This window comes from Selaginella moellendorffii, unplaced genomic scaffold (assembly GCF_000143415.4).
Source record: "Selaginella moellendorffii unplaced genomic scaffold, v1.0 SELMOscaffold_14, whole genome shotgun sequence".
NCBI lineage: Eukaryota > Viridiplantae > Streptophyta > Lycopodiopsida > Selaginellales > Selaginellaceae > Selaginella > Selaginella moellendorffii.
In genome coordinates, this window is record NW_003314275.1 from 1,155,115 (window position 1) to 1,215,110 (window position 59,996).

The 59,996-nt window shown below is 45.7% G+C and overlaps 15 protein-coding genes across 22 annotated transcripts; 9 read left to right on the forward strand and 6 right to left on the reverse strand.

The window, feature by feature from the left end:
- The first annotated feature begins 2,458 nt into the window (after positions 1–2,458).
- Positions 2,459–4,076, forward strand: LOC9646631 (flavonoid 3'-monooxygenase). Its single transcript, XM_002970204.2, has 2 exons — positions 2,459–3,358; positions 3,415–4,076. The coding sequence occupies exons 1-2, from the start codon at positions 2,516–2,518 to the stop codon at positions 4,054–4,056; spliced, it is 1,485 nt and encodes a 494-aa protein (XP_002970250.2). The 5' UTR covers positions 2,459–2,515; the 3' UTR covers positions 4,057–4,076.
- A 320-nt stretch (positions 4,077–4,396) lies between these two features.
- On the forward strand, positions 4,397–5,868 carry LOC9646632 (probable prolyl 4-hydroxylase 3). The gene is made up of 7 exons (XM_002970205.2): positions 4,397–4,721; positions 4,800–4,860; positions 4,938–5,035; positions 5,096–5,193; positions 5,257–5,386; positions 5,448–5,635; positions 5,690–5,868. Exons 1-7 carry the CDS (start codon positions 4,540–4,542, stop codon positions 5,758–5,760), a joined length of 828 nt encoding a protein of 275 aa, XP_002970251.2. The 5' UTR covers positions 4,397–4,539; the 3' UTR covers positions 5,761–5,868.
- Positions 5,869–9,487: 3,619 nt separating this feature from the next.
- LOC9632195 (putative pentatricopeptide repeat-containing protein At3g15930) lies at positions 9,488–10,982 on the forward strand. The gene is made up of 2 exons (XM_024675393.1): positions 9,488–10,297; positions 10,410–10,982. The coding sequence occupies exons 1-2, from the start codon at positions 9,488–9,490 to the stop codon at positions 10,980–10,982; spliced, it is 1,383 nt and encodes a 460-aa protein (XP_024531161.1).
- Positions 10,946–13,375, forward strand: LOC9646634 (protein IQ-DOMAIN 1). Its single transcript, XM_024675163.1, has 6 exons — positions 10,946–11,066; positions 11,319–11,458; positions 11,601–11,867; positions 11,974–12,174; positions 12,232–12,357; positions 12,459–13,375. Exons 2-6 carry the CDS (start codon positions 11,333–11,335, stop codon positions 13,248–13,250), a joined length of 1,512 nt encoding a protein of 503 aa, XP_024530931.1. The 5' UTR covers positions 10,946–11,066; positions 11,319–11,332; the 3' UTR covers positions 13,251–13,375.
- A 10,753-nt stretch (positions 13,376–24,128) lies between these two features.
- LOC9646636 (chaperone protein ClpB3, chloroplastic) lies at positions 24,129–27,649 on the reverse strand. Of its 2 annotated transcripts, none has more exons than XM_024675117.1 (10): positions 27,359–27,649; positions 27,084–27,302; positions 26,782–27,019; positions 26,528–26,723; positions 26,422–26,476; positions 26,215–26,365; positions 25,845–26,153; positions 25,523–25,788; positions 24,530–25,456; positions 24,129–24,474 (listed from the first exon to the last, which is right to left on the reverse strand). In XM_024675117.1, exons 1-10 carry the CDS (start codon positions 27,629–27,631, stop codon positions 24,199–24,201), a joined length of 2,910 nt encoding a protein of 969 aa, XP_024530885.1. In that variant the 5' UTR covers positions 27,632–27,649; the 3' UTR covers positions 24,129–24,198. The 2 variants fall into 2 exon arrangements, with proteins under 2 accessions (XP_024530885.1, XP_024530884.1); XM_024675116.1 differs by having other exon boundaries at positions 27,084–27,305.
- Positions 27,650–27,700: 51 nt separating this feature from the next.
- On the reverse strand, positions 27,701–28,553 carry LOC112346356 (protein PXR1-like). Of its 4 annotated transcripts, none has more exons than XR_002992381.1 (4): positions 28,421–28,553; positions 28,066–28,355; positions 27,940–28,004; positions 27,701–27,882 (listed from the first exon to the last, which is right to left on the reverse strand). XR_002992381.1 is itself a non-coding variant. In XM_024675120.1 (3 exons), the coding sequence occupies exons 1-2, from the start codon at positions 28,547–28,549 to the stop codon at positions 28,068–28,070; spliced, it is 417 nt and encodes a 138-aa protein (XP_024530888.1). In that variant the 5' UTR covers positions 28,550–28,553; the 3' UTR covers positions 27,701–28,004; positions 28,066–28,067. The 4 variants fall into 4 exon arrangements, 2 of the variants coding, with proteins under 2 accessions (XP_024530888.1, XP_024530887.1); XR_002992380.1 differs by having other exon boundaries at positions 27,940–28,012; XM_024675120.1 differs by having other exon boundaries at positions 27,701–28,004.
- A 3,173-nt stretch (positions 28,554–31,726) lies between these two features.
- Positions 31,727–33,309, reverse strand: LOC9646637 (putative 12-oxophytodienoate reductase 11). Its single transcript, XM_002970448.2, has 5 exons — positions 33,127–33,309; positions 32,926–33,066; positions 32,745–32,875; positions 32,459–32,635; positions 31,727–32,400 (listed from the first exon to the last, which is right to left on the reverse strand). Exons 1-5 carry the CDS (start codon positions 33,225–33,227, stop codon positions 31,820–31,822), a joined length of 1,131 nt encoding a protein of 376 aa, XP_002970494.1. The 5' UTR covers positions 33,228–33,309; the 3' UTR covers positions 31,727–31,819.
- A 92-nt stretch (positions 33,310–33,401) lies between these two features.
- On the forward strand, positions 33,402–35,048 carry LOC9632197. The gene is made up of 9 exons (XM_024675118.1): positions 33,402–33,612; positions 33,688–33,747; positions 33,854–33,992; positions 34,052–34,090; positions 34,152–34,345; positions 34,431–34,474; positions 34,526–34,562; positions 34,613–34,687; positions 34,744–35,048. Exons 1-9 carry the CDS (start codon positions 33,428–33,430, stop codon positions 34,901–34,903), a joined length of 933 nt encoding a protein of 310 aa, XP_024530886.1. The 5' UTR covers positions 33,402–33,427; the 3' UTR covers positions 34,904–35,048.
- Positions 35,025–37,519, forward strand: LOC9646638 (protein NRT1/ PTR FAMILY 4.3). The gene is made up of 5 exons (XM_002970211.2): positions 35,025–35,119; positions 35,183–35,565; positions 35,626–35,843; positions 35,906–36,465; positions 36,531–37,519. The coding sequence occupies exons 2-5, from the start codon at positions 35,505–35,507 to the stop codon at positions 37,408–37,410; spliced, it is 1,719 nt and encodes a 572-aa protein (XP_002970257.2). The 5' UTR covers positions 35,025–35,119; positions 35,183–35,504; the 3' UTR covers positions 37,411–37,519.
- A 216-nt stretch (positions 37,520–37,735) lies between these two features.
- On the forward strand, positions 37,736–39,574 carry LOC9646639 (protein NRT1/ PTR FAMILY 4.4). The gene is made up of 3 exons (XM_002970212.1): positions 37,736–38,068; positions 38,122–38,663; positions 38,728–39,574. The coding sequence occupies exons 1-3, from the start codon at positions 37,736–37,738 to the stop codon at positions 39,572–39,574; spliced, it is 1,722 nt and encodes a 573-aa protein (XP_002970258.1).
- Positions 39,575–40,126: 552 nt separating this feature from the next.
- Positions 40,127–42,843, reverse strand: LOC9646640 (protein kinase and PP2C-like domain-containing protein). Its single transcript, XM_002970449.2, has 10 exons — positions 42,675–42,843; positions 42,496–42,613; positions 42,271–42,437; positions 42,130–42,197; positions 41,851–42,074; positions 41,240–41,793; positions 41,120–41,183; positions 40,743–41,055; positions 40,587–40,682; positions 40,127–40,525 (listed from the first exon to the last, which is right to left on the reverse strand). The coding sequence occupies exons 1-10, from the start codon at positions 42,799–42,801 to the stop codon at positions 40,331–40,333; spliced, it is 1,926 nt and encodes a 641-aa protein (XP_002970495.1). The 5' UTR covers positions 42,802–42,843; the 3' UTR covers positions 40,127–40,330.
- A 103-nt stretch (positions 42,844–42,946) lies between these two features.
- On the reverse strand, positions 42,947–45,875 carry LOC112346381 (receptor-like protein 4). 3 transcript variants are annotated; one of them, XM_024675239.1, is made up of 12 exons: positions 45,833–45,863; positions 45,687–45,742; positions 45,546–45,619; positions 45,354–45,482; positions 44,244–45,293; positions 44,039–44,186; positions 43,920–43,991; positions 43,783–43,854; positions 43,654–43,725; positions 43,518–43,595; positions 43,278–43,462; positions 42,947–43,216 (listed from the first exon to the last, which is right to left on the reverse strand). In XM_024675239.1, the coding sequence occupies exons 4-12, from the start codon at positions 45,424–45,426 to the stop codon at positions 43,092–43,094; spliced, it is 1,875 nt and encodes a 624-aa protein (XP_024531007.1). In that variant the 5' UTR covers positions 45,427–45,482; positions 45,546–45,619; positions 45,687–45,742; positions 45,833–45,863; the 3' UTR covers positions 42,947–43,091. The 3 variants fall into 3 exon arrangements, with proteins under 3 accessions (XP_024531007.1, XP_024531009.1, XP_024531008.1); XM_024675241.1 differs by having other exon boundaries at positions 45,541–45,619; XM_024675240.1 differs by having other exon boundaries at positions 45,541–45,742; positions 45,833–45,875.
- LOC112346382 (putative pre-16S rRNA nuclease) lies at positions 45,749–46,717 on the reverse strand. Its single transcript, XM_024675242.1, has 6 exons — positions 46,568–46,717; positions 46,450–46,507; positions 46,321–46,392; positions 46,166–46,261; positions 46,028–46,117; positions 45,749–45,957 (listed from the first exon to the last, which is right to left on the reverse strand). Exons 1-6 carry the CDS (start codon positions 46,705–46,707, stop codon positions 45,874–45,876), a joined length of 540 nt encoding a protein of 179 aa, XP_024531010.1. The 5' UTR covers positions 46,708–46,717; the 3' UTR covers positions 45,749–45,873.
- A 2,018-nt stretch (positions 46,718–48,735) lies between these two features.
- Positions 48,736–49,842, forward strand: LOC9632198 (leucine-rich repeat receptor-like protein kinase PEPR1). 2 transcript variants are annotated; one of them, XM_024675280.1, is made up of 2 exons: positions 48,837–49,002; positions 49,067–49,842. In XM_024675280.1, the coding sequence occupies exons 1-2, from the start codon at positions 48,876–48,878 to the stop codon at positions 49,744–49,746; spliced, it is 807 nt and encodes a 268-aa protein (XP_024531048.1). In that variant the 5' UTR covers positions 48,837–48,875; the 3' UTR covers positions 49,747–49,842. The 2 variants fall into 2 exon arrangements, with proteins under 2 accessions (XP_024531047.1, XP_024531048.1); XM_024675279.1 differs by having other exon boundaries at positions 48,736–49,842.
- Positions 49,843–55,736: 5,894 nt separating this feature from the next.
- Positions 55,737–59,964, forward strand: LOC9646643 (FT-interacting protein 1). The gene is made up of 4 exons (XM_024675394.1): positions 55,737–56,148; positions 56,206–56,255; positions 56,328–57,196; positions 57,338–59,964. Exons 3-4 carry the CDS (start codon positions 56,368–56,370, stop codon positions 59,896–59,898), a joined length of 3,390 nt encoding a protein of 1,129 aa, XP_024531162.1. The 5' UTR covers positions 55,737–56,148; positions 56,206–56,255; positions 56,328–56,367; the 3' UTR covers positions 59,899–59,964.
- The last annotated feature ends 32 nt before the right edge of the window (positions 59,965–59,996 follow it).

Here is a 59,996-nt window from a genome sequence, read left to right on the forward strand (position 1 = left end):
GTCAAGAATGGGAGTGGAACTCTCAACAAAGTGCTCGAGGAGTGAGCACGAAACAAGCAATAAGCAAGGCTCCAAAAAGGGACCCAAAAGGACCAACACATGATATGTGAAAGTGTCCGAGATGGATCTGAGATAGACCCGAGATGGAGTCCGAGATGGACCCGAGTTGGAGTTTGAGGTGGACCCGAAATGGAGTTCGAGATGGACCCGAGATGGAGTCCGAGATGGAGTCCGAGATGGACCCGAGATGGAGTCCAAGATGGAATCTGAGATGGACCCGAGTTGTAGTCTGAGGTGGACCCGAGATGGAGTCCAAGATGGACCCGAGATGGAGTCCGAGATGGACCTGAGATGGATTCCGAGATGGACCTGAGATGGAGTTCAAGATGGACCCGGGATGGAGTCTAAGATGGACCCGAGATGGAGTTCGAGATGGAACCGAGACCGAGTCCGAGTCCGAAACCGGGACCGAGACCAAGTCCAAGTCCGAGTTTGAGTCCGAGTCCGAGTCCGAATACTAATACAGGCAGTTGGGTGAAAGCCCAAAGCGATCATCCCTCAGAGGGGCAACAGGGGGTTCCAAAAGTATAATAGAGAGAGTGTGGGGGTTGGAGCCCAATGGAGCCAGTTTGGCCAGGAAAGGCCAGTTTGGCCTAGGAAGGCCAAACCCAGTGTTAGGTGATAGTCTAACCACTGGGAAGTCCCAAACTAAAGTGAGTACGGACCGACAAGCGGGGTAGCTTGGTAAAGTGTTCAAAAGCTGGCTTTAGTTCCCCTGGGAGATCAAATGGTTGATGCTCCCAATCCAAGTGTTGGTGGCACTACCTACTTGGATACCAGGCGTGGCTCAACGAAACCTCACTTTAAGCCCATGGCTAGAGGACCCAAAGGCAGAAGGCGAAAAGAGTACCCACGAGGCTTGTGTAAAGCCACGGTGTTCCGAAATGTCACCCCAAAGTCCCAGACTGTGAAAATGAAAAGGAGCAGTCCTCTAGTGTAGAGACCAAAGATACGATCATGTGAGGAGGAAGTCCTAGAGGATTGTGGGACTTAGTGGTCAGGCTTGTGGGCCTTGATCCAGTGGCAGTGTTGGCGAACACAGCCATTGACAGAAAAAGGACTTGGTAGGGACCGGAAAAGGGATATTGGGGAAGGTTAATCCCTATGTCTATGGGCATCCTAAGGATGTTAAGGAGTTGATCTGGGATGATCACTCATGGATGGATGACCCGTCTCTCAAAGTCCCAGACTGTGAAAATGAAAAGGAGCAGTCCTCTAGTGTAGAGACCAAAGATACGATCATGTGAGGAGGAAGTCCTAGAGGATTGTGGGACTTAGTGGTCAGGCTTGTGGGCCTTGATCCAGTGGCAGTGTTGGCGAACACAGCCATTGACAGAAAAAGGACTTGGTAGGGACCGGAAAAGGGATATTGGGGAAGGTTAATGCCTATGTCTATGGGCATCCTAAGGATGTTAAGGAGTTGATCTGGGATGATCACTCATGGATGGATGACCCATTTCTTGAGAGACGGGACAGTGATGTAGATAGTGTTAGACCACCGGTGTGACCAAGGTGAAGGGGCATGGCCTTAGCGTAACAAGTTGATATGTCAGTGGTACCTTGGGGTGTCAGTCATGGGATGTAAGCTCCTGAGTTTGGACTTCCCGGGAGGTCACCCAGCCCAGTACTATTCAAACCCAAGGACGCTTAACCCCAAATATCCCAAGACCCTTAACCGATTGGAAAAGGGGGTGCACTCTTGTTCATGGGCCCTTTCCCTCTATATTTAAACCCCTATGGATCGTCTCTCGAGTCGTTCCCTTTGGTTGCTTACATGGGATTGGACACGTGGAGCACTTGGACCAAATGCAAAAGTTGAGTGGCAAGGATGCCATTTTCAGGGCTAAAAAACCCAAGTTCGAAATAAAATTTATGGAAGTTGAGAGTAAGACTCCTTTTAATGGTCAAAGGTGTGAGTAAGTGACTAAAGTAAAATGGAAAAATTAGTCACTTACAAATGTTTAAATGACAAATGCAACCACAATCAATACATTTGCATGTGACATGTGTTATTAAGCCTTCCTTTCTTGCCACACGTGGTTTAGCCACCTCCTATTGGCCAGGAGCAAATATTAGTGCAATTATTCGCTAATACATGGTAAAAAAAAACCACCTTACACTATTGGACGGCTGCAATTGGCTGAATCCAGCGGCCTAGAAAGTTCGGCAACTCTTTATTATGATAGATAATTCTTTAGAAGTCTTTTTCAATAAATAAAAGTCAAAATAACTCAATAACATGCCATAGCTTAGACACAAGAACGGGTCACAAGCTCCTTGAATTTTGTCATACTGCAAAAGTCTGGATTCTCAACGGCACTGGAGATCTGTCACGCCCAACCAACCATTGCTGTTCAGCTTGTGACCCGTTGTGTCAAACGTGTCTAAGCTATGCTAAGCCAAGCTTGAGCTAAGAGCTTGGCTTGTGGTATTGACAAACAATTACCAATCCAAAATGTTTTGGGCAGTGGTGCTCCTCCTTCTCACAGCTCTCATTTTCAAGCAATGGCTCTCCAGCAAATCACTAAATCTCCCGCCAGGTCCCAGAGGATTACCACTCATCGGCCACTTCCATCTCCTGGGCAGGCTCCCACACATCTCACTCCAGCAGCTCTCCAAGAAGTTTGGACCCCTCCTTCACTTACGCCTGGGATCCGTCCCCTTGGTTGTAGTTTCCAGTCCAGCCATGGCCAAAGCATTTCTCAAGACCCACGACACGGAATTCGCCTACAGGCCTCGCAACAACGTGGTTTCCATAGTCACGGATTACAAAACCATAACTTTCGCTCATGGAGACTACTGGAAGAAGCTGAGAAAGCTTTGCACCACTGAGCTCTTCACGGCCACGAGGGTCAGTATGAACACGCAGATCATCCGGGACGAGCTGTGGGAGCTCAGTCGCGAGCTCTTGAGAGCTTCTGAGGCTGGCCAGGTTGTGGGAGTGAGATCACACTTGAAGGTTCTGAACTTCAACATCATGACTCGCATCCTTATGAAGAAGAGCTACTTTGGAGCCAAGGCCTCGGGGGATCCTGCCATTGCCAAGGAGGCATTGGATTTCATGGATATGATTGATGAGATCCTCGAGGTGGGAGCGTCATTCTCGATCACTGACTATTTCCCCTACTTGAGCTGGCTCGACTTGGTTGCTGGCCGTGCAAGGGTGGCTGGGCATAAGATGAATGGTTTCTTGCAGAAGGTTTTAGACGAGCAGCGTCCCGGTGAGGTTCCTGATTTCGTGGAGATCACAAGGTCTTGCCTTGGAAACAATGCGTTCAATCTCAAAGCTTTGCTCTTGGTAAGTATAAGAACTTCAAAATTTGTATAGAAACTTGTGATTTCTTTTGTGATCAGGATCTACTTGTTGCTGGATCTGAAACATCATCCACAGTGAGCGAGTGGGCTCTGGCAGAACTTCTTCACCACCCAGATTGGATTGTCAAAGCTCAACAAGAGATCGAGAGTGTTGTGGGACGCAAACGCATGGTCGAAGAGGCAGACATATCCAAGCTTGAGGTCGTAAATGCCATCATCAAGGAAACATTTCGTCTCCACCCTCCTCTTTCTTTGCTCTTACCACATGCATCAATTGCAGCCCACAAGGTTGCTGGCTATGACATCCCCAAGAACACAATGCTACTTGTGAATGTCTATGCGATTGGAAGAGACCCCCAAGTTTGGAGTGATCCTCTGGAGTTCCAGCCCCAGAGATTCATTGGCAGCAACATGGGTGTCCACGGCCAAGACTTTGAGTTGCTTCCATTTGGATCTGGAAAGAGGTCTTGCCTGGGACTTCCTCTGGGTCTCAGGACCGTCCAACTTGTTCTTTCCAATCTTCTTCATGGTTTCGAGTGGGATTTCTCAAGCAGTGAAAAAGATCAGCCCATGGGTGAAGTTATGGGTTTTGTAAACTTCATGGCACACGCTCTCAAAGCCAGGATCAGGCCCAGACTCGATGAAGATGCTTACAGCACGCTCAAGTTGACTTTGAAATAACAGTAACATATATTAACAGATGACTTGTGACAGGCCACCTAAAGTCTCCATGGTTTATGTCAAGTACCCAGCCTGATTATGCAGAGGGGCTGTCAATATTGGTTTGATCCGCATAGCACTTTAGGGGGATGGTGTCAGGATTTGGGAGATGGTAGTTATCATAAACAGTACGGGAATTTCGGGTTTAGATGATACCATTAGTCTTTAGTTTAAGTGTGTTTTCTCTTTTAGTAAGGAGTATTTCTTTGTAACTTGTGGGAAATATAACGTTCCTAAGTTTGTAATAACAATTTAAGTGTGTTGGAGATAAAACCATGAGTCCGTTAAAATCCATGAACAGGGTTTGTTAGCGTCATTTATAACTACAGTTCTACAGGGATTTAGGGTTTCCACGATCGAGCGGATCGATCGATCGATCGAGAGGTGAGCATTCTCGGTTTGCTTGCCGCGCATCCGATTGCAGCTCTCCGGATCTCGTCATCCATGGCGATCAAAGGAGGCAAGAGTGCGAGGCGCGCGCTGTGGACGACGGTGCTTGCGATGCTCCTGCTCATGTCGCTCCTGCTCTTGATTCTCCTGGCGGTGGGATTGCTGGGGGTTCCATCGGGAATCGCTCCTCCGGAGGCGGATATTACCTTGCGGCTACCAAAGGATTTGCTAGAAATGTGGGTGTTTCTGTTTGGTAATTTTTCCATGTTCTTCTCATCTTCGTAACTCTCTCTCTCTCTCTTTTTTTGTTCCAGGCCCGTGTGGACTGAGACCATTTCCTGGCAACCGCGAGCATCCGTCTTTCACAATTTTTTGGTGAGAGGATTTCCTTTCCTTCGTGGCTCTGCTAGATCTTTGAGCTGACGCTGTGGTGATTGATCCGATCCAAACAGTCTAGCGAGGAATGCGATCATTTAATACGCCTAGCACAGCCCAATATGAAGAGATCCGCCGTCGTAGACAACCAGACTGGAAAGAGCAAGGACAGCAGGTATCATAAATTCCAGACTAGAACTTTAGAAAAACTCAAAAGAGAATGCTTTTCTTCCAGGGTCCGGACCAGCTCTGGCACTTTCCTTCGACGAGGACAAGACGAAATAATCTCTCGGATCGAGGAGAGGATCGCAAAGTTCACGTTTATCCCCAAAGGTGATCTCTCTCAGCGTGTAGAGTTTTTGCGGGTCTAAACACCTGGTCGGCGTCTCTAGGCAGAGCATGGAGAAGGTCTCCAAGTACTGCACTATGAAGTGGGCCAAAAGTATGACGCGCATCACGATTACTTCCACGACAAGGTTAACACGAAGAACGGTGGACAGAGAGTTGCGACCGTGCTCATGTATCTGTGAGTGAACTTGAATGGTTTGTTCTAGCTTCTCTGCTAAATAACCTTTGCTCTTCTGTAGATCGGATGTGGAAGAGGGGGGAGAGACTGTGTTTCCGAGCGCAAAAGTGAACAGCAGCTCGGTTCCATGGTGGGATGAATTGTCCGAGTGTGCGAAGAAAGGCGTGTCTGTGAAACCGCGCAAAGGAGATGCGCTCTTGTTCTGGAGCATGTCGCCCGACGCAGAGCTCGACCCTTTTAGTTTGCATGGTAAGAAAACTTATGCTTTCTTTGGTTTTGCTTCTAACAAGTGATTGGATTCAGGGGGGTGCCCAGTGATCAAAGGCAACAAGTGGTCAGCAACTAAATGGATGCACTTGAGGGAGTACGTATGATAGCAATAAAATCTAATTAACAGTGAAACTTCTTCTCAAGAACCATGAGAATCAGTTTATTTGTGTGATGTCCTATGTCCCTGATAAGGATCCACAGTTCTCAAAGTACTCATAGACACACCAAGCTTTGGAAAACCAAAGATATATGTCGTGATCACGTCTTTTCTTCTTTTGGTGGAGCAACACACACACCTAGAAGATAATATTTGCGATTCATCAAAAAACGTCATTGAGTTTGACAAGTTTTTCTCATATAAACTTATTTTGTCTAAACTATAATTTAATTAAAATATAATTTAACTAGAATATTTAAAAAGAATTTATCCATATGCATGTTTGATCTCTTATATCATTCACAACAATATGCCCCGATGGCTCGATGCACATAACATAGAGAAGACCACACCAGCGCCCACAGTTCTTGTTGTTGCTCCACATAACCTTCCGATTCTCATCATAAACAACAAGCTCTCCATTCAACTGCAGCCTCATGTAACATTCTCTCCCCCAGTTCTGCGTGTTGGTTGCCCACACCGCCTGATTCCCAAGATATAAAACAAGGTTGCAATCTCTTTGCATTCGGAGAAAATAAACTCCATCAGCAGATTCAAGATAGCCATCAGTATCAATGCGTGAGATGTCCGAGTCCTCCCCCCCACTCCACAAGCAAGACTTATAAACCCAACAATCTGGTATGTGCTCTTCATTGTCGCCAGGACGATCCAAGAGCTCTGTAACATTCCTAAGTTGTAGATAGTCAAGGCTTTTGCTACGATTCACATGATACTGGTCGAGTATCCTAAGAGAGTCCGAGTCCGAGTCAGAGGCTTCATACACAGTGTACCTGATCCAGAGCCTCTCGTGAATAATCTCCATAGCAGCATAGTTTAGCCTTGTCAACTCGAGATTAGCAAGAATATTGTAGAGATTCATGAAGCCCATCATCAGCCTTGTGCCGGGCCTCTGGAGAATCCCCAGCGATGGGAAGATACTACACATGAGAAGCTCGTCCAAAACACTCCTCCACGTCTCGGCAATGCCAATTGTTATGGAGACCATACGACCTTCGACCTCCAGAGTGGCATCTCCAAATGTTAATCCAGCTGAATACGACTGGACCCTGGAGATGCGCATGATAACTTCCACAATCTTGCGGAAGATCATCGCGCGGCTGGACGAAAGAATGTTTCCAGGGCCTCCTCGCCGAACAATCACCGAAACACATCCACTGGAGAGGATTGTCAAAATAAGACCAGCAACAGCAGTAGCGATTTTCATTCTTTTCTATTGTGAGGTTTGTATGAAAAGAAGAAGGAACCATTTCTATGTCACACCTTCTCTCATGACATTTGAAACTTATATTCAAGTGTGCGAATATACTTTAGAAAGTCCACCGTGACTTTGTGATAGCTGTTGGATGGAAGCATAAAGTCTAAGGGGAGAAAATGGAAACCTGTCATACATGTCAAAAATCTTGAGTGTAGTGTCAAGACACAGTGTATTATGTAATGCGTTGTTATGTAGACATTGTTGCAGTGCAACAATAAGGATGGTTGACAAGAGCAAGCTCATACTCGAAGTAGCATATATGTGCACACGAAGTGTGAATGATCAAACAGCTCAACTGACAACCATCCCACAGTGGCCTGGGTTTATGAAGAGGATCAAGTAGAGGAAAGTCATTAGGGCCAATGTGCAATTCTTTGAGAAGTTCTCTCAAATGTGTTGATAAGGTTGCATGATGTTTTTCACTTGCTGCCATGATTGTTGAATTTCACAACTTAGGAGACAGTTCAAAGATATGGCTTGGGTTCAGTAATTAAACTATTAAATTATAATTATTATAACTGATAATAAAGATAAGTATTGAAAACATTAATTTGTTGTATTTAATTTCAAGTATTTCAATGCAAAGCAGCCACAATGATTATTTTGCTACTTGCTTTCCATCAGCTACGAACTGAGGATATCACAAATGGGAATTGAGTAAAATTAGTATTAAAAACCAAATATGATTAAAGAGTGAAGAAAGTAGATAATTTTCTTTTAAAATAAATTATTAGCATATAATAAAACCATTTTTAAAGTAAATACTGCTATCTAACTTTTGGTATCTAACTTAAAATGTTACAAAAATATTAAGTTTTTTTTTTGAAAAAAATTAAAAATTGTGAAACCTCTAGACAATCCCCAATGTGTAAAAATTATATAATGATTAAATGTAATAATAGATTAGAGTACCATTCAAAAGTATTAAAACCTAAAACTTAGATATTAAAATTATTAAAATGATATTATTTTTAAATTAATTTACTTTATTTAAATAAAATATTTATGTTTGTAAAAGATTTATATTCTTAAAATTTAATTTTTATTTTCTCCTCAATTGGCAAAAAATTATAATGCACACTTGCATATAGATTTTGTGAACAATACAAGTGATAATTTCATAAATTAATTTTTTTAATATAGTTTTTTAAATTATTTAAAAGAATAAAGAAATATTATTTTGATAATTTTATTTCTTCTTATTTATTCTTCCATTTTCTTGATCTTTTTAATCAATGTTATTCATATTATTCTATATATATAATACTTAATTTAGATATTAGAATTTCTATCAAATTATTCTATGTAAAGATAGATAATGTGTAATTTAGAAAATTCTGGTAGATGAATTATTAATAACTGAAGCATAGACTATATAATTCTCTCTTCAATATCTATGAATCTTGATTAACATTTAGGTTAGAGGTGATAATTTGACACTAAAGTGTTTAAAATATACAAGAAAACTAAGGTTCATGCAAATGCTGGGCTTGCTCGCTGGGCCGCGGAGAATTTGGCCGGATGTGGGACGCTAAGGCCAGAGTTCTCCAGGAAGCTTGAATGCCGGGATGATCGGACGGGTATCATTCAAATGGGAGCTGGGGTTGCTATCCGACGGCTGGCGATCGTCTTCTCTAGCAGATGGACAGGGCGGGGATCAAGGATGCCGTAAAGAGGTTGGAGCTTGGTGGTCGGCCGGTGGACACTACAACTTACGCAGATCTTCTACGACATTGTGGCAATGCTAAGGCTCTTGCAGAAGGCCGGAAGATTCACGAGCTTGTAGCGAGTTCCGGGCATGGGGAGGATCCATTTCTGGGGAACTTGCTCGTGAGAATGTATGGCAGCTGCGGGAGATTGCAAGAGGCTCTGGAAGTTTTCAACAATCTCAAGAGAAGGGACGTGTTCTCCTGGAATGTGATGCTGGCGGCGTATGCCCAGAACGGGCATCTCCAAGAAGCGGCTGAGGTGTTTGATCGAATGCCACTGAAGAGCTCCTCCTCCTGGAACGCGATGATCACGGCTTACTCTCTCGTCGGGCGTGTGCTGGAAGCGAGAATGCTCTTCGATAAGATGATCGAGAGGACAGTCATCTCTTGGAACACCATCATCGTCACGTATGCCCAGAACGGGCATCCCGCGGAAGCTCTCTACATGTTTAAGACGATGGACTTGAGTGGATTCCAGCCCAACAAGGTGAGCTTCCTCGCAGTGCTCAACGCTTGTGGTAACGCTGGACTGCTTTCTCAGGCCAGGATAGTTCACTGCTTGGTGATCGAGAGTGGCTTCCAGTCGGATATCATGGTCGCCACCCATGTATGGGAAGTGTGGAAGCCTGGACGATGCCTTGGCGGTGTTCCATGCGCTTCCTAGCCGAGACGTGGTGGCTACCAACGCGATGATCACAGCGTACGCTCAGAACAAACACTTGCCACAAGCCAGGGAGCTCTTCGAGAGCACGAAGCGGAAGAGTATCATTTCCTGGAACACAATGATCGCTGCCTACATCCAAGCCGGTGAAATCCAGGAAGCTAGAGCCTTATTGGATCGAATGGAGCTGAAGAATACGGCCTCCTGGAACACCCTCTTGGCAGGCTATGCTCACAGCGGACACCTCCAAGAAGCTCTAACGCTCTTCGCGATCATGAACTTGGAAGCTCGCGAGCTGCCGGACAAAGTTACCTTTGTGACGATGCTCGACGTTTGCGGGAACCTCAAGAACTCGGCAGCCGGGGAGGAGATCGACGCGGCAGTGACTTCAAGTGGCCTCTGGCAAGACGTGACGGTCGGGAACGCGCTCGTTTGCATGCACGGGAGATGTGGACGAATGGAGGTCGCCAGGAGCCTGTTCGAGAGGATGGAGCACAGAGATGGCGTGCTGTGGACGACGATGGTGGCAGCCTACGCGCAAAACAATCTCCTGGATCAAGCCCGGGCTACGTTCGACGCGATGCCGGACAAGCTCTCGCTCGTTGCCCCCTGGAACGCGATGATCTCGGCCTACGTCCGCTGCGGAGAGAATTCATCCGGAGTGATGCTCTTCCTCCTCATGGACCTGGAAGGCGGCCGAGCGAAGGAGATCACGCTGGTCTGCGTCTTCGAGGCTTGCACCACTCCATCCCAGCTCGCCACCGGACGAAGAATCCGAACGCTCTGGCGAGAACCAGCTGCTAAACCATCCGGCCGTGAGAACCTCGCTCGTCAACATGTATGGAAAGTGTGGCAAGCTTGCGGAAGCTCGGGCCATCTTCGACGCGGTTGCAGCGTCCCAGCGCGGAGATCTGGTGCTCTTCTCGGCGATGATGGCGGCCTACGCGCAGAGCGGCCACAGCAAGGAATCGTTGGAGCTCTTTGGCGTCATGGCTCTCGATGGTATACCGCCGACGGACGTCACGTTTATCAGCGTCTTGGCGGCGTGCAGCCACGCGGGCCTGGCCAAGGACGCGCGGTACCACTTCGTGGCCATGGCTGGCGACTACAGGATCGCGGCGAGCTTGGATCACTATATCTGCATGGTGGACGTGTTGGGGAGGTCCGGAAAGGTGGCGGAGGCGGGGGAGTTTGTGGGTGTGATGCCGTTTGTGCCGGATGCTGTGCCGTGCAAGACTTTGCTGGAAGAGATGAACAGTGCAGTACCCATCATAGCTGTTGGTCACATGGGCATTTTAATCATTGCAATTTACAAAGCCAAACAAGCCTTTGGAAACAAGATAATCTTAAGTCCGTACAGACAGAGGGACGAAATAACGACCTTGATTGACATCTTTCTTAATAGCAAAGAAGTGGAAGAAAGAAAATTATTTAAGAGAAGGAAGGAAAAAGGTGAATGCTCCAGTAACAAGCTCCACGAAATGAAGGAGATGGCAGTAGGGCAGCGAGCAGCAGCATTGTAAAGAGAATATTTGGCTGGCCATGGCGTGTGAGGAACCAGAGGAGCCACCTCCACTGCTCTGGGAGTCGTGAGGCCGCAATGCGAGGTAACAATCCCATGCCATCAATCTAGGAGCTGGGCTGTGCAGTTTTTCGCGCGAATCGCTCGCATTCCCGCTGCTCTGTCGTGGGTCGAGGCCGCGGCCGGCGATTGGCGCCGAATCGGGCGCGCCCACCAGCGCAATCGCGAGTGGGAAACAGAGCAGTGGCTGGAATGGAGCTAGATCTGCCGAATTCGCTCGGAATCTGAGCGCTTGGGTGTGAATCTGAGGGTGCCCTGTGCGTGTCTGTGCCTCCAGAATCGTAGGAATCCATGGGAGGCAAAAAGGGTGGGAGCACCTGGTTCTCTGCCGTCAAAAAGGCGTTTAGATCGTCTTCTTCCTCGCCTTCTAAGGACGATTCGAGCAAGAATGCGAGCCCCGCGCTCCATCCTGATCCGGTACGTATAGAGCATCCCCGACCATCTTTTCTCTCTGGATCTAAAGCATCGAGGAATGACTATACTGGTGAATGATGTGTCGTCTTCGTCTTCTCGCAACGATCTCTCATGGAAACTAAACGTTCTCTGTCTCTCTGGATAGATCGATGTAGTCCAAAAGGAGAAGAAGCGATGGGGATTTCGCAGATCTTCCCGCCGCGGAGGGAGCAACGCCAGCAAGCCTCCATTGATCCAGGCGGAAGAACAGCAGAGCAAGCACGCCATGGCCGTGGCTGTCGCCACCGCCGCCGCTGCCGAGGCCGCCGTGGCTGCTGCTCAAGCCGCTGCCGCGGTGGTCCGCCTCACTGGATCGCGCAGGAGCGAGGACTGGGCCGCCATAAAAATCCAGACTGCCTTTCGAGGCTACCTGGTAAGCACTCGCGAGTCCTCCATTCCTGTCTTCCTACGTGAAAGAAAGATGATGATACAGTATAGAACTTTCTTTCGCTGTTCTTGATTTGTGGATTGATTGGCAGGCACGGCGAGCTTTGCGAGCGCTCAAAGGATTGGTGCGTCTGCAAGCTTTAGTGCGTGGCCACTCGGTGAGGCGCCAAGCAGTGACAACTTTGCGTTGTATGCAAGCTTTGGTGCGAGTGCAAGCTAAAGTGCGAGCCAGGAGGATCAGCCTGTCCGAGGAAGGAAGGAAGCAAGAAGATCTCCTTCTCAAACCATCCATGGTGAGCTCTCTGGATCCAAACTTCTAGTCTTGCTTAGCTTGTTTCTTGGTGTTCCAGGCCGTGGATACAAGCGGCTGGAACGACAGTACCCAGACAACGCAGGAGCTCCAGGCAAAAATGCAAACTCGCCAAGAAGCTGCCATCAAACGCGAGCGAGCGCTAGCTTATGCCTTCTCACATCAGGTAAGTTCTTCCGATCGACCACTGTTTTCGTCCTGTTAGCTTGCAAAGTTTTGATCTCTCTCTCTCTCTCTCTCTCTCTCTCTCTCGTGCTCTTGTCACAGTTATGGAAAGATGGCGATGCGCAGCTCCTCATGGACTACGATTCCGACAAGCCACACTGGGGATGGAGCTGGATGGAGAGATGGATGGCAGCTCGGCCATGGGAGAGCAAAGTCAGTCCTCAAGACGAGGCCGAGCTCCTCCTCCTCCAGCACCAGCAGCAGCAGCAGCAGCAACAACAGCAACTCAGATCATCCTCTCGAAAGTCATCACCATCGCCAAACCTCCGAAACATCTCCACCACCAACCCCGGGACACCGGGAACCCAGACTCCAAAGAAGCACCACCTCCGCTCCTCGGGAGTGAGCCCCCGGAGCCTACGAACCGCGCTGCTCAACACCGCCGCCTCCGCCATCATCGCCAACGACGATCAAAACAGCGTTGCCTCCACGGTTCGCAGCACTCCCAGCTTGCCGGTGGGAGCTTTCGCTCGCTTCGCAAACAAGTCGAGCATCGCGGCCAGCTCCATCCGCGACGACGAGAGCATCGAGAATTGTATCTCCCCGGCGGCCTCGTCCAACGTCGCCATGGTTCCAAACTACATGGCCGCCACCGAGTCGGCTCGAGCCAAGGCGAGGTCTCACAGCACTCCCAGGCTTCGTCCGGGAACTCCGGAGAGAGATTTGGTGCTGGGCGCTCGCCGGAAGCTCTCGTTTCACGAACACGGAGGAGGAGGCGGAGCGCTGGCTCACTCGGGATCCATGAGAGCTGCCTCGAATCCAAAGTCGGCCTTTTACGCCCAGAGGAGTCCCAGTCTCAAGGGCTTTGATTCTCATGCCACTGCTGCTGCTTGATCTATCCTCTCAATGTGTTGACCACCTTCGTTTTTCATCTTCTTTGTTTTATTCTTTCTTTTCCTTCCTCGCTGCTTTGGATTGTAAACTAACACTTGTAATCATACATAGATTGTTTGTAGCAATATAGTTTATGTTTTGGGTGAAGATATAAAGAAAGGGTGTTAAAGGATGGTTTGTTATTATTATTATTATAGTTTTACAAAAAAAGTTTTTTTCACTGTGATATTATCAGTCATGAATATAGAATTTAATATACTATAATAATAGTTTATCAAATTCTAGAGTCATGACTGAATATAAAGTTTCTACAAATTAAAAATCACAAATTTAAACATTATGAATATTTTAGTATACATGCACATATTTTTGCAATAAATTTTTTTTTTAAATGCAAATGCTGCTGCTTGATCTATCATCTATGCGTGACCTTCATCTTCTTTGTTTTCTTTCTCTTTTCCTTCCTTGCTGCTTTGGATTGTAAACTAACACTTCTGACAAATCATACTAGCAATTTTGTGTATCTTAATATTATTGTTGTATATTATAAAATTATCGTTAACATATTTATTTTGTTATTGTTATGAAAATTCCAAAGGGGAAACTTATATATTTGGGGAAAATGTAATTATTGTTGTCAAATTAGGGCTGACAGAGCTTGCCCTACAGTAATTTTTCCCGCCAAATGGATCATTTGAGCGATTCTAGGGCTACTTCGCCAAATAGGGCAGCGATAGCGATCGAGAGACAATGCAGCGCCGGCAGCTGTTAGAGAAGATCTACGCACCCTTTAAGGGTCTTCTGGAGCACTCCCAAGAATGCAACGCGCTTGCTGCATCAGGTCAGGTATGGGAGACGTGGTTCCAGCCATTCAGCAAAATGGATGTCGATTTGAGGTATCAAGAGGGTCACCGAAAGATTCTAGACGCCCTGGCGCAGTTTCACAGTGGTGAAAGAGGACCTGTTTGCAGCTCGGCTTGTGAGACTTGTAGCACCCAACTTTCTCCAGTTTGATGATGCGAGTGGTGTACGCCGAGACTTTAGCTCCTTGCTACGTAGCGGCAGGGCACCAGGATTTAGCGACGAAGAGGTACAGATCACAGCAAACACACAAGAAGCCATCAACAGGATGCTTGAGAATCAGGCTTACATAGGACTGGAGGAAGAGAAGGAGTACCATAAGATCCTCCATAAGTTTGGCTGCCCTCCACCAATGCTACCACGGTTGAAGGTATTCTTCACTCCATTTCCGGAGCGAGTGCTGGCGCTATCATGCCACGCAGGTAGAAGATAAAAATCAAACTCTTTTTGTGTTGCTCATTGTTTTTTGTGCAGCTATGAGGGAGTGGGACAAGTTAGAGAGTTGGAGAAGCACGCACGGGGCGTTACCAGGTAGAAAATAAATCAAGTCTGTGTTTGTAATAATGTTTTTGCTGCAGGTATGGCGGAGTCGGAGGAACACGAGTTGGATAACCATGGGCCGCGTAGGCGTGCAAATATGTCCACTGAGGACGAGGTCGAAGTCGAAGAAACGTCCGTGGAAACTCGGGAGGAAATGGGGTCCGAGCCAGGTACAAAGATAAAATCAAGAGTGTGTTGTTAGTCATGGTTTTTTGGTGCAGCTATGGAGGAACACGAACCAAAGGCGGATTCTCTACTGTGCTCTTCCACTTTCACCGAGGACAAGGTCGAAGTCGAAGAAACGTCCGTGGAAACTCGGGAGGAAATGGAGTCCGAGCCAGGTACAAAGATAAAATCATTAGTGTGTTGTTAGTCATGGTTTTTTGGTGCAGCTATGGAGGAACAGATTCTCTACTGTGCTCTTCCACTTTCACCGAGGACGAGGTCGAAGTCGAAGAAACGTCCGTGGAAACTCGGGAGGAAATGGAGGCCGAGAAGTCAGAGCCAGGTAAACGATAGATAAAATCAATCGTGTGTTCTTAGTAATAAATTTTTGGTGCAGCTATGCCGGAGCATGAGCTGGATAACCATGGGCCGCGTAGGCGTGCAAATACGAGTATCAAAGAGAGTGAAGAAAGAGCACTAGAAGCGGCTCCAAGAGTGGATTCTCTACTGTGCTCTTCCACTTTGACTGAGGACGAGGTCGAAGTCGAGGAAAAAGCCAGGTAAAAAAGCCAGGTAAAAAGATACAATCAAGACTGTATTGCTAGTAATAGTTTTTTGGTGTAGCTATGCCGGAGTCGGAGCTTGCGAGAGTCTGAAAATCCATGGAGACTTAGTTAACTAGTAAGTACGTAGTCGACATTTTTGGATCGAAGTTAACCAGCACCGTCCAAAGTCGCATATCTGGAAATCGGACGGTCAACATGCCAGATTATATTCGAGAATAAACCTGAAACTTAGGGTTCACAGAGATGGGTTTGGTAAAGGCGGTCCTTCGCGGTGTCGTGGTTGATTTGGATGGAACGCTACGGATCCCGCCCACGCTCGACCTGCGGGCGCTGAAAGCCACGGTTGCGAGCCGTGTCTACTCATCCCCAAAGGAAGCGGAGCTGGCATTGCAGGCGGTAGAAAGGGCTGGGAGGTCCAACAAATGGGCACTCCCTGGGGCGGCAGAGTTATGCAGCTTTATCGACTCCAAGAAGCTCCGGCGCGGGATGATCACCCGGAGCAGCACAAGAGACGCGGAGAATTTCGAGGCGGAGGAGCTGGCCGTCGGTTCCAGATTCTCGCCGATACTTGGGAATGAGGCCTCGGCGATGAAGCCGTCGCCTCAGCCGCTGCTGCGCGTGTGCGAAACGTGGGGCGTCAACCCTGGCGAAGTTTTGATGGTGGGAGATTCCGCGAAGGACGATGTCGCGTGTGGGAAGAGCGCGGGGGCGATGACTTGCTTGGTCGATCCATTGTTTCGCTACAAGATTGACGAGCTCCCTCTTCACCAGCGACCCGATTTCAAGGTGCATTCGCTCCATGAGCTCAAGGCGCTCATCGACGACATGTGTGTATGACACCGAGGGAGAGATAATGCTGTCGGGCCCCAAGAAGTGGCAAGCAGCGCGCGGTGTTTTTCGAGCTGAAAAATTCGGACGTTCTCCTATAATGTTGCTAGTAATTCTTGACAAAGATCTTGTTTTCTGGACATGAGGATTGATAAAATTAGAATTGTAAGCATATATAATTTCTTTTATCTTGAAGAGAGCCATCCAGATTGCGGCAGAAGCTGCATCCAGCGTCCACACCGTTGCGGCAGAGGAGGGTTCGCTTGCATGGACAGTGCTTGTGGTGACGATCCGGCTGCAGGGAGTAGCTTTGAGACATGCATGGTGGAGGACTAGACCCTAGAATGGGAAAGTCCTAGTTTTGTGCTTGAAATTTCTGCTAAATTTTTCCCATCTAGAAAGATTAAGCAAATATTTCCAGTTGGGAACCACAATATGTTCGTAGGAGTGAACTGAATGTCTTGAGTTAATCTCCAGAACATTTTGGATGTGTGGTTATGAGAACTATTGAGTCTTTACACTTCAAAAGGTGGTCTACCAAGAAAAAAGAACATCTTTTAATCTTTATTTATACAAATAACTGACATTACAATCATCATTCTAAGATCAATTCAACCTATATATATATACCTTTTTTGAAAGAAAAAAAAGAAGTGAAATCTCACTATGATAAGCTTCTCTTATATCTCCAAACCAGTCTTTGCTACTTTGAGAGCATCCTTCATGATAAATCTCACTATGATAAAAAATAATATCATTCATGTTATATTGCACACACTTCATTGTTGAGGATACAAAATCAATGCATCAGTACCTAGACAGCTCCAAAAGCCTATAGTAAGTCATCATGAAAAGCTAATAATTAAGAAATAAATAATTAACACTTATTATGCATATATATAGTGATTTCTTGTAGCATATGTGGTTTTCACATAGGATAACCACAAAGCATAACTTAAACTTTCCATGTACCACATGTTATATGCCACATGCCATATGTTATATGTTTAAGAATAGTGGAGCAAAATCTAAATTTCAGGGCTTTGGGCTAATGAATGAAGGAATAGAGTTAAACTCTTAAGTATGGAGCCATAGAGTGATAGAACTAAAGCATATAATGACTTTTGAGCATATAACTTAAAGAGCAAAAGGATAAAAGCATGGAATGACTTGGAATGGTTTTAGAGCATTTAACATTTCAATGCCAAAACTAATACAAAAAATGGAGCCAAAAAGAATCTAATGCTATTTAAATATACTACTGCCGCTCTGCCGCCCCCCGCCCCCCCCCCCCCCCTTCCCCTTCCCCTTCTCTTAGGAATGCATGCTTTTGGCTTTTATAGGGCTAACTCAAACCTTACTAATACGGAATAGCACTAAATTGTGAATTTGGGCATTGTGTTTAGGACAATCTTTATATTCTATAGATATACCAAATTAACAAATCTAGACACTTTCCATAAATAGCAATTAGGACTAAACAGAATTAATACAAGATGCATGATTGTTTGGTAGACACGATAAGTTATCACCTGGCAAATATTGAAAGACCAAGCTCAATATCACAGGGGTTCCCAACACTAGCAAGTGCATGCCAATATATGTGTTAGAAGCATTATAGTTAGTCATAAGCAATGCTCTTAGACATTGCAATGCATAACTAACTTGAGTGGGAGCTTCAATGCTCTTAGACATTAGAAGTCATAACTAACTAGAAGACATATGTGTGTATGGTGTCCCATTTGAGTATTATATGGCCCATTGGTTTTCGCCCCTTTCTAGGGGCTTGGATTTGCCCTTTGGGATAAAAGTGGGGAATTGAGGTACCCATACTAGGCTATTAAGGCATAATATTTCCCCCTAGTGTCTTTGATAAAGAGGTGTTGCTCCTTATCACAAGTGTTTGATGATGAATAATAATAGAGGGAATAAATATGAAAATATCTGAAAAAAACTCAATCCAAATAATGTGCTTAAAGGGGTTTGTTGTTTGCAATTGGGCAATTGCAAAGGGTATAACTACTAGTGTTAAAAGCCAATCACTAGTACTTTAACTATATCATCAACAAGGTTTCAACTTTCTCAAGGATTTTATTTATAATACACTACACACTATTGCTTTTAAGGTTTTTAAAAAGACAAATGACTTGCTTTAAGAATAGGTAAAAGTTATATTTCTTGAAACATGGGTTCAAGAACTCTTCTTCGGTTTATTGTCTCTAGAGAAATATAAGAGATCTCTTGATGCTGTAATAATATATGCATCACTTAGCATTATTGAGATTCATAAATGTGATTGTAAGTATTGAAAATTATTTGTTAGCAATTCCTTTTGGATATCTTCTTTTACTACTATGACATATGGGCATTTTAAGTGTACTTAAACTAGATGGAATTCCTACATATTCTTAGCTAAACATACTTAGCTTAGTAAAGAGTTCATATCTTGTTATATCTTGCACTAACTAGTAATAACAACCCTTATATATTAAACATTAGTCCCTTAATATCACTACATAATAACTTACTATATCTACCAAACATCCTCACTATCATGTCTTATGTGTTATGTAAACTCTTGAATATGGACTTTCACCCAACCCAATGCTAATTAAACCTAACCCCAAATATCTAAGACCTTTAACCAATTGGAAAAAAGAATGCATTTTTGTTCATAGACCTTTTCCCTTTATATTTGAACCTTTCTATATCATCTTTCAAGTTATTTTTTTTAATTTTTTATAATCCACTATGTCTAAGAGCTATAGCTTTTTTGAAAGCCTCACTCTGTGGACACCCTACCCCTCGGGTTGAGCCCAATTAAATTAAACTGGATTATTAGATGTTAATTTTAATATATAGTGTGATTCCCTTCACCAATTAACAGAGTCAAACTCAAAACCCCTCTAATACCAAATATAAGTTTTTGAATTTGGACTTTCCTAAAAGTCACCCAACGTAGTATTATTCAAACCCAATAACACTTAACCCTAAGTATCTCAAGACCCTTAATTAATTGGTGTATTTGAACCTCTATAGATCATCTCTCAAATCATTCTTTTTACTTTCTTATATATTAGTCTTATTTAGTGCTATTGGCTATTTATGAAAGGCATCTAGATCTGTTAGTGATGTCTAAATTCATAATATAGTATCATTTTATATTTAGTAAGTTTTGTGATTATCCTATAGACTAAATGGTAGAACATACATTCAAGATAAAAAGTATAGTGTTATAGCCAAGTGATCCTAAATGGGATCCTCTAAATGATCTTTTTAAAAATCCTAAGTAATATAAGATGTTTTGCACCATTTATCTCTTTGTGATAGAAGTTGTAATCAAAGTTCCAAATGTAGGTGAGATTTGAGTTCTAGACAAGGTTCCTTTATTTTGAGCTTTAATAATTTGGATGTGTAATTTCAAACTTCTTTAAAACATAATAAAGTGATGTTTAATATTTTTTCAAATCTTTCAAATCTCAAAATGACTAGTGGGGATAAAAATAATTCTTTTAGCAATTGGAACAAGGAGGAAGTCTACCTTAAGCCATTAAATTAAAACTTTCTTGAACATTATAAGCAAGTAATCTTTATGTTATAGAGTATGAAGAGAAAGAGAAGTTAAAAGATAGTTTTATAGTAGTAGTGAATTTATTTTGTTGAAGCTCAAGTTTTCATTTGAAATAAAATCAATGATATGGCTTAATCCAAGCTAATCCAAAAAAAACATAGATCAATTTAACCATTGCTCTTTTAAGGTATTTCCCTTATCCTTGCATAAAGAAACTCTTCTATAGCTAGTAAAGCACAAGATTGAATAATGACAGAAATGAGATAATGCTCTTTGTAGGAAAGGGTCTTTCTACTTTTTCATAATTATTAAAGAAAGTGTTTTACCTTCCTTCTAGATTTTATAGCAGTAAATGGGTTCTAAATATGTAGTTTAACATGGTGGGGAACATGCATCAAATAAATATAGGTAATTGAGATGAGGTTAATAAAATCTTCTTTAACTTTCTAGATGTTTGATGATACTTTTCTATGTTGAATTGAGAATCACTTTTACATATATTATAGTGATATAGACCATTCTTAGGAGCAATGTCTTCATCTTTGCACTTGTATTCATTCTCATGTAGTAGATGTGGTTTTGGAAAATAAAAGCACCCAGTTTAATTAGGGGTTATTTAATTAAAAAATTAATATTCTCTTCCTCATTTTAGCTTTATTCCTTTATGAATCTCTATATTCCACATCAATACTCACTTTCAATCCACTTTCTTTTTCAATTTTAGATAATAATGGTATCAGTGCAAACTTCATCAATCTAAAGTTTGCACTTTCTCATAGTAGTCTCCTTTGATTAAAACAACATCTAATTTATGCTAAGTGGTGGACAATTAACAAATTTTCTATATAGATATAGTAGTATTTAAGATTCATTTCAACATCATCTTTAATATTGTCTTCATTCTAAAGACCATCACTTTTAGTTTTCCTTAGTTTAACCTCATGAACTTAATAGTGGATTGAAAGTAATATGATGTTAATTGGATAATTCTCCCCTTCTTTAAGTCTTTTTCTCCAAATTGCTCACATTTTTTTGTATGAGTTATAAGATGTTTGCTATTTGAATCATGATTTCATTTTTGCAATTGCTATTCATCTAACATTAATTATATCTATCAATATCAGATGCACTCTTCCCTCCAAATATACCTACTTTGAGGATACTTTCAAAAAGAGAAGTAATATCTTGTCATTGCATTGATTTTATGATTGTCCTATTAATCTTGTAGAAGGTTTTATCTACAATCTTTCATTAGCAAAGTTAAAGGCATTATATAGAGTTTTTTAAAAATGTTTTATTTAGCATTCTTAACTTTCAATTGGTACATATATCTTTTTTCTGTCAAAAAAGGATGAGTCTTTTCATTTAGTGATTCACTATAACAATATGAACAAAGTTATGATTCTTAATTAATATTCACCTCCATTGATCTTTGAGATGTTAAAGTGGCTTTCAAAAACTCAATTTTTCATAAAAATTGACATATGTGATGTTTATAACTTTATCTACATTTGGAAAGGTAATGAGTAGAAAACAACCTTTTATACTCATTCTACTTCAAATAACAATAATACCTTTTGCTTTGACTAATACCTTTATTGTTTTCTTAGAGCAAGATTTCAATAAGCCACACTAGGTATCTAAGTAAATAGTGTTATCCACACTTAAATTGAAAGCATTGACTATTTAATCTCTTGAGGGAGCTAAAGTTGGCTTTTGAACACTTTACCAAGTTACCTCACTTGTCTATTCATGTTCCTTTTAGCCTTAGACTCCTCAATGATTATATCATCACCCACTATGTAGGCATAACTTTTTTGGGTCACACTAGCCTTTCTTAGCCAAATTAATTGAACTAGAGTCCAACCTCCACACTCTCCCTACTATACTTTTGGAACCCCTTGCAACCCCTGCCCCCCCCCCTTGGGGGATGATTGTTTTGGACTTCCACCTTACAATCTATATTAGTATTTGGATTTGGTCTTGAACTTGGACTTGGATTTGGACTTGGATTCAATCTTGGTCTTGATCTCGGTTTCGGTCCTTAACTCCATCTTGGACTCCATCTCAGACTCATTTTCGAACTCCATCTCAGACTCCTTCTTGAAGTCAGTCCCAACACTTCCATATGTCATAACATTTGCCATATGTTGGTCTATCTTGTATCCTTTTCTAAAGACTTGTTCATTGATCATTTCGTTCTTGTTTCTTAAGCATTTATTTAGGTATTCCACTCTTGCTCTCGACTTTCCGAGTTAGAACTTTTAGTCCAAACATATTAAACTCATTGGACTTCTAATTCAACCACTACCATATGGCATTCTTTTGGCTCCACTTTGGGGCCTAAGGATTTCTATTTCATAGAAAGATGTTATTCATCATATAGCTACATGGATAGGGCATTTAAAGGCGGAAGGTGGGGAGAGTACTTATAATGCTCATGTTGGGTTGCAATGTTTCGAAATATCATCCCAAAGTCTCAGACTATGGAAAAAAAGAAGACTTTTATATCATGACCAAGGATATAGTCATGTGGCAAGGAAGTCTTAAATATCAATGGGACTTAGTAGTCGGGCCTTTGGGCCCTAATTTAGTGGCAGTGTTAGCAAGCACAACCATGGACAAAAAAAGACTTAATAAGGATTAAAAAAGGGATATTGAGGAAAGATATTCCTTATGTTTCTAGGCATTCTAAAGATGTTATCTTATCATAAGAGGGATCAAATATTATACATCACCTAATTATATTTCACTCTTAAAAGGATACAACTACAAAAATTAATTAGAAAATCTTCAACAAAGAACTACTTACAATTATAAAAAAAATTTAAGTTTAGTGTTATTTTTTTGAAAATTCTCCCTATGTAACTACTATCTATAATGATCATAAAAACCTTCAGTTTTGGTTTTTTACACATGTCCTCAATTGGTGTCAAGCTTAATGGTCATAATCATTATCCCCTTTTAATTTATGATTATATATTACACAATGCTCTTACTCGATCTCACACCCTCATTTAGAAATTTTACATTTGATCTTTAACATCAAACTCTCCTTATCAGTAATAAAGGGCTTTAGTTTATTTCTACCTTTTGGGATTAATATCTTTCCTTCATTCAAGGAAGTTATAAACTACTATATTTAGACTGATGGGTTATACTATTCAAACTTTTGAGCAATATCTTTGATGCTATATTTCCTATTAACAAAATGATTGAGTTGATTCACTTCTTTCTACTAAATTTGCTTATAATAATTTTTAGCATTCTTTAATGCTTCACTCTTCATTCTTTGTTAATTATAGCTTTCATTATCATCGATTATTTTTATTTCCTCTAGCATTTTATCTCATATTGATTTTATTACTGCTCTTGTTGTTGCTTTAAATTCTTTTCATCACTATCACCTTTTTCATACCCAAACTTCTCATCACTATATTACTAATTATTCTTGCCAACTTAATCCTTATCTTCAAAGTTGGATCAGATTATCAACATGTAATTGCCAACAATAACCTTTACAGGAAGTGGTTGTGAAATATAAGTGGGCTCACAAAAAGTGTGATAAGTATTTTTAATTTTACCTTTAATGTTATGGCAAAATCTAGATTTTTGTACAAAATGTTTTTTCAACTAGCCTATCTCCATGCCAACCTTGGTTTCCATAAAAAAATCAAAATGATGTTTTGGCAGCCAATGGAATGCTTTCCTTGCTATTGGACAAGGCTAGGAAAGACATAAATGCGAGAAGTTGTGCTCCCCTGGTTTGTGTGAGAGCGGCATTGCAGGGGGAATGTAGACACGTTAACACAATGAAATTCAAGGGGAGATTTGCAGATTCGCTCAACACCTCGTGGATAAAGCCTGGTGTAGAGAAGCTACATGGTGGCACAGCCGATGGTGGTCCAATAACTTTCAGCTGGTTTCATGCGAGTCAGAGTCAGAAAGTCACGAGGGAACAGGTACAAGGGTGTCTGCTCAGTGGGTTACTTTCTTTCGATGGAGAAGCGATGATAGTGTACTCACGATAAATTCTTCATGTTTCTTAATTCTTTTGAACGCCATTACTAACAAAATGGCACAGGGTCCTGTAGTAGAACTGGAGCATGGTGGAGATGTGTGATTCCCAGCTTCAGGAGTAGATATAGTAGACTTTTCTTTTGCAAAGTCACTGAATGTTTCATTTTTTTTTCCAGGTGTGACCCATCCCTCCCGCTAACCAGGAGGAACTAGAACGGTCCGAGCTCTCAGCTCTATAGATTTGCCATCCAGTACGGCTTGACACATTCAAGAACAAGTATAAAAAGCTAATATGCATCAGGTACAGCTGCTGCTGCTCAGCTGAGGGAAGCTCAAAAAAAATGTAGCAAAACAAAAATGACTTAAAATGTAGCAAACAAAAAAAAAAGAATTTATTTTATGCTAGAGCAGCAACTTCGTGTTGAGAGGGCGACCATGTTTTCATGGCCAACTGCCCGGCCTCACTCGTGATGAGCACCGTGTCCTCCTCCTTGAAGTCGCCCCTCAAAATCCCTTTGGCCAGCTCGTTGGTCACGTACTGCTGGATCACTCGCTTCACCGGCCTGGCGCCATAGTTTGGATCATATCCAAGCTTGGCAAACACCTGCACCGCATCGTCCGTGATCTTCAAAGAGATCTTGCGGTGTTGGAGTCTCTTCTCCACGTTTTGCAGCTAGAGAAAAAAAGCCAAAGATCATAAACTGCCTGATCGCAACAACACAACTTACCTGGAGCTTGACGATGTTTTGGATCTGATCCACGTCCAGGGGCTGGAACACGATGAACTCGTCCACCCTGTTCATGAACTCTGGCCGGAAGGTGGAGCGAGCCACTTCCATCACCGTCTCCTTCATCGCCTGATATGCCGCCTTCTTGTTGCCCGACGATTTGAGAGCGTCGAGGATGTGCTGCGAGCCGAGGTTGGACGTCATGATCACAACCGTGTTGGTGAAGTTCACTGTCCGGCCCTGGGAGTCCGTCACGCGGCCATCGTCGAGTATCTGGAGGAAGATGTTGAAAACGTCCCCGTGAGCCTTTTCGATCTCGTCGAAGAGAACCACCGAGTAAGGCCGCCGGCGGACGCTCTCGGTCAGCTGCCCGCCTTCTTCGTATCCCACGTATCCCGGAGGTGCGCCAATGAGCCGGGACACGGCATGTTTCTCCATGTACTCGCTCATGTCGAATCTCAGCAGCGCTTTGTCCGTGTCGAACAGGTACTCGGCTAGAGCTTTGGCCAGCTCCGTTTTCCCGACTCCAGTCGGTCCCATAAACATGAAGCTGGCGATAGGACGGTTTGGATCCGATAGTCCAGCCCTGGAACGTCGTATAGCATCGGCCACGGCTTTCACTGCGGGGTCTTGGCCGATCAGGCGCTTGTGCAAGTGATCGTCGAGTTGGAGCAGCTTCTCCATCTCGGACTGGAGCAGCCTCGAGACTGGAATTTTTGTCCACTTGCTGACTATCTCGGCGATGTCGTCGGCAGTGATCTCCTCTCGCAGCATTGTTTTCTCGGACTTTCTGTACGTTGCAAGCTCGCCCTCGGTCTCTTTAAGTTGCTTTTGCAAGTTGATGAGGACGCCGTATTTGAGCTCGGCAGCTCTGTTAAGGTCGTAGTCTCTCTCGGCCTGTTGGATTTCGAGATTGACACGATCAATCTGCCAAGCACAAGCACAAGTTTGATTCCTGTTTTACGGTAAAAAAAATGAGGAAAACATGTGTACCTCTTCTTTGCACGAGTTGATGCGTGTCATGATCGACTTTTCCATCTCCCATTGCTGCTGCAATGCCTTTTGCTTCTCTTTGAGAGATGCTAGCTCTGCTTCTAGCTTCTGCAGCCTCTCACGGGATGCTTTATCATTGTCGTGCTCAAGAGACAACCGCTCCATCTCCAGCTTGATGATAGCCCGATCAATCTCGTCTAGAGCAGTCGGTTTCGACGTCCTCTCCATCTTTAGCTTTGCGGCGGCCTCGTCAACAAGATCAATGGCTATGGTACAGGTAAAAAATAAGTAATCCAGGAGATGAGTTACGAAATTGATATACCTTTGTCGGGTAAGAAACGGTCGCTGATATAACGAGAGGAAAGCAGAGCAGCCTCAACTAAAGCGTTGTCTGAGATTTTTACTCCGTGGTGAAGCTCGTATTTCTCTCGCAAACCACGAAGAATGGATATCGTATCTTCCACGGCGGGCTCGGGGACATAAACTTGCTGGAATCGTCTTTCCAGAGCTGCATCCTTCTCAAGATACTTGCGATATTCCTTAATTGTCGTGGCACCAATGCACCTCAATTCACCACGGCCCAGCATTGGCTTTAGCAAGTTGCCAGCATCCATTGCTCCCGAGGTCGCACCTAAAAAAAACAGGAGTACCATGTATGCAGTCGTAAATGCAAAGTTGCAGACACAAATTACCTGCACCGACGACCATGTGGATTTCATCGATGAAAAGAACAATGTACCCCTCCGACTCCTTCACTTCTTTCAGAACAGCTTTCAATCGGTCTTCAAATTCTCCTTGAAACTTCGCTCCTGCGATCAACGCTCCTAAGTCCAGTGATATCAGCTGCATTTGAACAATGGTAAAATGAAATAATGGTTCTGCTAGCGGCATAAACATACCTTCCGGTTGGCAAGGGCCTCGGGTACGTCTCCTTGAACTATACGCTGAGCAAGACTGGAAAGAATGGCAGGAAGTCAAAAAGAAGCAAACAAACGACTTCCATACCCTTCTGCTATAGCAGTCTTGCCTACACCAGGCTCTCCAATCACCACAGGATTGTTCTTGGTTCGCCGGCACAATATTTGAATGCACCGTCGAATTTCGTCATCGCGACCAATAACCGGATCAAGCTTTCCCTGGCGGGCCATCTCCGTCAAATCCACTCCAAATTTCTCTAATGCCTCGTACTTGTTTTCAGGGGCTGGAACAGGAAACAAACAACGAGAGTGTTGAAACAATTTACAAAGAAAACAACGAACCTTGATCAGTAACCTTCTGTGACCCTCGGATGGCATTGATCGCATCTTTAGTAGCCTTGGCATTGAGACCGAACTGCCCAAACAGCTCCTTCCCAATGCGAATGTCTTCCGCGAGTGCAAGAACTAAATGCTCGATTGACGTGTAAGTATCTCCAAAATCGTCCATGTGAACCTTGGCTCGATCAAGCAAGGTTTCAAGACTCTGGCCGACCATAGCACCGGATATGTTTCCTGTCACCTACATCCGAAGGAAATAAGAATGTCTGCATGTAGAGAAGGAAAAACTCGTCCGAGGTAAATACCTTGGGCTGCCGCTCAATGTATCGCTCAGTAGCTTGCAAAAGAGCCGAATTATCAATCCCGGCCTTGGTGAAAATCCTTCGAGCAAGCCCATTCTTTTGCTCCAGCAAAGCCTTGAGAAGATGCTCGGTTTCCACAACCTGTTGTCTGCTAGTTTGCGCCACTTCCACGGCCGAAACCACAGCTTGCCAAGCCATGTTTGTGAAATCCTTGGCAGAAAGCTGCTAAGAAAGAAAGAGAAGAAACTCTTAAGAGAACTAAGAAAGAGAACACTCACAGTGACCGGCGATTCCAAGCGTGAGGTGCCATGGAAACCTCGCCTGTGATCCAGCGACCATAGGACGCCTCGCCGGTAGAGACTGTCAGACCAGAATCGGGAGGAAACCCTGTGCGCGGCAATACCTCTCCCGAAATCATCTACCTCTGCAATCGATCCTGTGTGATTTCTAGAGCTAATTGACACCAGATTTCGCGAGGCGCCAATACATCGAGCCTGTGGCAGCAGCTCCTCAGCCGCTCGCAGCGCTCGCCCGAGCGCTCGTCCCTGCATTGCCAAAACCCTAAACTCTCATCACAAGGTGGAGTAGCTAGCAAGAAAATGCTAGAGGTTTCTGGAGGGTTTTACACGTAGAATATTCTCTTAAATTAACTCAAGAAATTACAGAGATAAAAAATGTTCCAATCGATTCAATCGAGCGATTTAACTGCATCGATCTTTTCATCGATCGCAATTCGGGAAAATTTACAGAGATGGAGAAATTCGCTTCGGCAACGTTGTTTCAATCGATTCAAGCGATTTTACTGCATCGATCTTCACTTGTGACAACAAAAAAACAAACGAGAAAAAGAATCACTCACCTCAAGTTCTTCTTTTCTGCTTGGAACATCGATCCAAATCTAAAGAGCTCGCAGCGGCACTGATCCTGTCATGCTAGACCGTCACGAAAATCAGTACAAACCATCGATCGAACAAATCATTCTCACCTTCAATAGTCCCACTCACGATAAAACGCTATGGCAAACTCCTGTTCACGAAACTTGGCTTCCTCCACGGCAACTCTCTTGGCAGCCTTGGAAACGATCTTCTTCTTTGGCTTTGGCTTGGAATTCGCCTCCTCCACTGCCTGCCCTGTATCAATCTTCTTCTCTTTCTTCCTCCTCTCGGCCCCAATCCCCCGCTTATCGAGCTTCTGATGCGTTTCTAGCGGATTTAGCTGCCCTTGCTCCGCAACACCGAGTCCGGTGCCCTCTTTCCATCCCGCCTTCTTCAGGAGCTACAGACGATCAAACAAGAACAATCGATCAAACCGACCTCCAAATCCCTGCGTAAAACGCATACCTGGAATCCGATGTTAGAATCGGAGATCCTGGCGTGCTGCCGCGAGTCCCTTCCGCTCCGCCGCTCCTTTTCTTGGAATGCCGCGCCACTGGATGTGGATTCGTCGCCGCCCCTCACGAATCCCTCCATGGAAATCAGAAATTAGGGTTCTTGGGGAATTTTACCAATTAGCAAAAGTTAGCTTAATTATTAAATTTAAGGATGAATATCTTTAAAACGAATCCCAAACAGTCATTTGTTGAAATTAAGGTCCCAAGCCACAGTTCAAAATCATGTATATATCAACCTCTTCAAAAGAAACGAACTCCAAAGTCGGTTTTCATGGTTGAACACAATAGTTATAGACATATAGATGGCCTCGTCTTCTTCCAGCACTTGGCCGAGAACCAGATTTTCTTCTTTAAAATGGAGGAACAATATCTCTAACCTTGAAGTTTTTCTTCCTTGACTTTTACGCACCTGACTAATTTCTTTCTTTGCTTTTTACTAATTATTGACTTTCCCGGCAGAATAAAAGTATATCCGCACATTTGAATATATCAAGACAAGAGAGGTGACAATAAAAATGACTGGGGCTTCTCTCGTCTTTCATGCAGTCCGGGATCAGAAAAAAAAAATGAAAATCACTGCTTTCGTTACTGCTGCTCTTGTTTTGGCAATCCTCTCAATGGGTGTTGGATCTTTGATCCTTCGGCACCATGGTCCCCAAAGCATTCTTTCTGCTAGCCGGGCAGTGATCTTCCGCAAGATTGTGGAAGTCATCATGGAAGAAGTCTCCAGGGTCCATACATACTCAGCTGGAATATCAATTGGAGATCTCACTCTACAAGTCGAAGGCCGTCTAGTCTCCATAACCGTCAGTGTAGCCGAGACATGGAGGAGTCTTTTTGGCGAGCTTCTCATGTGTAGCATCTTTCCCTCACTGGGGATTGTCCAGAGACCCGGCACAAGGCTGATGATGGGCTTCATGAAGCTCTACCATGTTCTTGCCGACCTAGAATTAACAAAGGAAAACTATGCTTCCATGGAGATTATTCACGAGAGGCTCTCGATCAGGTACACTGTCCTTGAAGAATCTGATTTAGAATCTGTTAGGATACTAGATCACTACCATGTAAATCGCACAAAAAGCGTTGATTATTTACGACTCGAGAGTGTTCCGGAGCTTTTGGATGGTCCTGGCGACGATGATGAGCACATACCAGACTGTTGGGTTTATAAGTCATGCATGGTGGGTGGGGGCGAGGATTCAGACGTCTCACGCATCGACACTGATGGCTATCTTGAATCGGCCGATGGAGTCTATTTTCTCCGAATGCAAAGAGATTGCAACCTTGTTTTATATCTTGGGAATCAGGCAGTGTGGGCAAGCAACACGCAAAACTGGGGGAAAGGATGTCACCTGAGGCTACAAGGGGATGGCAACCTGGTTGTTTATGATGAGAATGGGGAGGCTATGTGGAGCAACAATAAGAATTGTGGGCGTGGGTGTGGTCTTCTCTATGCTATGTGTGTTGAGCCATCAGGGCATATTGTTGTGAATGACATAGGACATCAAACGTGCATCTGGATCAGTTCATAAGTCGTTGCAAAGATAGATTAATAGTTCATCTCCACTTTTATTTAGGCACTATGCTTCGTTTCACCAAGTAAATGTAGTTGCACCAAGGGAATGGAAATGAGGCCTCAATGCCTCATTTCCATTTCCTCTTGTATCCAACTATCGGTCTCATTAAAGTTCACTCTTAGGTTGGTTATGGATCAAGTACCTACCCGCGGGTTGGAATCCTTGTGAGGCTGTGTCCCAGCAAATCTCTTTGGGGATGGCTTTCACAATCTTGAGAGCAAAGCACCATACTCGTCCGTTCTATGGTTGACAACACCATCTTTAAATTAGGATTTGGTCACGAGCCACCGCGAATTACCACCGAGGATCATCGCAACATCGCGTCACGATTGCCCTGCTCCCATCATCCTTTTTGATCCAGCCAGCTCCCCAAGATTTAGTTGGGGTGAGGGCATGCTCAAGACTCCCATAGTGAAATATCTTTATCTTTATCTTTGCTAGAATCTATGGAATCTCTGCTCGTTCATTCGCTGGAGAACGAAGAGCAAAAAAACTTCCCCCTAACCCACTTTTGTTTGTTTTTGGCAGACAGACAAAACAGAGAAGTTCATGAATAGTTGTCTCCTTGCTTAGAAGAACCGCATGTAGACTTTGACTTTCCTGGCAAATAAACGTATATCCGCACAATTGACGCTTAGAAATGACGAGAGGTCAAAATAAAAATGCTGCAACGCTTCTCTCTTCAATCGTACATAGTCGGGATCAGGAAAGAATGAAAATCGCCACCTTCATTGTTGCTGCTCTTATTGTGTCAATTCTCTCGACTGGTGTTTCTTTGATAGTTCGGCCGCATGGCCCCCAAAGCATCCTTGCTTCTAGCCGGGCAGTGGTCTTCCGCAAGATTGTGGAGGTCATCATGAGAATCTCCAGGGTCGAGACGTATTCAGCTGGAATTACATTCGGAGATCACACTCTGGAGGTCGAAGGCCGTCTAGTCTCCATAACCGTCGGTATAGCCGAGACGTGGAGGAGTCTTTTTGGCGATCTTCTCATGTGTAGCATCTTCCCCTCACTGGGGATTGTCCAGAGGCCCGGCACAAGGCTGATGATGGGCCTCATGAATCTCTACCATGTTCTTACTAACCTTCAGATGACAAAGCTAAATTATGCTTCCATGGAGATTATTCACGAGAGGCTCTCAATCAGGTACATTGTCCATGAAGAATCTGATTCAGAATCTGTTAAGATACTAGCTCACGACCATGTAAATCATACAAAAAGCATTGATTATTTACGACTGGAGAGTGTTCCAGAGCTTTTGGATGGTCCTGGCGACGATGATGAGCACATACCAGACTGTTGGGTTTATAAGTCATGCATGGTGGGTGGGGGCGAGGATTCAGACATCTCACGCATCGACACTGATGGCTATCTTGAATCGGCCGATGGAGTCTATTTTCTCCGAATGCAAAGAGATTGCAACCTTGTTTTATATCTTGGGAATCAGGTGGTGTGGGCAACCAACACGCAAAACTGGGGGAGAGGATGTTACCTGAGGCTACAAGTGGATGGCAACCTGGTTGTTTATGATGAAAATCGAAAGGTTATGTGGAGCAATAACAAGAATTGTGGGCGCTGGTGTGGTCTTCTCTATGTTATGTGCATTGAGCCATCGGGGCATATTGTTGTTAATAATATAGGAGATCAAACGTGCATCTGGATCAGTTCATAAGCCATGGTTGATGCAACGCTAAATTTGCAAGCGTGAAAATCTTCTATTTTTTTAAAACATGTTTTATCTCCAACTAATACTTTTATTAGCTATCGTTTTCTTAATCTTCAAGGAAAGGATAGTCAGTGTATCCAACCACAGGATCTTGGATGTAGAAAGTCCGGCGATCATACTTGTTTAGTGGTGCCTTAAGCTTGAATCGTTTCACCAAGTCTGGATTCGCCAGGAAATGTCTGCCATAGACAACCATGGAAGCCTTCTCGGCTCTCAGTGCCTCATTTCCATCCTCCCTGTTGTATCCACCGGCGATCAAAACCTTCCCCTTGTAAGCTCTTACTATCGGCCAGAGTGTGTGTGCATCATTCGGACAGCCAAAGTTCACTCTTGGCTCAACCAAGTGGACGTAGACAAGGTTGGCGCTGTTTAGAGCCTGGATCAAGTAGAGGCCGAGCTCCTGCGGGTTGGAATCCACACAGCCAGAGTGGTTTGAGAATGGTGAGAGACGTATCCCGACCCTGTCCGAGCCAATCTCTTTGGAGATGGCCTCTACGATCTCGAGAGCAAACTGGCAGCGATTCTCGAGAGAACCACCGTACTCATCCGTTCTATCGTTGACACCATCTTTCAGGAATTGGTCGATCAGATAGCCGTGAGCCCCGTGGATCTCAACACCATCAAAGCCTACACCCAGTTTTTCGTTAGCCTGTGAAACTAGAAAGAAAGAAGCATAGTTTAACACCTGCGCTTATGGCGTTTCGTGCAGCCAAGCGAAAGTCCTGCACGATTGCACGAACTTCGTGTGTTTCCAAAGCTCTCGGAGTTGAGTAGCTCCCCTCTTCTCCCGAAGGAAGTGTCAATTTGCCCGTAGCTATCTTGTTGGAAGAAGAAAGAGGAGCTTCTCCGTGAGGCTGATATGCTGGAAGACGCCGCAAAGGCCAAAGAAGAAGAGTTAGAAACATCACAAACACAGAGAGAGAGAGAGAGAGAGAGAGAGAGAGAGAGAGAGAGAGAGAGAGAGGTGTTACATGTATGTGAAACTCTTCCAACATGCCATATCTGCAAGAAAAATATGCCCCCTTTGTCATGCACTGCCTTGACAATCGGTTTCCATGCCTCCACTTGCTCCTCGGAGAAAACCCCTGGCGTGCAAGGAAATCTATCCGAGAAAAGAGGTCAAATCCGCGAAGAACATGCACGTTTTCTCACCCAAATCCCGTGGGAGACACCGCAGTGGCCTCAGCGATGAGAAGTCCTCCTTGAGTCGCCCTTTGAGCGTAGTATGTGGCGGCGTGGGGCTGCGGTATGGATCCATAGGACCGGCATCTCGTCAGCGGCGCGAGAACGACCCTAGACGACGAAGATCAACGCTAGAACAGAAGAATTGGAGCGGAGGAGAAGAAATGTTACCTGTGATTGAGCTTGAATTTGCCCAGCTCATAGGGTGATAGCAGCGGGCACTGCGGAATTGGCTCCTTGGGCGGCTCTTCATGCTCCTGGGGCGCATCCATGGCGCTGCTTGGATCGCAATCGCAAAGGGATTGTGAGCTCTCATAGTCGAGGAGCCCACGACTCTGTGATTGGACGCTCCAGATTTGCCCACGAGGCAGAGCCCTATATTTCAAAATAGAGTCAAATCATCTTTTCTAGAAGGCCGTGTAAAAAGTATTTCGAGGTTTAGGGTTTGTATCCTCGATCGATCGATCGCGCCATGGCGCTGGACGTAGCACAGGTGGTGCTCACGGCATTCGACACGAGCATGTCGCGGACATGGCGAGAGGAGGATCGGCGCTGGCGGTCCGAGGACAGAGTGTGGAGGGCCGAGGATCTCGAGTACCGGGCCGAGGAGCGCAAGTGTAGGAATCAAGAGCGGGCTATGCGCGAGGCCGAGCAGAGGTGAGAAATCCTGGAGCTGTGTCTGGAGAGATTTTTTCATGTTTTTTGATGTGCTTGGATGAAAGAGTGCCGCAGATGGAGAGATGAGGATATGGAGCAGCGGCATGTGGAGAATGCGCGCTACCTGTGGACGAGGTGAGTGAAATCCTCTCATTCATTTTGTATTGTTGTAGTGTGGAGTCTTCCTTTGATCGAGTTTTCTTTCCTTGCTCTCGGTTTTAATTCTTCTCTTGCCTTATAGGTTCGTGGAGAAAAATCGTAGGGACGTGGAAGAAAAGTCCGAGCAGCTTAAAGCGATCTCCAATCTGGCAGCCTTGTTTGCTGGTTTTGCTGTAGTAACTCTAACACAATTCACCATAGCTCCAGATCCAGTTTTAACTGTAAGTGTTTTTCTCTCTCGCGCTCTAGATATGAAGTTCTTGCTTCCGTGTTTCAACAGGTTTGGATCGCGTTTTATGGTGTACTGACTGCGATCGCTGTGAGTTTTTCATTTCACATCACTCGTACTTTATAGCTTTAACTTTGATGGTCTCGTTTAGGTTGGTCTCATGACGATATCCATGGTGACTTGTACTTTGATCTTGGGGAGCATACTAAAGAACGGCAAATCATACGTGAATGAAGAGGCCGAAGAGGAGTTCATGTTCAAGTGCCGTGACTTTGTGAAGTCTTACAGGACTGGAGACAAGCCACCGTCTCCTCGAAGAACTTTCGAAGCGTTTTGGGAGATCAGGTTGGTTTTTCTCTCTTCTTCGTTTCCAGCATTTTTTAATTTTTTTTGTTTTGTTTCGTCATCTGTTTTCTTTTGCAATTTGCAGGTGTGAAGATGACTGGAAGAGAGCTTTCCAGTTCTTTGCATGGGGTAGGCCGTTAAACTCCAGTTAGTGTTTTGTGACGTTTTCTCTTTTAACAGGGGTGCTGTCCTTCCTTTTCAGTTTGATCCCGATTGGGTGGGTGTATTTACCTTTTTTTTCTTCTGATACGATCGCCCTCCTCGCAGGTGGATAAAGTTTTATAACTCACGGCTCACAGCGGGACTCTTCATGGGAGTGATTGCAGTATCAATCATAGTCTGGTGAGTAAAAAAGAAAGGAAATGGTACCTGATAAAACAATACTGGACTCGTTTCAGGGGCTTTGTACAATACTTATGGGGGGGATATCTCACCAAGACGTTTAGATACAACCGGACGAGCATAGCGGAAAGTGGGAGCAGCCATGCGGCCAGCATCTCGGCTGGACTGCCATTCGATTGGCATATTGCTCCGGGGAGTGTAGATAGGCAAGTCTGACAAGAGGAAAAGAAAAGAACAATGACGTAGATCCGCAAAATAGAGTTCCCTGTCCAAGCCTTCCACTCGAGAACGAATCTTGTCATCATCCAGGGAGCTTGAATCTTCTCTTTCGTGCTTGAAAGCTCACTGGTTTCTATGTTCACTTTGTAGCTGGAAGGGAAAGTCGACTCGTAACAAAACCAACGAATAATTGAGTGTTACTGCATCCACGAGGTGCCACTTTTTCCCTTGCATTCCTGTGCCTCTTCGCTGATAATTATTGTCCTTTGGCTGCAGGAAGGAAAAAAGAAATGGAAAGAATATTTGTGAATCAAATTGAAGCCCACTGGTCTGACTTGAGATTTCCCATTCGAAACGTGCAGCCAGCCTTTGCAATCATTTCTGAGCGCCGCACTGGAGTAGTCGCAACCGACCACACAAATGGGGCTGAAACAACGTACCCGATTTCCAGGGAGTGATATCCTTAATGCGTGCTGTAGAGAAAAATGATACGATCATCTCTGCGTATTATCCGCCATGAGTTTGCTCGATATAAACCGGAGGCGCTGCCTTCTCTTTTGCTCGTCACAAGAGAACATCACACTTCGAGTCCAGAGCTATGTCTTCTGTGAATCCCAACTTTGCTTCCCAAGGATGGAAGTCCGCGCCTTTTATCTTCGGTATGAACTTCTGTTTTCTCTGCTCCTACTGATGGTAGTTTCTGGTTTTTCTTCTTTCAGCTGCTATTGGACTGGAAAACATGGCCTTCCTTTCGGTCGGGATAAACTTGTTTCCATACATGTTTACCACGATGCACTTCTCCATTACCGATGCGGCCAACGCGGTTACCAATTTCATGGGAACTTCTTTTCTTCTCACTCTGCTGGGAGGATTTCTGTCTGACGTCTGCTTGAGCAAGTTCTGGACAATCAGCACTGGAGCAGCGATAGCATCTGTGGTAAGCAGGAGAGTTCTCTTTCTTTTACTTGTTGTTCTTATCTTTTATGTTTGACTGGACAGGGATTTACATTCTTGACACTTTCGTCTTCGATTCCCGCGCTGCGGCCGCCTCCATGTCCGTTACTCAGTCCAGAATGCCAGGAAGCGAGTGCCACCGGAAAGCTGGTTCTTTTCCTAGGACTCTACCTCGTTGCGATCGGGAGTGGAGCTGTCAAGAGCAATCTAGCAGCACTCGGCGCGGATCAATTCGACAGCACGGCCAACTCGAAAGAGAAAAGAGAGATATCGACTTACTTCAACTGTGCTTTCGTGGCTTTTTGCTTGGGAGCCATCGTTGCTGTCACCGCGCTCGTCTACGTCCAGGACAACGTCTCTCGCCAATGCGGCTACGCCATAGCTCTCGGCGCAGTGCTGCTGGCGACCATTTTCTTCGTTTCCGGTCGCAAGTTCTACCGAAGAACATCCCTGGGAAAGAATCCACTGCTCAGTGTTGCCCGAGTTTTCGTAGCGGCTCTATACAACTGGAGGGTGGCAGTGCCTTTGGATAGCAACGAGACGATTCAGGATGAAGAAGCTGGAGACAAAGTAGACAATTATATTCAACGCACTCCACAGTTCAAGTAAGTGTTTTCAAACGATCAAGTATTGGCGAATAGAACTGACCAGCTTTTTTGTCTGTTTCCAGATTCTTGGACAGAGCAGCAGTCCACACGAAAGCCATGACAAACGACACAATCCCGTGGAACCTCTGCACAGTGACACAAGTCGAGGAAGCCAAGATCGTGCTGAGGATTATACCCGTTTTCGCGAGCACCATCATGATGAACTGCGTGCTGGGCCAGCTCCAGACATTCTCCCTGGCCCAAGGCAAGACCATGGATCGAAAAGTCACGCACAAGTTCGAGATCCCGCCGGCATCGCTGCCGTTTTTCCCGCTGGCGATCATGGTGGTTTTGGTTCCGATCTACGACAGGCTCATCGTCCCGGTGATCCGGCGAGCAACAGGGCACGAGCACGGCATCACGCACCTCCAGAGAATCGGGATTGGACTTCTGCTCGCGGTTTCCTCCATGGCCATCGCAGCTCTGGTGGAGGAGAAGAGGATCCGCGTAGCAACAGCGAGCAGGCTTCTGGATCGTCCAGCCGAGATTATTCCCATGAGCATCTGCTGGCTTGGACTGCAGTACGTGACGTTTGGCATCGCGGACATGTTCACGTTCGTGGGCCTCCAGGAATTCTTCTACAGTGAATCTCCGGCCGGGCTCAAGAGCATGGCGACTTCGCTGGCGTACGTTTCCATCGCCATTGGCTACTTCATGAGCTCCTTGCTCGTCTCCATCGTGAACGCATGCACACGTAGGAAAGGTGGCGAAGGTTGGCTGCCAGACAATCTTAACAGGAGCAGGCTTCGCGATTTTTACTGGCTCTTGGCGTGTCTTAGCACCGCCAACTTGATCAACTACGTCTTTTGGGCGTTGTGGTATCGGAGGGGAGAACTTGCGGACAGGGAGCTGCGGAACAAGGAGAATCAGGATTTGGAAGTTATGAGCTCCGAGAATCAATAACTTTTTTGGAAACATGCTCTTGTGGCAAGACAAAGGATTAGAAAACAAAGGTGGCGCTATTGATCTTTTTCACCGGTATCAATATAGTATTGTCGCATCCTCAATGCTATTCTTTTTTAAGTTAACCAAGAAGCCAAATGTCAACCAGCAAGCGGAAATAGCAATGAAAGCAATGAGAAACATGTCTCTTTTATATGATAAAGTGAGCAAATTACCATCTGGACATCGGGAGGAGTTGTGAGTTTGCAACGCCTCCTCTCCCAAGTGAGACTTCTCAGAATTCTCATCAAGTTCTCATACTTTTCTTAAGGAATCCCTTTCCAAAATGGATAAAAGTACCTCATTCCGGGGATGGAAGGTGGCTCCTTACGTTTTTGGTACACACAAACGAAAAGATCCAGATCTCAAAACGTATGAATTCTCATGTTTTTCAATTCCAGGAACGGAAGCACTCCAGAGCATGGTCTACTTGACACTGGCACTCAACTTATCGACTTACGCAATCTTCAACCTGCATTACTCCCCAGCCGACGGAGCCAAACTCCTGTGCGACTTCTCCGGAACGGCAACGCTACTCACCATCGCCGGGGGATACCTCTCCGACGTCTACATTTCCCAATTCACAGGAATCATCATTGGAGAAATACTTGGAACGATTGTAAGCTACACAAAGTTTAGCTAATCTCTAAAACTTCCTTTTCTCCCTTCCAGGGAAGTGTCATATTGACAATCTCAGCAGCAGTGCCAGCCTTGAGCCCTCCTCTATGTCCACTCTTCGATCCAAGCTGCGTCCGGCCAACAGGGAAACAAACAGCCATCTTCTACTTTGGGCTATACATTCTTGCGGTTGGCCTCGCGAACATCAAGCCAAACGCTCCAACTCTGGGGGCCGTGCAGTTCAACGAGAACGATCCGCAGCAGAAGAAGCAGCTGCTCAGCTACTTCAACTGGTTCCTCTTCAGCACTTGCATCGGCGCGTTTCCAGCAGTCACTGTGATCTCCTACGCCCAGGAGCAGGTAAACGCTGCATGGGGATTTGGAATCCCGGCAATTGTCTTGGCCGTTTCCATCTTCGTCGTCTGTATGGGCATGCCTTACCGAGCAAAAGAACGCAAAGGAAGCCCCATCACCGGCATCGCCATGGTTTTCGTAGCAGCGGCCAGGAAGTGGAAGCTCAAGTCTCCTGATTCCATCGAAGAACTCCACCAGCCCATCGAAGACTTGCAGCATCTCCCTCACACGAACCAGTTCTTGTAAGTATTTTGCTGATTTGGAAAGAACTTTCATTGCTCACCACCTTTTGCATGCATTCAAAAGGTTCCTTGACAGAGCTGCCATCAGAACAAACGACGAGGAGAAGCACTCCCGCTGGAGGCTGTGCTCTGTCACGCAGATCGAGGAAGTCAAGGCAGTGCTCAACATACTCCCAATCTTCGCTTGCACCATCATCGTCAGCTGCATTCTCTCCCAGCTCCAGACCTTTACCCTGCTGCAAGCTGCCACGCTCGAGCGTAAGATTGGCAAACACTTCGTGATGCCCCTGGCATCGCTCGCAGTCTTCCCGGTTCTTGCAATCCTCTTACTGATGCCGCTCTACGACCAGCTTTTGGTGCCGTTTCTACGCAAGATCACCGGGAACGAGCGCGGCATTAGCCACCTTCAGAGAGTTGGGATCGGGCTTGTTATTTGCACACTCTCTATGGTCGTCGCGGCGATTGTCGAGACCAAGCGGCTCAAAGTTGCCCGCGAGAACAATGCGCTTGACAATCCAGCGGCTGTTCTTCCAATGAGCGCCTTCTGGATGGCCTTCCAATTTCTCGTGTTTGGAATCGGTGAGCTTTTCACGGTGGCGGGGCTCCTGGATTTCTTCTACACCGAATCTCCTGAAAACATGCGAGCCATGGGGATCTCTCTCGTCAACGTCTCCTTCTCATTCGGATACTTTCTGAGCAGTGTCATAGTGTCGCTTGTCAACGCTCGAACCAAGCCCGACTGGCTTCCCGAGAACATGAACCGGGGGCGGCTCCACAGCTTCTACTGGCTCCTGGCTGCCATGGGAGCCATCAACTTCGTGAACTATTTGTTTTGGTCGTGGTGGTACAGGCCGAGGATGGAGTATGAGAGTCAGCTAGAAAGCTTCAAAAGTGTAGAAAATGTGGCATGATCAAATGAAAACACAGTGTCAGATTTGCAAAAAATGTGGTTTAAAATGTCATTATTATTAAAGTCTAAAAGTAGATAAAGTATAAAAAATAACCACATCATAGTAAAAGTTACTTTACCACTTTCTTTTTTCATCAAAATTTATGCTTAATACAAAATACAAAATAAATGTGATTTCAATATATTATTTGCTAGTTTTTTTTTCTGTTTATATCTACAATCTATGCTATTAAGAGTTTTATTTATTCAACTCCTGATGTACAATTATGTTATGTGATTGTGGTGGTAGAAGAAAAAGATATCATAGACAAAGTGAATATTTTATTTTGGAAACAAAAATATTGAACAAAAACTGGGTTAGGTATTAAATTTACTTTATATGTCAGGTTATGAAGAAACCAAGATACTGTAAAAACTAAAAATAATATTCTAGAAGCTTTTTAATTTTATATATAGAAAGTTGTAGAAATTATAAAAGTGGTGGATGATAACCATCACTAAATATATAGAATAACATAAAAATTTATTCTACAAAGCTATACTTGGATTTACCTTGTCAATAATTAAATATCTTTAATTTATTAGTGTGTTAGATTAAAGATGATCCTAGATTGAGCTCTTTAATTGTCAATGCTTTTAGCTTGCTTACAAGTGTTACATTTGGGGACCGAAGCAGCATCCAAGTGTTGAATTTGGCCCTGGAATTGTCGAGGACCCGGTGTCGAGAACTTTTCCATGTTCTAAGGTGTGTCCTAGCTTAATATATTCTCTCGATTGTGGAAACTGGACGTAGAAAGATCACGATGACTGTTATGTTGTCCCGGCTTCCTCTCTCCACAGCCGCCGTGGCTAGCCTCTTCGCACACATTGCTGGGTCTTTAACTGTGTCACTGATCAGAGATATTGCAAGCTCGTTGCTTACAGTGTCCCATAGTCCATCAGTAGCCATCACCTGAAATCGAAGTTCAAGCAATGGTTTTATCATTGAAACGAAGATTGCTATCTTGTCTTACCAGGAATTCATCGTCAGCTGACAAGGAGCTCACAGTGATATCCGGCTCGGCAGTCACTGCTGGTTTAAGATCGCTATCACCAATTGATCGAGTCACCTGACAAACGTAAAATTGTCATGACAATCTATCCGAGCAGTCCCGTTTCTTCAATCTTACCTGGAGTCCTGCAGAGCCAACTCGCCACGTATCAACTTGCCATTGCACTGATCCACCAGAGTTTACGACTCGGGTTCTCTCGATCGGATCACTAGCAAGATGATCCTTGCTTAGAGGAAACGACTGGCCGTCACGACACAACAGAGCTCGACAGTCTCCAGCGTTGGCCACAAAAACTCTGTCGTTGATAAACAATGCTGTTAGAGCAGTGCATCCTGGATTCCAGTTCTCTCTCGAGCCTCTCTCGCTCTCAACCTCAAACTGGAAGGCCGAGTCTGTCCTCGTAAAAGCTAGAGACAATGCCTCTTCGGGCCTACAGCAAATATACGCTCGTTAGAAAAAAAGAGCTAGAAAACCGTGCACTGTGATAATCTTACTTGGACGATGAGCCCCGCAAAAAGCTAGGAACTGCGCGAGACGCAAACTCAGCTGCTTCATAGCCTGATATAAAAGAAATGAATTTTCACACATGAAAGAAGATTACTAGGGAAACGTACCTCTGTGCCCGTCAAAAACTCCGAATGCATGGATGTCCTTGGAGCCACTGAAATTTGGCAACAAAAAATGCCTGTCCTCCATTGTCTCTCGTCCACCCCGTGTACGAAATATTCCCCAAGATAAAGTTGGCGTATACACCAAGTCCCTGGAACGAAGCTCCTGGCAAAGCTGAGCAACTTCACTGGTATTCTCGCAGTGATCCTGCGCTCTCGCAGCCCAGTCTATGTTCTCCATCGGGATCGAAGTCTTCGGAGGCTTTTTCACCGTGAATTCCTGCGATGGAACTTCTTCCAGCGACGAGAGCATTTGCTGGAGCTTCCCAACGATAATCTCGAAAGAAGGCCGCCGAGAAGGATCACGATGCCATGACTGCTCGATCAGAGATGAGAGTGCGACGGGACAGCCGTTTGCCTCGCTCGCAAGAACAGGCCTGAGACCTTCGGAAGTTATAGCGGCCGAAAGTTGCTGCTCGGTGTAATTCATCTCCAAAACTGTGTGTGCCTGGGCTTCAGTTTTTCTGTCGGTGTAAGGTACTACACCAGTGAAGAGCTCGCTGTTCGAAGCAAAACTATTAACTTCAAGAAGAAATCTAGAATTTACGAGTGCTTACTTGACTGTGATGGCAAAAGCATAAACATCTGACTTCGTGGTTTGAGTTTCCTTGTTGAGAACTTCCGGAGCCATGTATAAAAGTGTGCCGACCATGTTCTTCTTGTGGAAGCCTCCAGTTGGTTTTCCTTGCGACTTCCAATTCGTCGAGTCCTGGCGCTTCAAGTCGTCTACGTAGCACGCAAGGCCAAAATCCGAGAGATGTGCGTCCCAGTTGTTGTCAAGCTAGTACAAAACGAAAGGTAAGTTTACTAGGCGTTTATCGAGCAGAAAAACTTACAAGAATGTTGGCTGGCTTTACATCTCTGTGCACAATTCCATGACAATGAAGATATTCCAACGCACTGGCTGTAAGGAAATCACTTGAGCTCGACCAAATCAGAAGAAGAAAAAAAAATTTAAAAATGGAAAGAAAACTCACCAAGCTGGATCGTGATCTTAAGCATCTGTTGTGTAGTGAAGTTAACTTCTCGAGCATGGAGAGCATGGAAGAGATTTCCATGCTCATAGAACTTGAACAGGAAGAGATAATCTGGAGGGTGGGCATGAGCCGCAAGGAGTGTAGAAATTCTTGGATGATTTAGCTTCCTGGACGAACAAAGAAAGGAAATAAAGATCTTAGTCACAAGTGTGGATTCTACGTTACGTTAGAAGCTGCAATTCCGTGTGGAATCGATCGAGATCATCCGCCGTGGACAGGCGAGGTTTCTTCGCTGCGACGATCTTTCCATTCAGCCTGGCGTCATAGACGACGCTCTCGGCACCTGGGATTCTTCGTCAATCAAAAAAGGAGAAAAGGAAAGGGAGAAAAGAATTAAAACGAACCGCGAGCGATTTCCTCGTTGAGCCTGATGCACGATCTTGACACCGCCAGTGGAATTCTCTCGCTATAGCAGCATCCTCTAAAGCACTGGCGGATCGCCACGGCCCCATCGCCTTGTAATTCCCTCATTCTTTTTCCTTCCTACTAGAAATCGAATCGCTCGCTAGAAATCGATCGATAGGATCGATTGCTCGAAATACCGACCACCGCCAGAAATAACCTACCTTGGTCGAAGGATTCAAATGAAATACAATAGAATACTTTGACCCTTTTCTTCCGCAAATCTAGGAACCTTTACTGCCACGTGGCGAGTTATCCACCGTACATAGTAGCGAAGCCAGACACGTGGCACCAGTGGTGTCCAATTTGAACACGTCTGCAACTAGCAGTTTGACACGTGGAAGGTTTTAGCGGACGGCTTAGATTGGCTCGTCCTCCCTGTACGGATCCCGCTCCCTGTACGGACTGCCCAGATCGTGCATTCTCGCGAGTTGGAGATCTTTGGTAAATTGCGTTCTCGATTTCGCGTAAGCAGCGCTCCGTGCTAGAGAGAAAAAATAAGAATGAGGTGTTTAGCTCGCAAGAACAGGAGAGGTTAGGCTTACTTGTTGTGATTCTTTGAGAGCGGGCAATGTTTTGTCTTCTCTTCCACAGGCAGAATCCACATGTTACTGCGACCATAGCGAAGATGAACGCTCCAAATGCGATCCCAACTTTAGCTCCAGAAGCGAGTACAAAGCCGCAACTTCGAACACCGGGTATACCACAAAGACCGGGATTGTCTGAGAAGCTGGGAAAAAGTTTGCTCGGGAAAAATCCAAGTTGGAAAGACTTTAAAAGCTTACTTGAAACTCGCGCCGTGCATTGGACCAGCAAGAAGAATCCCCGGGACGGCACCACTCAAACGATTTCCATTGAGGTACCTGCTTGGTATTCAAAGGCTAAATGTTGGCAAGCACAGCCTAAAACCGGAGCTCTTACAGCTTTTTCAGTCGAGGAAGATTGCCAAATGTTTCCGGAATCGATCCATTCAAGGCGTTGTATGCCAAATCCCTGCAGAGCTATCGAGCACAGCTCCAGAGACAACGAAAAACTCAAGCGAGTACTTACAACACGACAAGGTTCGTAAGATTCCCAAACTCGGGTGGAATTTGTCCATAGAGGCTGTTTCCGCTGATGTTTCTGGAGATACAAAGAAGAGAAAAAAGGATTAGAGAATGAGGACGCGCAGCTCCAGTGTCATTTACATGCTTTGCAGGTTTGTTAAGTAGGAAATGTCCTTCGCAATATGTCCCTTCAGTCCTTGATTGTCGAGGTCCCTGGACACCATGTCTGTTAAATACAAAACTCAAATTTGAAAACTTACAATCCATCTATAAACCAGCCTCCTTTGTCGAAATGAAAGCCGCAGTTAATCCCATTCCATGGATGCTCCTGTGGTACACAGGGATCCCCATTCCATCCCACTCTTGGCGGGAGAGCTAAGGAGTTCTTAAGAGCTTGTAAAGCCCAAACTAAGAAACAATAAAAAGAACAAGATGTGAAAACCAGAATCCGGATGAGAAAGGTACCTTCTTTTGGATCAGTCGTGTACTCCATTCTGACGAGTTGGTAGACTTCGAAAGCGTTCACCAATATTGATCCTTGGACCGGCCTGAAAGTAATAACCAGAGTTTTTCCTTCGACAAACACCGTCTTGTTAAGCACAAGAGCAGTGAACTTCGCTCCAGCAAGACCGATGATATCTACGTCCGGGAAAATGAGCTGGCTGTTCACGAGTATATCAAACACCCTCTGCTCTTTAGCTGCGATGCCGGACGATATCTCAGCAAAATGGAACCACAAGGAGTAATTCTGGTTGGGTTCTATCTGGATGTTGTAGGACACGCTTGCACCCGTGCTGGTTATCGATGCGCTCTGATATATACTTTCCGGATAAAAGTTTGGAGCGACTGATGTGTTGTTTATCCTTTCCGTTGTCGTCAGTGAATCTGTAGGACCTTTGTCCAGGCCCAAATCCGAGTCCCAGAACCTGTCCCCACCCCAGACACTAGCGCCAGCTCTGGATTCATACCCCCTTAAGTTTTTCTCGCTGCAGCTAACTCTTTTGACCACCTTGAGCACGACGTGGTGGCTCCACGAACTCCCAGGAGCATAAGCCTGCTCATCTATCTGGCTTATTTCGAATGACGAGATCGAAGGATTCCCGTGACCGGAGCTGTGAAAGCAGGCTGTGACAGCACCGTCCTCAACATAAAGTAGAGCCTCTGGATAACTCAGTCCCCTGGATCCGCCCCAGCCAGTTATCAAGCTGAAGACGAGCGTTCCCTCCAGTGAGACGTCGAACTGCGGCTCTAGATCGGAGTTATCAGCACTACCAAAGGCGAAGAAGAATCTGAGATGGTAGTGGCCATTCTGAGTTGTGATGTTGTAGCAGTTCTCGGGACCATCTGACATCTCAAAGTAGCGAGCTGTGCTTGTCTGCGGAGCCAACACATTGCGCGTCTTGATAATTGCTGTTTTGCCTCCAGAGTATCCTGTATCTTTAAGCCACAGCTTCCCGTCTGGAGATGTTGAGCTTTCGGTAGAGCCACAGGCAATGCGTATAGCAACAGGCGAACCTGAGAAGGGACAGCTCCTAGTCACTTCAAACGGATCAAGGGAAGACGGGAGAGGCTTACCAATTTCAGCAGAGACCCCAGAGAAAAGTATGCAGGAGAAGAGTAGCTGAAACAGCATACTCTGCCTACCCATTGTCTTCAAACTTGCGCTCCATGCATTCTACATACTGCTGCTGTTCCAGATCTATCCTGAAACCACAAATAAATTGGGAAGTCAGGAAATGCGAACCCATCAAAGATGAACCACCCCACCCAACGCCAGCGCTCTGTAGGCTCAGAACCGCATTTGTCGTGTTTCAGATCACTTGACGCAAGGCAAGAAGTCCCTGTTGAATCAGAAAGACAGCGAAACAAAGCAACGAATATAACAATCTTGAAGCTTAGTCTAATTACCCCTTGCTAAGCTCAAATGGCTTTCTGTCAGTTCCGACAACAGTTTTCACCTGACACTTGACAGCACAAAACAATCGAGGTTTGAGAATTAAGACTAAAAAACTGTCCACACTCACAGCTTTGCCGGAAATAAGCGGACTACAAACCTGGGAGTAACCATTGAAGCAATGCGTTCCAGTGATAAGACCTACAGACAGTCTTGAGTAGTCTGTACAGGCTGCAAAGCCAGAAGATGGCGATCCTTGTTTTTTGCCATATTGTCAAGGCAGCTCTGCAAAAAAAAAAGAAAAACACGAGTTGCATCAGACCGTCAATGTATTTCCAGAAATGAGAGGCATTACTTGCAGAATGCAAAGCGCAGCCATCTTGTCCACAATCTGTTTCCTTCGACGAGGCTCCAGTTTTAAGAAGCTAATAGCACCTTCCACTGTCTGCAAAACCGGGAATGCAATGAAGAAAATATAGACAACAAAACATACTCTGGATGTAAGACGCTCGTCCCAGAAAACGAAACAGCTATCCTGGAGCATTTGGTTCTGCTGGAGCTCTCTCACAAATTGTTCCACCAAGGGACCCTGGTAGAAAAGCTCAACCAAGTTTTCAAGGTGACAAGAAGACGAGGCAAAGAGACTACCTGGTAGCCTTGAAATCCTGTAATCCTGAGAGGATAGCCGATGACGAGCCCCGGCGCTGAGAGCGTCTTTACCTGCGGGTATACATTGCTGGAAAAGACGCGAGAAACAAACCATCAATCAACGCCTACCAGCGTTCCGAGCACATTCGAAGCATAGCCCGCGGGTCCTCCTTTGATGTCGATGACACTAGGAAAGCACAGAGAAAAACATGGAAATTTTCCAAGAACAGAGCAAAATCTAGCTTACCTGTGGGGATGCGCAATGCGATACTCTGAATCAGACACAGCGATGCCAATGTAGCGCGTGCCTACGTCGAGGCCGATCAATGGGCCGGTGGGCGCCCTAAGCAGCCGCTGGCAGAGCTGCGCGATCTTCACTTCTTGCATCCTCCACCGCGAAAACCCTAAACCCTAAAATCAAATTCTCTATCAACCCTTGTTTTTTTATAGCAGCAGCTAGCCTTGAGTGAGATCACGGTCTACGTTAGCTCGGGAGATCGCAGAGGCTTTGTAAAGGCAACATGGACCTTCAATCGCGCGGATTGCAAAAGATGCAATGCATTAGCAGAGGTGGTGAGCCTTGTCAAAGATCGTGCGTGTTTCCTTCTTGCCGAGCATTGCAATGAGAAGGGATGAAGCCGACGAAAGTGCCACCCAAAGTTGGCAGCAAGACTTGCTCACGAGGCCTTCAGGAACTTCCTGGACGTGTTCAAGGGTGCAAGGGCGAGCTTGAGGACAATGAAGTGGTCTTCTACACGAAGCTGGCATTTGTGGTAAAAAGTGAGCACTACTCTGGAAAGATGAGTGCTGCTTATTCCGCTTTAACACTCCCCCGCAAAACCACACCAAACAAACTTGTCACGTCCTAAGGGATAAAACGATGATGATTTGGAGTATGAAATGATAAATGAAGAAGAAAAAGGTATTTTGATGCAACTTAATGGTAAACAGAGGTTGTTTCTAAAACTCTTGGAGGCATATTAAAAGTGGACAAAACTATGTAATTATTGTTATAGTTTTACAGGGATCTTTGCTAGCAAAGAAAAATATTGAGAAAAAAATACTCCATACAAACCAAAAAGTGGAAAAATAACCTGCCACAAAAAACAAATGGAAGATATATCCAGTAAAAAAGGAGATTTGTTGTTTCCTAGTTTATTTATATTAATTATGACTAATTTTTATGGCTTTGTAGCTTACATCCACACTAGTATAAGCCATTGCTAGCATGGCAGCCACAAATACACATAATAAGGTGTGTTTTTGGTTTATAAAATTATGTGAGTTTTTATATGCTTTTGTAAGAATGAAAATAAGCAAGTGATATTGTACAATAAACTACTTTTTTCGTTTAAAATGTGGGAGAAATAAATAATTAAAAGCCATGAGAATCACTACTTTTCCAGAGTAGCTACTTTTCCAAATATATAAAAATATATGCAACAACATATGTACATTGTACTAAAATTTAGGTGTATGGAAAAGCACTATGGTGAACCATATAAAAGAAATGCTTTTAAACCATACCTGAAATCACACGAGAAACCACTCATAGACTAATTGCAAAATATAATATTAATCATACTAAAAAAAAATTATGTGCAAAACCATTTTTGTCATGGTCTCAAACTAGAGCATGGCCCAATTAATAATTTGTTATGCATTGCATGTAGTAACACTTGGTTTGCTTAATAGTAGTGTTATTTCTATTTAATAATTTGAAGTTTATAACTATAAACATGTTTATAGTTTATAAACATCAAGATTAATCTTATTGAATATCAACCATTAGATGGTAGAATAAACTAGAATATACTAGAAAATGTTTAGGAAAATTTATAAATTATAAACATGTTTATAAATTATAAATACAAAATTAATCTAAATGAATAACAACCGTACAATATCCTACAATATCCAAACATATTCTAGGTATATTCACTACCCCACAAAATTCAATTTTCTTACACATAATCTTGCAACTTTCACATATTTCATGAATAAGGTTGGCATCATGTGGCTGGCAAGAGTGCCCTGTGGCCAGGTGATGCTACAACTCCTCGCTATGTCTCAAGCTCAGCAGACTAAGGAGCTAGTTTGTATTAGTGGACTCCAGATGAGGCTGAGTCCTGAGAACCTGTTTCCTAGTCACAAATATATTAATAGGCATGTAATACCTAAATTGTTCTTCCAGCTGCAATTTCTGAAACTGTAGCTTCATGGCACTCTTTCAGTGTGATATTGTATCTTAGTTTTGGCCTTATTCGATTGGGATTCCTGATGTTCGCTGAATCCACATTGTATTGGAACAACCTGAACAAACCATTTAAATATGTATTTGTGGTTGAAAGTGATCATTGGAAATCTGCGACCACGTGCCAGATCACGTGCTTATGTTTTGAACAGCTGTAGAAATCCGTGATCCACTAATAACAAGCACTCGACCCTTGAGCACTTGGATCATTGTGCAAAACATCAAGGATGAAGCAAGCTTGTTTTTGTTTCTTCTTCTTGGCGGTCATCCTGCTAGAAAGTGTTTATGCCGCTACTCCGAAATGCCATCCGGAGGATCTGAAAGCTCTTCTCGCCTTCAAGGCAGGTATGTCCCACTTGGAGCACTGGCATGGCACCGACTGCTGCAACTGGGACGCAATCCGTTGCAACAATCAGACCGGGGGAATCGTAAGTGTGGCCTTCGAGGGCATTGGTGGTCCTGACTCGAGATTCAACTATGACCGCATGAAAGGTACCATCTCTGAGAACTCACTTGGCAAACTCGCCTTTTTGGAGCAACTGTACATGAACACGGTGCCGCTTGTGACTGGAGGTATCCCGACTTCGGTCGGAAACATCCCCACCTTGAAGGAACTGGTACTGGACAAAACTGGTCTTTCCGGTCCCATTCCAGCTTCTCTGGGGAAGCTTTCCAAGCTCGTTCTGTTATCTTTCACAGGGAATAAACTTTCTGGTTCCATTCCTCACGAGCTCAGCTCGCTCCAGCGTCTCCAGTCACTCACCTTTCGCGAGAGCAGCTTGACAGGCAGCATAAGCTCCTTGGACTTCGGGAAGCTGAGATCTCTCACGGACCTTGACTTGTCGTATAACGCATTCACAGGCTCTTTCCCGGCGTCGTTGTTCGGATCGGTAAAGCTCAAGACACTTTCTGTTTCTCAAAACCAGCTCACCGGTCATATCCCTGCGAGCATCGGCAAGCTCACCCGTCTGGAGGTTCTCGACTTGTCGTCGAATAAGCTGTCTGGTGGGCTTCCTAGCGAGTTGTTCCACCTGAAGGAGCTGGCTGGTCTGGATCTGTCAGGCAATATGCTCTCCGGGGAGCTTCCCAAAGCCGCACGCAAGTTTCCAGCCTCTGCGTTCGCCAACAATCGCCTCCTCTGTGGAAGCCCGCTTCCACCTTGTAAGCTGTGAAATGATTGCAACCTCTCGACGCAGCTCTAGGATTTTCACGGTGAACGCTGCACTGTTGTTAAGATTTATTTGAAAAAAATAAAAATAGACAACCAATGTCCCACTTCGACTGGGCTGCTGTGGAGGGAGTTGGGCGATACCCGCATTTGACGAACGAGGTTGGCGTCAAGTGGCCGACAGGAGTGCCAGGTGATGCTACAGAAGCACGACAAGGAGCTCCTCGGCATGTCCCAAGCTGAGCAGACTAAGAAGACTAACAAGCTTCTTCTCCCCATGGGGCTTACCGTCTAGTTGCAGCTCCCCAGCACAGTTTTTATTGACTTTAGTTCATTGTTTTACACCAATTCGAATTTAAAAGTTGTTCATCCACAACATGAAACTAGAATACAATATCATACTGGACGAGTGCTATCATTTCAATTGCGATTCCTGATGTTTGCTGAATCACATGCTCATGTTTTGAACAACGTGAACAAGCCATTTGGATATTGATTTGTGGCTGAAAGTGACGGAAGTCCGACCACTGATAAGAAGCACTAGCTTGAGCACAAGGATATAAGTTCTCATTAAGATCATTTGTGTGGAAGATGAAGATTTGGGATGAAGCAGCTGGGTTGTGTTTGTTTTGGTTTCTTTTTGGCGGGCATTTGTGTTCAAGCCGCTACTCTGAAATGTCATCCGGAGGATCTGAAAGCTCTTCTCGCCTTCAAGGCAGGTATGTCCCACTTGGAGCACTGGCATGGCACCAGCTGCTGCAACTGGGACGCCATCCGTTGCAACAATCAGACCGGGGGAGTCGTAAGTGTGGCCTTCGAGGGCATTGGTGGTCCTGACTCGAGATTCACAAAAGGTACCACAGTATGCACCAACAACTGTCCCAGTCTCCGAGAACTCACTTGGCATCCTCGCCTTCTTGGAGCAAGTGTATATGAACACGGTGCCGCTTGTGACTGGAGCTATCCCGGTTTCGTTCGGAAAATCCCCACCTTGAAGGAGCTGGTACTGGACAAAACTGGTCTCTCCGGTACCATTCCAGCTTCTCTGGGGAAGCTTTCCAACCTGGTTGTGTTGTCTTTCACAGGGAATAAGTTCTCTGGTTCCATTCCTCACGAGCTGAGCTCGCTCCAGTATCTCCAGTCACTCACCTGGCGCGAGAGCAGCTTGACAGGCAGCATCAGCTCCTTCGACTTCGGGAAGCTGAGATCACTGACGGACCTTGACTTATCGTATAACGCTTTCACAGGCTCTGTCCCATCGTTAACGTTGTTTGGATTGGTGAAGCTCAGGACACTCGCTCTTTCTGACAACCAGCTCACCGGTCTCCGGCCCGGGTCAACCCCAACGACCAAAAAAGCCGCCCCTTCTATACAGTCAGGCCCCGCGCATCCCTGCGAGCATCAGCAAGCTCACCCGTCTGGAGGTTCTCCATTTGTCATCAAACAAGCTGTCTGGTGGGCTTCCTAGCGAGTTGTTCCAGCTGAGGAGCCTGACGAGCAATCTGTCTGGTGCTGTCCCAAGCGAGTTATCCAGGCTGAAGAAGCTGACTGGTCTGGATCTGTCAAGCAATATGCTACCAGGAGCCGCACGCAAGTTTCTAACCTCCTCCTTCGCCAACAATCCTGGCCTCTGTGGAAGCCCATGGTTGAGTAAGGAGCTTAAGAGCCGAACGAGGAGAAGCCGGACTTCCTCTGATGGCATGGCTCTAGTAAAGCTTCCACCTTGTAAGTTCTTGCAGCAGCCTCTGAATTCGTCTTGGACTTTCACGATGTATGCTGCCGCTGCAAGTTGCTAAAATGTGATTGAAAAAAATTAAATCTTTTTGGGGAAAAAAAAGACCTGCCAATGTTCCACTGTAATCAATAGCAGCGTGAGGAAAGCGTGGCCTTCGTGCACTGTTTAGAAATGTGGAGATAAGTGATGCAGCGAGCCAATTATCGAGATATTCCTGCAGAGACCGGCCACAGTCAATGCATGAAAGACGGAATTTATAAAACCTGGAGGTAGTGAATCAACTTACAGGCAATCTTGTGCGGTTGCGAAGCCAAGAGATGGCTATGTTATGAAGGCAAGATAAACTTAAATTATATCCCTACATCAGACTGTTAGAACAGGTGGTCTGCAAAGGGGGAAGGTAGAAGTCCATGGGAATAAAGATGTTTGTCATTAAGATCACCAAGAGGAGCATGCCCTAACTATGGTGATTAACGAGAAGTTGCATCATCGAGGGACCAGCGCAAAAACCAAAACCTCTAGCAGCCTTACTGCCAGTACTGCAAGATTAGGTTTAGTAGTTCTTGGTCGGTGTTAAATCTGCCAATCTTCCCTGGTGCACTGTTTGGTAGCGAGAAAAGCTGAGCGAAGCAAATCCCAGATCGCAATACTGGCTAGTGCAGAATGCCGGGCTTGGAGATACCACTCCAGAGCAGTGTCTTGGAGTGTAGCAGGGAAGAACCAAAGGCGATTGGCTTCATCAGCAATCGTACTACTGTCTAGTCCCAATTGTTCAACTAAAAATTGGTTGGGGCAGTGCACCGATGACTAACTCCCACCAGGAACTATTGAAGTCTTGCAATACTAGCAGCAGGGTTACTAGGGGTTCTGGTTTTTACACTGGTCTCTCCCTTTGCATCAATAATACAGCCTCTCGTTGATATCCTCTGGATGGGATATTTCTTTAGTTCTGCAGTCCCTTTTTCTTAACAACCATTAAGTGTGCCTTTTTTGCTTCTCTCTACAAAAGCACTTAGGGCAACTTCACCTATTTTCGTTTTCTTACTCGGGCCAAGTTATGGACTACTCGTTGTTACAAATAATCGAGGAGGAGGTACTGGTGCGTTTGTCAGCAGGGTTACTACACACTCGCGTAAGATTAGTGTGCAAGCAGTGGAAAGATCTCATAGACTCGCCTAGGTTTAAGTCTCTCCATCACAAATACCACTCTGGATTCAAAGGTGGTGAGCGAAGTCCTCCCATTATTTTGGGCCTTGAGTGCAATGGTAGCCTCGCTAAATGCAATCCCTTTGGACAAGAAAGAGACAAGGATTGGATTGTGATAAACCCACTACCAGAACTTCGCTTCTATCTTCTTTCATGTGCTGGTGGACTGATGTTTGGGCGGATTACCAGCAACAAGAGCTATGTTACCTTGAATCCCCTCACTGGGGATCTCAAGGTCCTCCCACCGCCACCTTTGGAACCCCTGCCCTCCACGGCCATCATGGCCACGCACACGTCGAGGCAGCGTTACTGGATTTGCATTTCATATATGCGTGTAGTCTACTTGTACGATTCGAGTGTGGGGATTTGGCAAGAGGTTTCGCTGCCTGAAGGATGGAAGCATCACTGCTATGCAAAGGCGATCAATAATAAGGTGTATTACTACTGTCGTGGACTAGATCATGTTGATACCGGTCTCATGGGAGTTTTGAGCCTGGATCTGGAAAGTTTAAGTTGGTCTACGGAGTGGGAAATCCATGGGTATAGTACTCCAAGCCGTTGTTGTATAGATTTTCTTGTATCGCCAGCGCTGGAATTTTTCAAAGTCACTGTAGACTCTATGTATCATCTATCAAGGCTGGATGCTGCATCTAAAGGCTTTGTCGAGGAAGTTGGCTTGCCTTTGAATATGAAAGAAGGCATGTCTCATGTTCCATCTTGCTGCTACAAGGACACGATTGTGGTTGCCGGTCCCAAACAATTGGAAGTGCTGGATTACAAGACCAAATCTTGGACCACCCATAAAAACAAAAAGTTTTCCAGATTTGATTTCTTGTTTCTATTCACATCATCCTTGTTTGATCCAAAACATTGATGTTAAGGTTTAACTTGAAAATCAAAAGTGGTTTGCTTCCGTATAAATAATATATAGTATTTCAACATATACTAGTGGACGCTGCACTTCGAGGTAGCTAGCTTGTACTGGAATCTGAAAGAAGGCTTGTCTCAACCTTGCTGCCAAAACATTAGCGATTGCAAGACCAAACTTTGGAGCACCAGTTTCTTGATTTCATTCGTTGTTTGATCCTCGTCAATGAATAAAACCACGTTTTAGATAATTGAAGTACATTGACAAAACTAAGCATAAATGCATCAAACTTTTGATCATACCTATCCACAAGAGTGGAGTAGGGCTTTACCGCCATTGGGCACCGAATCTACCGTACGCCCAGAGAAAGAAGCAGCCACGTCACCGGGCGGGTATCCACGTCACACTGCCATTTTCAGTACCGACCACTCGCAGGGTACCAGGTCACGCCCATTTCATTTAAAATCCGAACTCGCGGGATATCGATATCGATATCGATTGAGAGCTCTGTCCAAGCGAGCGAGCGAAGAACAAAATGGGCGCCAAGAAGCTGCTGGTGGAGATCGCGAGCGCCGCCAATCTCATGCCCAAGGATGGCCAGGGATCGGCGAGCCCCTACTGCGTGGTCGAATTCGATGGGCAGCGCCAGCAAACGGAGGTGAGAGAAAAGGATCTGAATCCGGTGTGGAACAGCGTGGTAGAATTCAGCGCGCTCGAATCGCCAACCATGGAAGCGCAGGCTCTGGTTGTCACCGTCTTGAGCGTCAAGAAGCCATCGCAGAGGAGGCCCAGTTTCCTGGGAAGAGTGAGGATCCGGGGAGCAAATTTCGCCAAGCAAGGGGAGGAGGCGCTCGTCTACTATCAGCTCAAGAGGAGGAGCTTGTTCTCGCAGGTGAAAGGTGAGATTGGGCTCAAGGTGTGGTGGACGGACGAGCCAGATCCTCCGCCTCCAGCGGAGGCCCCTGCCGAAGCAGCCGCCGAAGCAGCCACCGAAGCTCCTGCCGGGCCTGCCGAAGCAGAGGCCCCGCCCGCCGAGCCTCCAGCCCCCGAGACAGAAGCGGCGACGCCCGAGAGCGCCGAGGCAGTGGCACCTGGCTCGGAAGCGGCGCCGCCTGCCGAGCCTAGCCCCGAGGCTGCCCCCGAGCCTGAGGCGAATAGAGAGGACGAGCGCATTGAGGTGATCGAGAAGACGATGATGTCGCTGCTCGAGCCCGTGTATTGGGATCACAATCTACCGTACGCGTGCGAGGTGCCTTGGAACAATTTCATTGCCGCGAGCGTTCTCGAGAACCCGTACATCAATCTGCCGGAGGAGAGCTGGATCATCGAAGCAGCAAAGACTTGACAAGAGCATAGGGAAGAACTAAAGAACTTGTATATCACTGTAATCAAGTAAAGTGGTCTGGAAGTAATAGTTTGCAGCAATAGCTTCAAAAGGTTCCTAGAGTTTGTCTGAAGCGAAACTTTCACTGTTCGCTTTCTTTTTGCAAAGTGTTTCTCTATCTAGATAGAATAGTATCGAAAGTTTTTTGTACTCGAAAGTTTCAGAAAGTGTATTTTTGATCGTAGATTTAGTGTGGGTGGCCAGAAATCGTCAGCGCAAGGCATGCCTGTGCTCGATTGGTCACGGTTGACAATGACGACTCCATGATCTCGACTTTATCGCGCAGAAATTGTCGCGAAGAAATTAGAAAGCTTTGTCCAAATTAGATGGGCGAGTCAACCAAACCAGCGCCTAGATCTACAAATCGATGCTCCTGTCGATGCCTGCGCCACCAGCCCTAAAAAACATTTCAATTAACCTCTTAATTAAATTAACAACCATTCACATAGAAACAGCATAGTCAAAGAGACAAGACAAGGCATCTGTTAGAATCTATTTCCCCATTAAAAAATAGAGAAAATAATTCATAAAAACATAATTTTCAACTCCTCGTACCGAAAGTGGCAATCGAAATACTAATCTATTCCAGTCTGGGTATATTCCAAGCGATAAGTGAAAATCTAAAATTCATGAAAAGCGACAGAATATCCTGGCTGACTGACGGCGCGATCCTCACGCCGGACCATCATAACCGTCCGACAACGACCGGCGGACCGGGAGAGCCGGTCGCTCGATCCGGGCCGTCCAATTCCTCTGCGTTGGCCGTCAATTCCAGGTCACTGTGGAGTGACAGAGGCAGGTTCTACAGGGACGAGCTGGAGGAATGCGTACAAAGTTTTTTAGGGCTGGGCGCTGTGGCGTCGTTTCTCTCACGCATCGATTTGTAGGCAGCAGCAGGAATCGGCGCTTAGATCTAGGCGCTAGCGAATGGCGGATTGATTGAGAATCAGGCGTGATTTCGTCCGGGGAATGGCGATCGGGAGGACAATGCTGGTGCTGGATTGATTCAGGCAGTGTTCCAGGGGTAAGCATCGAGAGGAATCGCTGGTTTCCCGCGAGATTTCTGCTGGGAGCGTATGTTGCAGGCCTCAATGCTCGCGGCGGATTTCCTTGACTAGTTAATTCCCGATAGAACTTCTCCTCTTCAGGTTGAGATAGCGAAAAATCTGGCAAGGGCTGGGTCCCTGTTCGATCGTCAGTCGCACCACGCAAGGTATGTCTAGTTTTTTAAAGATATTTTAGAATGGGTTCTTTTTTTTTTCTCATGAAGGTTCTACACAATCTCTGATAGAGCAAATAAAAGGTCCTTTCGTCTGACAGGTACATGTTTTCATGCTTTTTCTTCCTATGCTAGAAATGAAGTTGTCACACTGATCTCTTTTTTTCCTACAGGAGTACTCTCTAATGCTTTAGTCACGTACGAAGGACTGCCATGGGGAGGAAACTGTTTGTGGAGGTTTGTAATGCTGCGGATCTCATGCCCAAGGATGGACAGGGATCCGCGAGTGCTTACTGCACGCTGGAGTTCGATGGACAACGTCGGAAAACCGATACAAAGGCCAAGGATTTAAATCCAGTGTGGAACACCGTCGTCGAGTTTCCGATACTCGAAGGCAAAAATCTCGAAAGTGAGGTGCTGGAGTTGTCAGTGCTGTGCGAGAAACGAGGTGCGCAGAGGAAGCCAGGATTTCTGGGAAAGGTGAAGATTCCAGGGAGGAGCATTGTGAAGAAAGGGGAGGAGGCTCTTGTATACTATCCTCTGGAGAAGCGAAGCATGTTCTCGCAAGTCAAGGGAGAGATTGGTTTGAAAGTTTGGTGGAGCGACGATCCGGATCCATCACCGCCAGCTCCAGCTTCTCCTTCTGCTGCCGCAGCTGCTTCTGGTGGTGGTACTCCTCCAGCGGAAGAAGTTACTGCAAAAGACGCAGCGGTGCCAGAAGTTACAGAAGAAGCTCCTGCTGCGCCTGCTGCTGCTGCTGCTGCTGCCGCTGCCGCGGAACATCATCCAGCTCCGTCCGAGCCAGCTGAAGCTCCTGTCGAACAGGTACGAGAAATTCAGCTCGAAGAGATGGCGGAGCCGAAGGAAGAGAAGCATGAAGAGACGGAGGAAAGGAGAGAAGACGCAAGAGAGGAGGTGCCAATGGAGCGGAAGGAAGAGCAAGAAGAGATGAGAGAGATACCGAACGAGAGCAAGGAAGAGAAGCACGAGAAGGAAGAGGAGAAGAGAGAAGAAGCGAGGGACGAGAAGAAAGAAGAAGAAAGGAAGGAAGACAAGAAAGAGAAGGAGAAGAAGGAAGACCACCACAAAGAAGAGAAGGAAGAGAGGAAGGAAGAAGAGAAGAAAGAGGAGAAGAAGAAAGATGAGAAGCATGAAGAGAAGAAGAAAGATGAGAAGCATGAAGAGAAGAAGAAAGAGGAGAAGCATGAAGAGAAGAATGAGCAGAAGCATGAACCGAAGCAGTATGAAGAAAAGAAGAAAGAGGAGAAGAAGGAGAACAAGAAGGAGGACAAGGAGGAGAAGAAACCAGAGGAGACGAGAGAATATCGAAGTGTGGGAAGGAGGGAAGAACAGAAAGACGTGAAGGATCAAAAGATAAAAGAGAGGAAAGGTGACGCACCGACAATCGTCATAAAGAGGCACGACGACGAACACGAACACGAGCTCTCTCGGAAGCTAGTCCGGTCAAGCACTGTGCCATCGACAGACTTCCATTTGAAGGAGACTACGCCCGCTCTTGCCAGAGGAATCGGAGAGAGAGTGGTCACGTATGATCTGGTGGAGAAGATGAACTACTTGTTCGTCAAGGTGGTGAAGGCCCGAGCTCTGATGGAATCCGGCAGCGGCTCCTCTTATGCAAGGATAGTTTTTGGGAGCCTCACGGCAAAGACGAAGGAGGTTGGCAAGAGCCTGTTCCCGGAGTGGCACGAAATCTTTGCCTTCAGCAAGGATAATTCTGCAGGACCCGTGGTAGAAGTCAGCATCTGGGACCACGAAACAGATCAGTTCATGGGAGCTGTCGGCTTTGACTTGCAAGAAATTCCTTTCCGAGTTCCTCCAGACAGTCCCTTGGCACCGCAGTGGTACAGGCTCGAAAACATCAGCAAGAATGCCGAGAAGAAAGTCCGAGGGGATGTGATGCTGGCTATATGGTGGGGAACGCAAGCCGACGAAGCTTTCACGGAAGCATGGCAGTCGGACTCTGGAGGATACGCACACACTCGAGCGAAAGTTTATCTCTCTCCAAAGCTTTGGTACCTGAGAGTGAACGTCATCGAGGCTCAGGAGGTCCAACCGATGGACAGGACGAGATTTCCAGAAGTGAGCGTTCGTGCACAGCTGGGGTTCCAGATCTACAAGACGAAGGTGGCGAGCAACCGTAACACAAGTCCTCAGTGGAACGAGGACTTGCTGTTCGTGGCCTCGGAGCCTTTTGAAGACGAGCTGCTGCTGGTTGTCCAGAACAAAACCGCCAAGCCCAACGAGGAAGAGGTGCTCGGGATGGTGAAGATAGCTCTCGCCGGGATCGAGAAGAGGATAGACCATCGCCAGGTGAACTCCAAGTGGTTCGATCTCGTGAGATACAACGGAGGTGACAAGCACTTCCACGGCCGGCTTCACTTGCGGCTGTGCTTCGATGGTGGCTACCATGTCATGGACGAAGCCACACACTACAGCAGCTGTGTTCGGCCGACGGCCAAGCAGCTGTGGAGGCCAGTGGTGGGAGTTCTCGAGCTCGGGATTATCAGGGGCAAGGACGTCCATCCAATGAAAACAGTCGACGGCAGGGGTGCTACCGACGCTTACTGCGTCGCAAAGTATGGCCAGAAATGGGTGAGGACGAGAACCATCGTCGACAACTTAAACCCCCGGTGGAACGAGCAGTACTCCTGGGAAGTCTACGATCCATGCACAGTTCTCACGGTCGGGGTGTTCGACAACTGCCATGTCCATCCTCACCCGGAAGGAGGCAAAGACTTGAAGGACTTACAGATTGGCAAAGTTCGTATCCGGCTGTCGACGCTGGAGAGCGAGAGGATCTACACCAACAGCCATCCGCTGCTCATGCTCCAGCGCTCCGGCGTGAGGAAGCTCGGAGAGATCGAGCTCGCCGTGCGGTACTCGTCGGTTTCCATCGTCAGCGTCATGGGTCTCTACTTCCGGCCGCTGCTGCCAAAGATGCACTACTTGCATCCGCTGGGGGTGACGCAGTCGGAGATCCTTCGCATCAGCGCGATGAGGCTCGTCGCCATCCGGCTCAACCGTTCCGAGCCGCCACTCCGCCAGGAAGTCGTCCAGTTCATGCTTGACGCCGACTTCCACGTCTGGAGCCTGCGGCGCTCCAAGGTGAACTACTTCCGGATCATGAACTTACTGGCGGGTCCGATGGCCGTGGGGACGTGGTTCCACAACATCTGCCACTGGAAGAACCCGGTGACAACGCTGCTCGTCCACATCCTCTTCCTCATCCTGGTGATGTTCCCGGAGCTCATCCTTCCGACGCTCTTCCTCTACCTCTCGCTCATCGGCGCCTGGAGGTACCGCTACAGGCCTCGGTCGCCTCCATCCATGGACGGGAAGTTGTCACAGGCCGAGCAGGTGGAACCCGACGAGCTGGACGAAGAGTTTGATCCAATCCCGACGAACAAAGATCCCAGCGTCGTCAAGGCTCGCTACGATCGGCTCCGGATAGTTTCTTCGCGGATCCAGCACGTCCTGGGAGACATAGCCACGCAGGGGGAGAGGCTTACCGCGCTGCTAAGCTGGAGAGACCCGCGAGCGAGCGGGATAATGGTGGCGGTGTGCATGACCATCGCCATCTTTCTCTACGTGGTTCCACTCCGGGTGATCGTGGTGATCGTGGGGCTCTACGTTTTGAGGCATCCAAAGTTCCGGGAGCGCTTGCCGGGCTGGCCGATCAATTTCTTCCGGAGGCTGCCGTCACTGGCAGATCGTATACTTTGATGTACGTTAATGTACCGCGCGGCTTACCGTGTGGCGTTTAACTTGCAGTGCGGCATTCTTTAAAAAGCTATCTTGCAGCCCGGTTGAAAATGCATTGA

Excerpts from the sequence above, each read along its gene's own strand:
- LOC9646640 (XM_002970449.2), bottom strand. The coding sequence starts at position 42,801 with ATGAGGGAATTACAAGGCGATGGGGCCGTGGCGATCCGCCAGTGCTTT. Across the intron at positions 41,794-41,850 it reads GCTTTTGCCATCACAGTCAA|CGAGCTCTTCACTGGTGTAG; the intron begins GTAAGCACTCGT and ends TGCTTCGAACAG. Across the intron at positions 40,526-40,586 it reads CAGCTGACGATGAATTCCTG|GTGATGGCTACTGATGGACT; the intron begins GTAAGACAAGAT and ends CTTCGATTTCAG.
- LOC9646639 (XM_002970212.1), top strand. The coding sequence starts at position 37,736 with ATGGATAAAAGTACCTCATTCCGGGGATGGAAGGTGGCTCCTTACGTT. Across the intron at positions 38,069-38,121 it reads GAGAAATACTTGGAACGATT|GGAAGTGTCATATTGACAAT; the intron begins GTAAGCTACACA and ends TCTCCCTTCCAG. Across the intron at positions 38,664-38,727 it reads CCTCACACGAACCAGTTCTT|GTTCCTTGACAGAGCTGCCA; the intron begins GTAAGTATTTTG and ends TGCATTCAAAAG.
- LOC9646631 (XM_002970204.2), top strand. The coding sequence starts at position 2,516 with ATGTTTTGGGCAGTGGTGCTCCTCCTTCTCACAGCTCTCATTTTCAAG. Across the intron at positions 3,359-3,414 it reads ATCTCAAAGCTTTGCTCTTG|GATCTACTTGTTGCTGGATC; the intron begins GTAAGTATAAGA and ends TTTTGTGATCAG.
- LOC9632198 (XM_024675279.1), top strand. The coding sequence starts at position 48,802 with ATGAAGCAAGCTTGTTTTTGTTTCTTCTTCTTGGCGGTCATCCTGCTA.
- LOC9632195 (XM_024675393.1), top strand. The coding sequence starts at position 9,488 with ATGATCACAGCGTACGCTCAGAACAAACACTTGCCACAAGCCAGGGAG. Across the intron at positions 10,298-10,409 it reads AGAACCTCGCTCGTCAACAT|AGCGGCCACAGCAAGGAATC; the intron begins GTATGGAAAGTG and ends GCCTACGCGCAG.
- LOC112346356 (XM_024675120.1), bottom strand. The coding sequence starts at position 28,549 with ATGGAGGGATTCGTGAGGGGCGGCGACGAATCCACATCCAGTGGCGCG. Across the intron at positions 28,356-28,420 it reads ATTCTAACATCGGATTCCAG|CTCCTGAAGAAGGCGGGATG; the intron begins GTATGCGTTTTA and ends GATCGTCTGTAG.
- LOC9646643 (XM_024675394.1), top strand. The coding sequence starts at position 56,368 with ATGGGGAGGAAACTGTTTGTGGAGGTTTGTAATGCTGCGGATCTCATG. Across the intron at positions 57,197-57,337 it reads CGAGAAGAAAGAAGAAGAAA|AGAAGAAGAAAGAGGAGAAG; the intron begins GGAAGGAAGACA and ends AGAAGCATGAAG.
- LOC9632197 (XM_024675118.1), top strand. The coding sequence starts at position 33,428 with ATGGCGCTGGACGTAGCACAGGTGGTGCTCACGGCATTCGACACGAGC. Across the intron at positions 34,091-34,151 it reads GTGTACTGACTGCGATCGCT|GTTGGTCTCATGACGATATC; the intron begins GTGAGTTTTTCA and ends GGTCTCGTTTAG. Across the intron at positions 34,688-34,743 it reads GCAGTATCAATCATAGTCTG|GGGCTTTGTACAATACTTAT; the intron begins GTGAGTAAAAAA and ends GACTCGTTTCAG.
- LOC112346381 (XM_024675240.1), bottom strand. The coding sequence starts at position 45,426 with ATGGGTAGGCAGAGTATGCTGTTTCAGCTACTCTTCTCCTGCATACTT. Across the intron at positions 43,992-44,038 it reads GGCTGGTTTATAGATGGATT|GGACCTCGACAATCAAGGAC; the intron begins GTAAGTTTTCAA and ends CATGGTGTCCAG. Across the intron at positions 43,596-43,653 it reads CTTCCTCGACTGAAAAAGCT|GTACCTCAATGGAAATCGTT; the intron begins GTAAGAGCTCCG and ends AATACCAAGCAG.
- LOC112346382 (XM_024675242.1), bottom strand. The coding sequence starts at position 46,707 with ATGCAAGAAGTGAAGATCGCGCAGCTCTGCCAGCGGCTGCTTAGGGCG. Across the intron at positions 46,262-46,320 it reads CAGGATTTCAAGGCTACCAG|GGTCCCTTGGTGGAACAATT; the intron begins GTAGTCTCTTTG and ends CTTTTCTACCAG. Across the intron at positions 46,118-46,165 it reads ACGAGCGTCTTACATCCAGA|ACAGTGGAAGGTGCTATTAG; the intron begins GTATGTTTTGTT and ends CCGGTTTTGCAG.
- LOC9646637 (XM_002970448.2), bottom strand. The coding sequence starts at position 33,227 with ATGGATGCGCCCCAGGAGCATGAAGAGCCGCCCAAGGAGCCAATTCCG. Across the intron at positions 33,067-33,126 it reads AAATTCAAGCTCAATCACAG|GGTCGTTCTCGCGCCGCTGA; the intron begins GTAACATTTCTT and ends TTCGTCGTCTAG. Across the intron at positions 32,876-32,925 it reads GTGTCTCCCACGGGATTTGG|ATTTCCTTGCACGCCAGGGG; the intron begins GTGAGAAAACGT and ends TTTCTCGGATAG.
- LOC9646636 (XM_024675116.1), bottom strand. The coding sequence starts at position 27,631 with ATGCAGGGACGAGCGCTCGGGCGAGCGCTGCGAGCGGCTGAGGAGCTG. Across the intron at positions 27,306-27,358 it reads GCTTGGAATCGCCGGTCACT|CAGCTTTCTGCCAAGGATTT; the intron begins GTGAGTGTTCTC and ends TTTCTTTCTTAG. Across the intron at positions 26,477-26,527 it reads AAGACTGCTATAGCAGAAGG|TCTTGCTCAGCGTATAGTTC; the intron begins GTATGGAAGTCG and ends CATTCTTTCCAG.
- LOC9646634 (XM_024675163.1), top strand. The coding sequence starts at position 11,333 with ATGGGAGGCAAAAAGGGTGGGAGCACCTGGTTCTCTGCCGTCAAAAAG. Across the intron at positions 11,459-11,600 it reads CCGCGCTCCATCCTGATCCG|ATCGATGTAGTCCAAAAGGA; the intron begins GTACGTATAGAG and ends CTCTCTGGATAG. Across the intron at positions 12,175-12,231 it reads TCCTTCTCAAACCATCCATG|GCCGTGGATACAAGCGGCTG; the intron begins GTGAGCTCTCTG and ends TTGGTGTTCCAG.
- LOC9646638 (XM_002970211.2), top strand. The coding sequence starts at position 35,505 with ATGTCTTCTGTGAATCCCAACTTTGCTTCCCAAGGATGGAAGTCCGCG. Across the intron at positions 35,566-35,625 it reads GTCCGCGCCTTTTATCTTCG|CTGCTATTGGACTGGAAAAC; the intron begins GTATGAACTTCT and ends TTCTTCTTTCAG. Across the intron at positions 36,466-36,530 it reads CAACGCACTCCACAGTTCAA|ATTCTTGGACAGAGCAGCAG; the intron begins GTAAGTGTTTTC and ends GTCTGTTTCCAG.
- LOC9646632 (XM_002970205.2), top strand. The coding sequence starts at position 4,540 with ATGGCGATCAAAGGAGGCAAGAGTGCGAGGCGCGCGCTGTGGACGACG. Across the intron at positions 5,036-5,095 it reads GGAAAGAGCAAGGACAGCAG|GGTCCGGACCAGCTCTGGCA; the intron begins GTATCATAAATT and ends CTTTTCTTCCAG. Across the intron at positions 5,387-5,447 it reads GCGACCGTGCTCATGTATCT|ATCGGATGTGGAAGAGGGGG; the intron begins GTGAGTGAACTT and ends GCTCTTCTGTAG.